The 72,089-nt window shown below is 37.7% G+C and overlaps 4 protein-coding genes and 1 long non-coding RNA gene across 13 annotated transcripts in view; 3 read left to right on the forward strand and 2 right to left on the reverse strand.

Moving 5' to 3' along the window:
* Positions 1 to 4,061: 4,061 nt before the first annotated feature.
* LOC132607981 (heptahelical transmembrane protein 4-like) lies at positions 4,062 to 4,308 on the reverse strand (the record flags this gene model as incomplete). The annotated part of the gene is made up of 1 exon (XM_060322063.1): positions 4,062 to 4,308. A coding segment is annotated over one exon (201 nt), but the record flags the coding sequence as incomplete, so codon positions are not given.
* Positions 4,309 to 5,776: 1,468 nt separating this feature from the next.
* Positions 5,777 to 28,628, forward strand: LOC132606357 (protein transport protein SEC24 A-like). 9 transcript variants are annotated; one of them, XR_009569703.1, is made up of 16 exons: positions 5,777 to 5,923; positions 8,833 to 9,969; positions 10,070 to 10,208; positions 11,025 to 11,209; positions 11,850 to 11,957; positions 12,035 to 12,238; positions 12,405 to 12,636; positions 13,336 to 13,485; positions 13,568 to 13,724; positions 13,939 to 14,066; positions 14,171 to 14,493; positions 14,576 to 14,770; positions 18,585 to 18,824; positions 18,961 to 19,087; positions 19,173 to 19,207; positions 28,431 to 28,628. XR_009569703.1 is itself a non-coding variant. In XM_060319812.1 (14 exons), exons 2-13 carry the CDS (start codon positions 8,851 to 8,853, stop codon positions 18,816 to 18,818), a joined length of 3,174 nt encoding a protein of 1,057 aa, XP_060175795.1. In that variant the 5' UTR covers positions 5,777 to 5,923; positions 8,833 to 8,850; the 3' UTR covers positions 18,819 to 18,824; positions 28,431 to 28,627. The 9 variants fall into 9 exon arrangements, 4 of the variants coding, with proteins under 4 accessions (XP_060175795.1, XP_060175791.1, XP_060175794.1 ...); XR_009569702.1 differs by lacking the exon at positions 28,431 to 28,628 and adding an exon at positions 19,972 to 21,010; XR_009569705.1 differs by lacking the exon at positions 19,173 to 19,207.
* On the reverse strand, positions 27,453 to 29,274 carry LOC132606358 (acyl carrier protein 1, chloroplastic-like). Its single transcript, XM_060319813.1, has 4 exons — positions 29,074 to 29,274; positions 28,656 to 28,769; positions 28,438 to 28,557; positions 27,453 to 28,194 (listed from the first exon to the last, which is right to left on the reverse strand). The coding sequence occupies exons 1-4, from the start codon at positions 29,164 to 29,166 to the stop codon at positions 28,069 to 28,071; spliced, it is 453 nt and encodes a 150-aa protein (XP_060175796.1). The 5' UTR covers positions 29,167 to 29,274; the 3' UTR covers positions 27,453 to 28,068.
* A 1,103-nt stretch (positions 29,275 to 30,377) lies between these two features.
* LOC132606359 (uncharacterized) lies at positions 30,378 to 52,439 on the forward strand. Its single transcript, XR_009569706.1, has 2 exons — positions 30,378 to 30,835; positions 41,154 to 52,439. It is a non-coding gene; the product is annotated as an uncharacterized LOC132606359 (long non-coding RNA).
* Positions 52,440 to 61,444: 9,005 nt separating this feature from the next.
* LOC132607982 (uncharacterized) overlaps positions 61,445 to 72,089 on the forward strand; it is a 17,816-nt gene continuing 7,171 nt past the window's right edge. Inside the window, exons 1-3 of the mRNA XM_060322064.1 lie at positions 61,445 to 61,649; positions 66,416 to 66,672; positions 67,125 to 67,173. Coding sequence (XP_060178047.1) covers positions 61,445 to 61,649; positions 66,416 to 66,672; positions 67,125 to 67,173 — 511 coding nt within the window. The remainder of the gene's footprint in view (positions 61,650 to 66,415; positions 66,673 to 67,124; positions 67,174 to 72,089) is intronic.

Here is a 72,089-nt window from a genome sequence, read left to right on the forward strand (position 1 = left end):
TGGGACCTTGGGGTACTGATTTGCTGAGAGAGTCTTTGGAGAAAGTGAAGTTGATTCAAGAGAAGCTCATTGCGGCTCACAGTAGACAAAAAGAGTATGCGGACCGGAAGGTTCGTAACTTGGAGTTCATGGTTGGTGACCAAGTTCTATTGAAAGTTTCTCCCATGAAGGGTGTGATGAGATTTAAACAAAAGGACAAGCTGAGCCTGAGGTTCATTGGCCCTTTTGAGATTCTTCGGCGTGTTGATGAGGTACCCTACAAGTTGACATTGCCACTAGGTTTAGCGGGTGTTCACCCGGTGTTTCATGTTTCCATGTTCAAGAAGTACCATTCAGACGAGTCTTATATCATCCATTAGGACTCGGTACTATTTGATCACAATCTATCCTTTGGAGAAGGGCCGGTAGCAATCTTGGATAGGCAAGTTAGGAAGTTGAGGTCAAAAGAGATAGCTTCAGTAAAGGTGTAGTAGAAGCACTGTCCAGTTGAGGAGGCTACTGGGAGACTGAGCTGATATGCGTAGTAGATATCACCAGCTCTTTACCGATTCAAGTACCTTTCCTTCGTTTCTTTTCCATTTGAGGATGAACGTTTGTTTAATTGGTATCTGATGTAACGACCCATTTGATCGTTTAGAGCATTTCACTATTTCCCCCCAAAATACCCTTCCCGTAGTCTCTTTTATGTGCTTATGACCTACGGGGATGGGTGACACGGTTCCCAAGGCTATCAGACGAGTCTTGGCTGATTTTGAGGATGCTAGAGTTTTCTAAGTTGAATAAGCGAAAAAGAGTTGACTAATAGTTGACTTTTGGGTTATTGTCCGGAATCAAATTTTGATAGTTTTATTAGGTCTTGAACGTGATTTTTGACTTGGTTGGGTCCTAGGTTTGGGTTTCGAGGCGTCCGGTGCGTTTTGGGTCATTTGGTTGGAAGTTGGTTTTGGCTGGAGTTGACTTGGGTCAACACCGGGTCAAGGAGACCTCTTTTGAGAAATCTGAGTGTGTGAGCGAATTAGTAGCGTGTTTTACGATAGATATGCATGTTTGTTTTGTGTCCGGAAGGTTTAAGATGAGTTTCGAGTGTTGGGTTGAATTTGGTGAAAACTAGATTTTTCTGGTTTCTAGTGTAACCGCACCTGCGGACCTTCCCTCCCCCCCCCCCCCCCATTTGTGCATCCTAGCCTTCAAGCGTAGACCGTATTTGCGGCCTTCTCTCCGCAAGTGCGAGTCCGCACCTGCGAAGAAAGGGTCCGCAGAAACAGAAAACGCTGTTAGTGGTATTTATTCTCCAATTCGTGTTTAATTCATTTCATTCACAAATTTAGACCTAGAAAGTTCGGGTAAGGGCGATTTTGTGATGTTTTTCAAGATTCTTCGAGCGGGCAAGCTTCTTATCATCCTTTTATGATTATATCTCTTATTTATTCGAGAATCCATGACTAGAATTCATGTTTTAGGATGAGGGTTTGATGGGTATGGACCCTAAGTGGAATTGTGGGTTTTCTCTACTCATTCATGGTTTTTTTTAGTAATCTTCCAGATTTTTGACTACTTATCATCGGGTAACTAATCCTAAGCTTGAATTTCCTATTTAAACTCAAGAATCTTGGTATGAAATTAAGGGGTTTTCCATAATTGGAGATTTTTATAATATGGAATTGGAGGCTCATTTGGGGTTAAGTTTTCATGAAACTTAGGATTTTGACTATTTAAATTATGGGCAATATGTTTCTACCTTAAAATTCCAGTTTTGCCCTTGTGGGCCCGGGGTCACTTCCTAAGGTCGTTTTTGGAGTTCAAATTAGAAGTATAGCATTACGGGTATCCTTAGATTCGTGATCTAACGTAAAATACTTATTTAATAGACTTTGATCGTTCAGAGGCTCTTCGCAACGGGAAGACTTTGACTTGATTGCTCGTGGCTTCCGCTCGGCCTTCGAGGTAGGTTATGGCTTACCTTTGTTAGACTCCGATTAGAGAATTGTATGTAATGGTAGATATTGATGGGGAAATCATGATTAGGCCTTCGGGCATGGTTTTGGTGATAAATCCACTAGTTTGGTATGGATGTTGTTATGTGGGCCTGTCGCTATGTTTGCTAATAAGTTGTGATTATCGATTTATCTAGTCATGTCACTTGATATCTCACTTATGGCATGAGAAAGGGAAGGATAATATTATCAAACTGAGTCGTGACTTGCATTCGTGACATGCCTTTATTTACTTTATGATTTGCGTAGTTGTTGCAATTGATTCCATGCATGTCATGCATTCCTTTTCCATATATGACTGATGTGATGGTAAGGAAAATGATTGATAGCCTCCGAGGTCTTGGTTAGAGAAAGAGTTTATTGATAGCCTCTAAGATCTTTGCCGGAAAGCGAGTTTATTGATAGCCTCCGAGGTCTTTGCCGGAGAGCGAGATATATTGATAGCTTCCGAGGTCTTTGCCAGAGAGCGATGTGGTACATGGACTTCGTGGGTCCCCATGGGTCATGACTTTGAGGCATAGCCCTTAGCATGTGTGTACAGATTGGAGAGGTGGCCTGGGGGGCATTCTATTACATTGCATAGCATTTACATTCATACATTTACTCATTGACTCTCTTACTTGGCATTTTATACACTGTTTGATCTTGTACCTGAACATGTTTTGTGACTGTGCTTGATTGCTTATCTGCTCTACTTGTTGAGTTCTGCCTATTATTATGCGTTATTTAATCGTTGTCGGCCTATGATGCCTACGCGTACTAGTGTTGTGCTCATATTACTCTTGCTGCACTTTTTGTTGAGTGTAGAGTTTGAGCCAGGATCCTATTCGCGACCTCGAGAGTGACTCGAGGCCTTTCCTCCAGAGATTTCAGGGTGAGCCACTTGTCGGTTTCCATCTGTCCTTTAGATTCACAGACAGACTTTATTATACATTTTTAGACTTGTATTCAATTTTTGGATGTTGTACTATATTAGTACTCTTTTACGAGTCCAGAGCAAGTTTTGGGATGATAGTCGATGTTACTTCCGCACTTATTCTATTTATATAGCTATTGACTTGGTATAATTTTCTCTTTTCGTTCCGCAAGTATTTCTTAAATAATGTGATTAAGGGAAGGGTATGCCCACCAGGGGATAGTGTAGGTGCCCTCATGATTCGTGATTTGGGTCTTGACAAGTTGGTATCAGAGACTAGCGAATAGAGACACTTTAGCCCATAAATTTTTATTAAATGAGAAACAAGAGAAAAAATTAAAGACCAATCCTTATGAAGCTCAATCCGCACAAAAAAAATAATCTGATTCCCGTGCAGCCCATCTCCATTCCAAATTGACAGCTAATTGGGTCCACATTTTCCTTCTCATCTCTATGGTAGTCATTTAACAATGCGGGCAGCTTGTTCCCATTTAGACATTTGCTTCTTTCTTATTTATTCAAATTTAATATTGGAAAATTTACCTGTCATAGCTACCTTTAAGACTTATTTATGAATAATAACTATCTTATTTTTTATTTAATTTTCGTAGCTTTATTTTTTTAAAATTACATTTCATAACTGGTCCAGTAACTTTTGAAATACATGTACTTCTCTATTCTCCCTCACTACACATTTAAGATTTATCATCTTCTTCAAACCCTAAAAAAATTCTCTCGCCTCTCTCCCCTTCCCCTCACTGCCGCCTCTCTCCCTCCCTTTCTCTATCTCCAGCCTCTCTTCTCCTTCCCCTCACGTACCCCTCCCTCATTTCTCTATCTACACCACCCACACCGCTGTCAACACCACCACCACGATTACTACCGTCTCCGTCTCCATCAGATAGTATATCAGATTTATACAACAAAATTGGTGAATCTTAGTGTTTTAATTGTGGAAAAAGAGGAAGCAGTAGGTTTCGCCGGAGCCGCCACCACCACCATCACTATTACTACCATCTCCATCTCCAAACTCGAAAAAAACCTTAAGGTTCTAGCTCTTCAGATCTGAACTCCATATGCTTCATGTATTAATGATTTTTGGTGGTGGTTCGGTATTGTTTTTGGAGTGGAGGAGGACAGTGGTGGACCTAATGCATTACTAAGGATTCTCACTGATTTTTCAGTTCTTGAATTGTTCTAGCACCCTTGCTGGTCCCGCCACCGGAGACAAACCAACCCAGCACGGTAATGAGTAAAAGCCCCTGCCACCACAAGTACATGAAATAGTTGGTGGCTGTGGCCAGCAATGTCAAACTTCCCGGGCATCCATCTTTCTGGAACTCTCATGGCATATACCAGTGCTCCAATGCCATAAAATATGCCTATCAAAAGTTCATATCAGTATCAATTCCTGAAATCCAACTAATTCATCAAGTATATTTCAGTGTACTGTTTCAGTATATTTCGCTATATTTCAATGTATTTCTAATTTACGACACAATTTCTGATACATTTTATTGTATTCCATTGTATATACGCATACTATAATTTTATATTTCTTAAACAATCAACCATATTTCATTGTATTCGAGTGTATATTTTTTATGTATTTGGAAGTATTTCTAAAAGTTTGGAATCGAGTAATTTGGAGAGAGAAACGTGGGTTGTTATGGAACTTCAGCCGTTGCGTGATACATGGTTGATTTAATTTGACTTACCATTTAAAATGAAAGAAGAGAATATGTTCCATAAATACAGCCTGTTTTTACTCTGCCAAATTTTGTATTTTCGTGTATTTTAAAAACACGAAATACAACCGAATACAACAAAAACCGGCAAAAAACTTTTGAATGGAGTGATTTTAATAGAGAAACGTTAGCTGTAATGGAACCTCATGAGGTTTGCATGAATCATGGAACCATTAATACAAATTACCATATAATTTGAAAAAGATTTTTATTGCCATAAATATAGCCTTTTTTTATTCAACAGCCACACTGTATTTCACTGTATTTCGCTATATTTCACTGTATTTCAAAAACGCGAGATACAACTGACATACAGCCAAAAGCAGCTACGAATTGTAAATCTTCAACTTATAGCTATAGCTTGTTAGAAGCTGTTAAAAAGTAGTTATTTGTGTAAGTTTTACTTTAATATTTCCTTCCATCCACATTGCACACGAAATTAACAGTTTAAATCAAGGTTTTTTCCTTCTCATTTTTGTTATATACATGACGATATCTAATCAATACTAAATAGTAGGATAAAATAGTAAAACAATAATTAAAAAGTTAGTTGGATAATTAGTAGGTTAGTTTATCTTTATTTTTTTTGTCCTGCTCTAGTATCATGATAAAGAAATGGACCTTATATCTAATTCAATCTCAAAAGCTATCTCAAAAGGTGATGATTGCTCAAGATCATATAAAGAGACAAAATCCTAAAATGCCTACCGATATAGCTTAGGCACCAAAATGCAATCGAGAAAGTTGAGAACTTACAACTAATAGTGTAATATTGATTCTTCGAGTCTAATTAACTAACTCCTGAAAATAAATTAAATTTAATTCCAGGTTAAGTTTACTACCTCATAAAAGTCATAATTTTCAATTCTTTGTTGCTATTATTATTATTATTATTATTATTATTATTATTATTACTAAATAATAAAATATTGATTTCTTATAGGAAAGTTAAACATTTGACCTAGCTATAAAAAATAATTATATTTACTAGCCGAATATATATAAAAATATACAATATTTTATATAAAATATGTATATTTTTTTATATTAATTTTATTTTTAAAATATATACATTTATGGGCTATTATTTTGATGGGCGGATATTTATGTTAATTTCTCTTCATTTTTTTTTTCTTCAAGTTAATTCTCTTACTACGTAAAGAATCATGAAATTTTAAGTGTTCACTCTTGGAGGACTTGACCGCTATTTCGATCTCTCTCAACTCCGATTCCACATTTTCCCGGCGACATCTTTAATCAACGAGGTATGCCACGTGTCATCTTCAATTATGCACTCTTGTTTTGTTATCAATATCAGTTAAGTCTTTTTGTTGATTTTGTCAACGAGACCTTTAGTCAAACATGCTGATATTAGTTGTTAGGCCAATTGTGATTTTCTTTAATCAGATTGCTCAATGTTTGTGTTTGGGAGTCGTTTGGTAGCTGGTTAGAGTTATGCAGGTATTAGTAATACAAAAATTATTTATGCGGAAAGCTATGTATTATTTTATGCAAAGTTAGTTATGCAGGTTTAGTAATTCATGTATTAGTTATTTCACCTTCTGTCTTGCATAAATTAATACATAGATTCCCTTATAACTTATACAAGTATTAGTTATGCGGGTTTCTAAATTTCAAACCAAACACTGTATTAATTTTATACATGAATAACTTACCTCCTAAAGCTACCATACCTCCTAAAGCTACCAAATATAGTACTATTACTTATGAAAGATTTAATACATACATAACTCACTTCAAAACCAGCTACCAAGCGACCCCTTAGTGATTCACTTGATTACAGTGTTTAGTAAATTTACATATTTTGACAATTTATTTAGGTGGTGTTGCTAATACTGGTTTACTTTCTGTTAATTGGAATGAATAGCTTTGTGAAACAAAAAAATGACTCCTTTTCTTTGTAATATTGTTTGTTGAAAGCTTTAAATTTGTATATTAGTAGAAAATGTAGGAAACCTATGATAGGTCAGAAGGAGAAGTCATTAGTTATTAGAATATTGGGTGTTTTAATTGAGTGGAATGGATATTGAGGATTCATATAACCAGCCCCAACTAGTTCAAGATTGAGACATAGTAGTAGTAGTCGTAGTAGAAGTTACAATAGTTATTGTTGTATAATGGTTCACCGTCTATTCTTGGATATTGATCAGTGGGAGACTATGACTGCTTTGATTAGAGGAAGACATCAAATAGAGGCAAACCTAGAAAGACATGCGAGTGTTTCCCTTCAAGATTTAGCTACTACAGGCAACTTGTGAATTTTCTTCTTTGCACAGAAAAAACTAAATGAAATGAAATCGATCTTTTAGCATCACCTTCACATGGAAGAATCTGCTTTTCTTAAAAAAATTCCTTATTTGCTGTGCAAACTCACCGGAATGGAAAAAAACAGTATTAGAAGTGATCGCTCTGGTTAAAGTGAAAAAGCGATGCCAAGCCGCTTATCATAAGTGAAATGCATTTCGGGTTGGGATCACTAGTAATCGTGAATTAGCTTGTTGCGGTAAATATTTACTCATGAGTGAAAAAATACAAACCAAGCTTTGTCAATGAGAATAATTAGGCGCAAGATGATATTCTTGAGAAGAGAAGTGAGTTCTTCTTTGGATGATTTTAAAAGATGAAAAATAAAAGAGAATGAATTGTAGAAAAATTAAAGCTCTTTGATATCTGAGATACTAGGAGTCTTCTCCAGTTACACTTAACTATTCTTGTCCCCTACTTCTATTCTTCTTTTTCCATATTTTTGAGACAGCTCTTTTTCTACCTCTTTAATTTCTATGTTTCTCTTGGTTTAATCTTAGAAGAAGACAATGTAGAACTTGGAATGTAGCCTCAGTAGCACTTATGTGGGTGCTTTGGATTGGAAGGTGTTATGGATCTTGGGCCTAACTCAACCCCTAAAACTAGCTCAAGGGGTGAGGATTGCCCAAGCCATATTAAAGAGACCACCCATCACAAAAGGAACAAAGAACATTCGAAAGGGGTGGAATATGATCTTGCACAGATTAGGACGTCTCTTTTGTTTTTGATAATTTTTGGTGCACCCACGAGATCCCGATTTGTATAGACGATTGGGTTTCTTTAGTAAAAACTCATATTTTGGTGTTGATTCTCCACTGTTTGATATACTTGTTTATGGGTTTCATTTCCCCAAAACCAATAGAATATTACCTTATCTTTTTCGTTTTTTCCTTTGTTTTGATGTTTTGTTTGTTTATGATGGTTCTTTCTTTTTTCTTCTGGTGTCCAAGTCGTCGTCTTCTTCTTCTTATGGGTTTCTCTTCTCTATCTCTCTTTTACTCTCTCTTGCTACATTTCTTTTTCTCCTTTTCTTGTATGTTCTCTGCTTTCTTTTGTAGTCCCCAGTTCTTGAGGTATAACTGGATTGCTCGGAAAATAAAAGATGACTCTTGCCAAATCTAGATATTTGTATAGTTACTAAAGTAATGAAATTGTGAAACTGAAGATGATTTGTTTTTTTTTTTTTTTTGTGGCTGATTGATTGAAAATTGAAAATAAACTTTGCAGTAAAAGTTTCTTTTTGTGGGTTTGTTGAAAGCACATTTCAGCGATGTTAAATTTTAGTTGATGGAGTTAATATTGTCATTACTCAATGTTGATGCTGAGATAAGTAGTGATTTTTTTTTATTTTTTTTTAATTTTTGAAAAAGGTAACAGTAGATAAGTAGTGATAATAGCAATTTTAATGCTAAAGTACAAAATCCATATATGCTAGATGTTTCTTATGTATTTTCTTTAAAATTTAATGCTTCACTCCGAAGAAGCTTGCACTTAACTTCTCGCTTAAAGTTTAAGGAGTCTCTCGCTTATGTGCTTTTCACTTTTAAGAACACGGGGAAATCTAGCTTTGATTTGCCTGTGTTCATGCAGATTGATTATATGGACGTTATTGTTTAAACAATTGCTTCTTGTTTTTTCCTTCTCAAAAAAATAGCTTCTTGTTTTCCTCCCCCTTCTCTTTTTATATTCTTTTGTTTCCTCTCCATTCTTGAGATCTCAGAATGATTTTGCAAAATATTAAGCTTCATTATACTTCTATTTATATTTGGATCGCCTGGTCTTTAGCTAAGGTACATGTCTACTTTTAATTTTCTGTGATGTGTGTTTGTTGCCGCTGTTATTTTTACAGGAACGGTTCTTTGAAAACATGGGCACTGAATATCCCAATAGTCCTGCCATTCCCTCGAGGCCTGCTTCTCCCTTTAGTGTTCCACAGAGTTCAACACCCTTTAAATCATCTGGCCCCGTGGTTGGACCCGAAGCTTCTGCATTTCGGCATGCCCCACCTAGTTCTTCTCAGATTACTCCTCCTTCCTCTTCATATGGTTCCATGGTTGGAACTGAGGCCTCTGCTTTTAGAACAATTCCGTCAGGTATGCCTAATGGTGCAGCCAGGCCACCTCCAACATCTGGATTCCCAAATATGCCACCAGCTGCTGGCCCTTACCAACATTTTCCAGCACCACAGTTTTCTTCTATAGCTCAGGTACCTCCACCACGCACTTCACTTGCAGGACAACCTGTTTTATGGCCACCAGTTAGACCCGTTTCAGGTTCTTTCTCTACATCTCCTGTTTCCCTTAATCCAACCCAACCTCCTCCTGTCCAAATGGGATCTCCCCCTCAAAGTGGGAGCATGGTGCAACCTGATCCAGTTGCTCCTCGGTCACCCATAGATTCCCAGTTTTCTGCTGCTAGGGCGACCATGCAGCTATCTTCACCAACAGCAGGTTCAGTTTATCCTGTTGCCAGACCCAGCTTTCAATCTTCTTTTCCAGGGTATATAAGTCAGCAAACTACAGCAGGTGCACAGGCTCAACCGAGACAATCATTAGCCTTTCATCCTAAGCCAGGTGGTTATGTTCCGCCAATGCCAGCAGCATCTAGCCCCTATTTTGCCCAACAAGGAGGCTATGCAGCCCCACCGTCAGTAGCATCTCAACTGGGTCATCCAAGGGAACAAATACGCCATCCAGGGTCTACACATCCTATGGCGGTTATGCAGGGTTTAGTGGAGGATTTTAGTTCCTTTTCTATCGGGTCTGTTCCTGGATCATTTGATTCTGGGCTTGATTCTAAAGTTTTACCAAGGCCACTGGAAGGTGACCTGGAGCGGAACACTTTGTCCGAGATGTTTCCGCTGAACTGTAGTTCAAGATACTTGAGGCTGACAACTAGTGGCATACCAAATTCTCAGTCATTGGCTTCAAGGTGGCACTTACCTCTTGGAGCAGTTGTTTGTCCTCTTGCTGAAGCTCCTAATGGGGTTCGTATCCATGAAATATAACAGTTACATTTAGATATTCAAAGCTTTAGTTTCTCTGTGCAAATCTCTTATGATCTTTCCGCAAAATGTTTTCATCCAGGAAGAAGTTCCAGTAGTTAATTTTGCCCAAACTGGCATCATACGGTGTAAGAGGTGCCGCACTTATGTAAATCCCTATGTGACATTTACAGACGGTGGAAGAAAGTGGCGATGTAACTCATGTGCATTGCTTAATGATGGTAAGTATTTCAACTCCTCAGTGTTGATTCCGCTGTTGATTCTTTTGGATATTACATTGAAGCTGTATCTTCTGATTTTGGTGTGCTTAAAAGTGCTACTAATTTCAAAAAAAAAAAAAAAAAAAGTGCTACTACTGTGTAGAAAATAGTTCAAGTCCACTAATATTTTATAACATTTCTAAGTGAACTTCTGTTTGGGGAGTGAAAGAGAGTGAGAAAGAAGTGGGGTGAATGGGCATGAAACGTCACAGACTTCTACACTTTGACTTTGTGTACACGGGATTATGGGAATTCAAGGGCTGCAACTCACAAGATGACCTTGGCCTTGACTATTATCAATTAAAAACAGAAGAAGATAACTTCACCTTGATTTTGTAACTGGTAGATACTAACAGATCTATGGAGCGAATACATAGATAACTTAACTAGTTAAACTAAGAGGCTTCTATTCATGAATTGTCTTACATATTCTAAGTAGACCGTTTCCGCTTATTGCATCTTTTCTTAGTCTATCTTCAACTTTTCACTCAACTTTGATTCAAAATGCTGCTAATAACATGTTGAAACTTGAAACTCGACCAATGCCCTCTCTCTGATTCTGATGGCCTGATATGGGTAATTTGTTGGGTTAACAGCTCAGTGTTGTTCAAATTGTGTTTAGTGTCAAGTCTTCCAGCTGGATTCTAGTTGTGTTCTTTTTTTTCCTTTCCAATTTTTAGACTTGCAGATTTCTCCTCGCCACTGTAACATATCTAGGATGTAGATTCACTTGTCCTATTTTGAAGTGCATTGGCTCATCATTCTCTTTATGTCCAGTTCCTGGTGAATATTTTGCCCATTTGGATGCCAGCGGCAGAAGAATCGATTTGGATCAAAGGCCTGAACTTACCAAGGGGAGCGTGGAGTTCATTGCTCCCACTGATTACATGGTCCGGCCTCCAATGCCTCCACTTTATTTTTTTCTCATCGATGTATCTGCTGTGAGAAGTGGGATGCTTGAGGTAAGCATTTGTGTTGTAGTAATCAAGTTTTGCAATTCAAATCTAACTGGAAAAAATGCCAATCCGGAAGTTAATTCACTTATGATCACTTATCCTCCTTACATACCTGTTGTGCTGACTGACTGATGCTCTTCTACTTTGCCCATGCTTTTGATAAGTACCTCTACTTTGTCCACTATAATAAGGGGTTCTTGATTGAACTCTTGCATTTACCCACTAAATATTGGAATGCTTTTCAGGAAACAGTGGAATATATGAACCTGAAACCATCTGATTTTAGTCATAGGGATTTCTCTGTTCTTTTCTTGGTTAATTAATTTTTGGCTTAATATTCAAGCACCTGCTGCTTAGTTATTCTTGAGGTCAGCTAAATCTTTACAGTTCTTTTCCAAATTTTTTTGAGGTAGGGTTGAACCTGTGAATCATTGGGGAGGGAAGGTAGACAAGGAAAGTGCCCTTGGTGGGATTAGAACCCAATTCCTAAGTCCTTATCCAAAACAAAATTGGGAATCCCATACATGGTTAATGCAAATTTCTATTGTAATGTCTATTGGATGCAATTTCTCCATATTAAACCGTTAAAGCTTCAGATACATCTACTTTATTCTCTTTCTTTACCAGTTTACAAATCTTTTTTCAGGTTGTAGCACAAACGATAAAGAGTTGTTTAGACAATTTGCTTGGATTTTCCAGAACACAAATCGGGTTTATAACTTATGACAGTACATTACACTTTTATAATATGAAGGCAAGTGATTTGATGTGGACATATTTTTAATATCCTTCTAGTGTATAAGTACTTAGCTTCTTTTGCTCTTCTGCCAGTCATCCTTGAATCAGCCACAAATGATGGTCATGTCAGATCTGGATGATGTATTTATTCCATTGCCAGATGATCTCGTTGTTAACTTGTCGGAATCAAGAACTGTTGTAGATGCATTTCTAGATAGCTTCCCTTCAATGTTCCAGGAGAATACAAATGTGGAATCAGCTTTTGGTCCTGCTCTTAGAGCAGCTTTCATGGTTATGGTGCGTGAACTTCTTTCTAGTTTCTACCATCTCTGTACATGATTTGTTGATCGAGTCATGTCCTTGGTATCAAAGAAGTCTGCTGTCCAAATTTACTAAATTGTAAAATCACCATTTTTGCCTTATGTTGACTGCACTCTGACTAATATTGCTTCTCTGCTTCCAGAGTCAACTTGGTGGTAAATTACTGATCTTTCAGCATAGTCTTCCATCATTAGGTGTTGGCCGCTTAAGATTGCGAGGAGATGATATTCGTGTTTATGGAACTGACAAAGAGCATATATTGAGAATACCAGAAGATCCTTTTTATAAACAGATGGCTGCTGATTTCACCAAGAATCAAGTAGCAGTTAATGTATACGGTTTCAGCGACAAATATACTGATCTAGCTACTTTAGGTATTGATCCTTCACTGTAACAAACATATTGATATATCTGTATTAGGTAATTGAACTTCAACTATAACAGTATTAAAAAAAAAAAAAAAAAAAAAAAAAAAAAAACAGAGCTAGTTGCCGTCTGTCTTCTATGATGTGGTCCACTAGCTTTCTTTCTCCGCCTTGTCTCTACTTTTGTTATCGGTTTTTTGTGTCGCTGCTAAGACCCAGATACCATCTATTCCAGACACAAAGAGTCTATAATTTTAAGACGTGAATCATTAGCTTTTATGCCAACTTATGATTTTCTAAATGTTTAAGATTCACTTGCTGAATTATGCAAGTCCTTTAACTAGTCAAACTAAACTGGTCTATACAAAGAGGCCTCAAAGAGAAGTCCGGCGCAGAAGGCAAATTTGGCAACTGCCTTGATAATGTCATGAACTGTGCTTTTACTATTACGTTCTATAGAAGTGTATGTAGCAAGACAGTTTGTGGATACAAAGAAATTGTAATAAAGCTATGTTGTCTAAATTTCATCTCTTACTTTTTAGTTTACTGAATCCTCTCCTGTTTTCTGTGATTGTTGTAGCTTCATCAACTTCTTAAACCATAACTTACATGTCTGTAGTTTTAGTGTTTGATACTCTTGTCCTTGATGTCTTGTTTGTATTCTTGATGAGATATTGGTATGTACTCATTTTCAATTATGCTGTCTAGGGACACTTGCGAAGTATACGGGTGGTCAGGTATATTACTATCCAAGTTTCCAAGCTGCTGTTCACAAAGATAAATTGTGTCATGAGTTAGCCAGAGATATTACAAGAGAGACTGCTTGGGAGTCTGTCATGCGTATAAGATGTGGAAAAGGTCATGTTGCTATAGTACTCCACCTACTAAACACACAAGTCCTGTTGTTGGATGCTAAAGATGTTCTTTCCTTGTGTTTCAGGTGTTCGTTTCACTACGTATCATGGGAACTTCATGCTGAGATCTACCGATCTAATAGCACTTCCAGCTGTTGACTGCGATAAAGCATATGCAATGCAGTTATCGCTTGAAGAAACACTGCTTACATCCCAGACGGTCTATTTTCAAGTTGCCCTATTGTATCCTTTAGGATAATAACAGCTCGTGCATCATTCTTCAGAACGGTTGGACCCTATTCTAAATTCGCTGTTAGATCTCTTTTTAAAATATAAAATAATGAAAGCATTCTTTTCCTACATCTCATATATGTATGTTTTAGGTAACAAAGTAATTTACCTTAAGGGAATTTATCTCTCTTGGTTCCTTGAAACAATTCTTAACAAATAAAAAAAGATACACTTCATCTTCTGGAGAAAGACGCATTAGGGTACACACAGCAGCAGCACCTGTGGTCGCAGATTTAGGAGAAATGTATCGCATGGCTGATACGGGTGCTATTATTTCTCTTTTTACGAGGCTGGGTACAACTAAAGCTAATATTTTCCTGCATTTGGTTCTTTCACTTTGAGATCTGTGTTTTTAGTGGTTTCAAAGTGTCTAAAGAATGAGGTTATCTTATCTGCAGCTATAGAGAAAACTCTGACCTCTAAGTTGGAAGAGGCTAGAAAATCTGTTCAACTCAGGATTGTGAAAGCTCTTAGAGAATATCGAAATCTCCATGCTGTTCAGCACCGCCTAGGAGGAAGGATGATATATCCAGAATCTTTAAAGTGTTTGCCCTTGTATGGATTAGCTATATGTAAATCAATAGCCCTCCGTGGTGGATATGCTAATGCTCAGCCTGATGAACGCTGCGCTGCTGGATATACCATGATGGCTTTGCCTGTTAAAAAAATGTTGAAACTTCTTTATCCTCAGTTGATTCGTATAGATGAATATCTTCTAAAAGTATGCGTCTGTATACCCTTTTGCATCATCTCTAGCCATATTGAAGAATTTCTAAAACCTAATCTGCATCACCTTTTTTCAGAAAACATCTCTGGCCGAGGATTCTAAAGATAAAGGCATCTGGAAAGGGCTTCCGCTTGCTGCAGGGAGTTTAGATCCTCAAGGTCTCTATCTCTATGATGATGGCTTTCGTTTTGTCCTGTGGTTCGGTAGTATGCTTTCACCTGATAGAGTTAAGAATTTGCTTGGGGAAAACTTTGCTGCTGACTACTCTAAGGTTAGTGTATTGACCACCATAGCTGTTGAAAATGTTGAAGTTATTCTGTCTAATTTAGGGATGGCAAACGGTGCGGTTGCGGGGAAAACCCGCGTAAACCCGCATAGCATAATTTGCTGTTTTCAACTCACCCCACATAAACCCTCCCATAAATCCACCCCGCATAATTTGCTATTGATCTTTTTAAAAATACTTTTTTGAATGAATTTGATAGTTTGTAATATCAAAAGAAAAGTATCACTGATGCATAATAAATTACTACTACTAACATGACGTTTTCACCACTAATACAATGTTTTAATAATGCTTGATAGCCAACTTAATCATCACCAACTTAATTTCATGCTTTTCATTCTCTCCCATCGCATGTTGAGTTTGACTCTTGAAGACTAGAGCCACATCCACTATGGTTTTGACATATCAAATCATTATAATTTTCAAATTGTGAGCATATCTGAAAGTGGATGCAGATACAAATATTAAGCATCACTTTTAGGCATCTTATCCTTTTACTTTTGGAAAGAAATGCCTTATATCAGTTTCTTTGTTTTCATGTCTTAATATATTTGGAAAGTGGGAGATGAACAATCTGTCTAATCTTTTAAAGCTAATTCTATTGGTTTGAAGCTGTTATAGATTTGTAATGGAATTTATGTAGTAACCTCTGATATTTTGGGTTAATAATCAACAGCACACACTTGCTTTTTCCTTCTTTAAAGGCCACAGTTAACTACCAACATAAAGCTTTGCAAGATCAATGAAATTGCTCCCCTATTAGCCAAAATGGGCACTCATATGACTAATGGGTGCAAAAACTGATATAGAACTGGTGCCACAAATTGGTATAGCTGGTGACACAACTGGGACCAAAAACTGGTGCAAAAGATGGTGCAAAGGCTGGTGTGAATCTGGTAAAGCTTAGTAATCTAATTCACCAATGGTTCACATTTCAACTCAATTTGCAGTTAGTAATTCCCAACCTCTTGCCAAACAGTGGTTGGCAATGAACTTTGAGCACCGTTTAACAATTTGCAATCAATTTTAACAATAACTCTTCAATTACTGCAGCTAATAACAAGGCTCACAGCATAACTATCTGTCTCCACACCCAAAAATTCACCTCAAATGAAACTTCAATCTGAAAAAATCTGATTCAATACTCAGTTATAGCAGCAAGATTGAATAGAGCAAACAGGAACCCCGAGTTCTTACTCAAATTCTTAGCTCAACTTGTATCCTTCGCAGCAGCTAATGACACTTCCAACAGGTTTATCAATCAATCATTAGTTAAACCTCAGAAAAGAAACCAAATTCTAGTTTCCCAAAGAGTAGCTAAATTTGGATCATCCCAACTGCAACAACAAAACTTTCGACAGAGATGGATTTTCCAATATTGCAGTAGCCATGAACATAGATTCAGCAACCAATAGTTTCAAAACTCAGAGGAAAGCTATCTTAAAATTTTGTATCCCAAATGAACTGCCATCCCTACTTTTTACATCTTCCAACATACCAGCTGAGTTTTCCAAAAGACCAACTTGCAATGTTGTTTTCCCAAAAATTCAAACAGAACATTAAAAACAGCAGCCTCTCCATCATTGTGTGTTCCATCTTCTTGGTGATGCCTCTGCCTCTTCAACCCAATACAGTAGATCCTCATGGACACCCCTTCTATCATTGCAATTCAAATGGTCTACAACTCGAATCTGGGTCTTCTTCTTCATCAAGCAATGCCGGATATGAAACTCTATCAATGCTTGAAGTCAAAACCTAAAAAGAAAAGTATGTGGTTGAATGTATTAATATAGTATTAAAAGCTGAAAATTATTAAGACAACAAGTCATTGAAAAAATTACTTACCATTTATTTCATTCCATGACCAAGCGCGAGCACACATCAAAGCTTCCAGAGTAGTAGGATGAAGTCTACTGCAATGGGACTAATCAAGCTCCCACTAGTGCTAAAAGAAGGTGACCTCATCTGAAGGATATATGCTTAGGACATTCAGCAGTCTTAAATGTAAAACAATGCATCAGTGCTCATTTAGAATCAACAGTGTGTTCTTATTAGAAACAAGAACAACAGAAAGCAAAAGTATTGCAAATTGAGGTACATTTTCTTGACCTGCTTACATATGGGAAAAAAAAAAACAGAATGCAACTGGTCCAAAAAATAGATACCGAATTGCAACTAAAAGACTAGAACTTTTCAGCAGTTTTCACTATAACAAAGAGAAGGGTCGAACCAGTTACGAGTGAACGGTCGAAAGCTATTGATATGCAACTAAAGGACAATAATTTAGCAACAGTTTCAACAACATCAAGAAAAGAGTCGAGCCATATATCAATGAGTGGTCGGAAAAAAATACTGAATAGAACTCTGCAGTAGTTTTCACTATAACAAGAAAAGGGTCAAGCCAGTTACTAGTGAATGATCGAGAGCTACTGATATGCACCTAAAGGACATAAAGTGGCAACAATTTCAATATCAAGAAAAGGGTCAAGCTATATATCAATGATTGGGTCAAAAAAGATACAGAAGTGCAAAAACCCATCCATTGTTAAACTTAACTTGATTTGTAGAAGAAGAAGAGACCCAAATAATTAAAAAAAAATCTGCTGTTAAGAGTATTACTAGATATGGAGAGAATGAGACTGTGAGAGAGTGGAGGCAGAAAGCTTCTGCTGTTCTGCTGCGGTGCTGCGTAGCGTGAGTAGTCGTCGGTGCCGTCGAGAGAAGAAGTGATTCACTTCAAGTGAAGTATGCTGATAACAGATTTGAGCGATTTTAGCGTTTTAGATTTTGTTTAAAAGAATTAAATCCCCAACCTTTGATCCAATCCGCATGATTTTTCTTTTTTAAATATTTAGACCTGCCCTGCCCCCGCAAAATTTCAAACCCACACTGGCCAACAAACGCTGTAACCCATCCCGCCCCGCATCCTCACCGCCCATTGCTATTCCTACCTTTGAGCAACTTTATCCTGAAGCCTTTGAAGGTTTAAAAACTTCCTATGTCATTTCCTTTTCTCCCATGGTTTAGAAACTTCCTATATTATTTCCTTTTTAATTATAATGTGTGAGCTGTGTAAGTTAACCAATGAGCACCATCTTAATCGTAGAGTATGTTGTGTTTTGAAAGCACATGCTTTCTTAGCGTCCTCAGGGTTGATATCTGCTGCTTTCTCAAAGTGGCATTTCAGAAATTTGCTATGGAGTTCTAAACTCAATGCCAATATATGTACAAAAAGTAGCAGGCCAATTTAAGCTCTCTATATACTAAACACTGCTTATCTGAGGCTTAGTCTGTTACTCTTGAAAGAATTCTTAGGTTCGGAGTCATTGGAAATTTCACTGGATATCTCTTGAAATGTGAAGAATTACTTTTGAGGATACATCTAGGGATTGACAATGGCAATCTAGCTACCTTATTTGGCATATGCTAGCAATTAACTTTTCTCTTGCTTGATAAATATCTTCCACAAATGAAATAAAGAACCAAATGACAAGCTTTATGTATCTGTTTGGGGAGTTTGATTTTGTTTTAACTGATGTCGGTTTACAGATAACATGTTTGCTAACTTAGAGTTTGCGAAGAATTTGTTTACTGTTTGTTGCTTACAAAACGTTTTGACTTGGGTTTCTTTATAGTTTTAACATAGCTTGACAACCTGGGTTATCTGAACCATGTGGCCTCTGCTTGTGTCTTTTTTCTTAATGGCCTTCATTTTGATGATAATATGAGATAAATCTTGTGATTTCTGCTTGTCTAGTATTCTCTGATGTGCTTATTCTTCTTTGTCATTGAGAACCAGGTTTCTCTTCGAGAACTAGATAATGAAATCTCAAGAAATTTGATGGGCTTGCTTAACAAGTATAGGGAAAGTGACAGCTCATATTATCAATTAAGCTATCTTGTGAGGCAAGGTGAAAAGCCTAGAGAAGGATACTTCCTGCTTACAAATCTAATTGAGGATCCAGTTGGTGGTGCAAATGGTTATCTGGATTGGATCATGCAACTGCACCGGCAAGTCCAGCAAAATGCATAATTTAAGGTAATAACGGGTCCATTTGCTAGTATTTTGTGTGTTCTTGGAAATGACATTTGAACAGATTGCATACTTTGTTAATTAAAATGAACCAACACTTGAATGTTGCATCTTCAGTATCTTTCACCTCTGTGTTGCTTAGGTTCTACCAGAAATTTGATAAGAGTTTGGTAGTTCCATATTATGATTCAACAACACTTGAAGGCTATCAACAACATTCTAGTAAGCCTGCTCCATCGCATCTAACTAGGATCATTACATACAATGAGGTATGTTGTCGTAGACTGGACAGTTTTGAAAAGAAAGTGCTCTTTGGTTTATTTATTTGTTTTCATATTTGTGTTTGGATGCTAGGCCAAGATATATGAGAGGCACACCACTGACTGAAGGTAATCTTTATAAAAAAGTGAAATCAATGTTTGCCTATGCACATAGAAACATCGTATGTTCTGGCTAACTACAAGGGAGTATCCTTTTGTGTGTGTTGTGTGAGGCTAGTGCTATTTTGTTGATTTCTTTTGCATCAGAAAGCACAACTCGACATTTTACGGTTTTTTGTCTCCTATCCCTTTCCCCTTATTATGTTTCAGTTTTAGTTGGCATTACATTCAATGTCATGTTTATCCTTTAGCCTTTAGGGTGGTTTGAGCTCTTTCTTTTGTGGCCCTTTTGGTGCTTATTGCACAAGTATAATGTGGGAGACCCAGAACAAAGTTTAGATAAAATACTTATCGGAGAACAGAATTGATAAAATACTTTTAACTGCATATTTAAATTGATGTAGTTTACTTCCCTATGATTTGGATTTAAGGGAATTAACAAAAAAATTCGCCTTCGTCACATCTAACAAAATAACTTAAGGTGGTAACATATGGAGACATGGTCTGATACCCTATTTATAGGTCCACTGTGAACCTTATGATGAGTTTTACTTGGTTTTTTCATTAACTGATGAGGTGTTTAGACCTTTTTCACATGTCGCCATCTAAACATTTTATCTTGATTCAGAGAATACAAGTTACTAAAGGAAAAGTGAACAAGGTTGGATAGACATTTACTGCTTTCAGTCTGACATGACTGAGAAATAAACTCTCAGGACACATCTTTTTCTATATTCTTGGAAATTTAATCCTGGTTATCTTGCTGGTCGCAGACCGTCCATATTAGCGGATTCTATGATTCCAGTTTTCTTAGAAAGCTGAGTGGCGATTCTCTGACGAGTTGGAAGTGATGTTGTGCTCCATTATAGATGGTTTCCCAAATGAGCTAAAGCTTCCTGGAAGAAAATCTTCTATTAGTTTTAATTGACACAGTTGATTGCTTCGTTTACCTGATTTATGGTGTAACATCAATTGAAGAACGGAAGTCTGGAACTGTGGGACTCGTGATGGAGCATTTTTGTAATATGGGAAGAAGGACACTATTGCATAGACCCCATTTGCTAGCTCTGCTAAAGGTAAGCGCAAGCAAAAAGGAGTCTTTAGAAAATCGACTAGTATTTTTGTTTAATCTATTGGTTTCGTGGTCCAGAACATTATTAAATTGAACATTCGTGCTGTTGATTGTCTTTTCTCCTTTTCAAGTGGGATAGTACATGAGTCTTGTCATGGGCGGCTTTCTAGCCATGCCTCATGACCCCTTGGGCGCGCCCCATGGCGCCATGGCAAGCCTCTCAGCGCCTAGCGCCATGGACGACCCCGTGGTCTCGGACGCCCCAAGTGACAAGGTTACTTCTGCCTATGTCACCCCATCTATGCCCCTCGCGCGCGCTCCTGAGCTGGCCGCGCCCCAACGCGTGCCCAGCGCCCAGTGTCAATGCAACCCTGCTACAGTGCCAGCGCTCAGCGCTCAGCGCCCAGTGCCCGCGCCCCATCTATGCCCCTCGCGCGCGCTCCTGAGCATGGCAGTGCCCCGACCGAGGGTGCACATGGACCTGCTCTAGTTAGGTCTCCTTTTTGTTGTAATTATAGAGTAGTTTACTTTATGTATTTTGATTGTGTTTCTCTAGCAAGTTTATGTCTAGTTCTATGACTTGGGTTTTTATTTTTAAAGCATTATTAGGGGGGATCAAGCAATCAAAACTTTCAAGCAAGCAATCAATTCTCTGTACTGGTGTCTCTCCCCCTCGACACCGCTTGCTTTCTTTGTAATAGCTTTCATTAATGCAAACAAGCTTTCTTTCTAAATCTCAATTCACTTTTCTGTTCCCGCAATTGTTCTTGACATTGGTTTTCCCGCACGGCACTGACAGTCTCGTCTAGCGTGCGGAGGGAACCCCGGTTGGCGGACAGTAACCTTGGAATCATCGGTTGCTTAGCCTTACGTCGCCCTTCCAAGAAGTCTCAGGAAGGCGCCGCGTAACAGTTGGTATCAGAGCCTAGGCTCGACATCGGACGAGGGAACACGTTGCTATTGTCATCATTTTCTGACCATGGTGAACCATGGAGACCGCCTATTGGTTTTGGAAACTGCGGTCAATAGATTTCGACCCGTGACCGAAAGGGTGGAGGACCTGGACGGCAGGATGCGGCAGGCCGAACAAGACATTGTGAATATAGCTACTGACACGGATGCAGCCGCGCGGACGGCTGCCATCCATAGAGATGAGGACCTCGCCCAGAGGACTCAGGAGGCAGACAGACTGACTGCCATGCAAGGAGCCATCGACAACTTGACCAATCAGCTCAATGTTGTCAACGCTGCCTTACAAGGCCTACTCCGAGGAGGAGGCAATCCTATTGGGGGCGCGGCACACGCTGTCGCAACAACCCCGAAACTCAAGATTCCTGAACCAAAACCCTATCAGGGCGCTCGAAATGCCAAAGAGGTGGAAAACTTCATCTTTGACATTGAGCAATACTTCGACGCTGTGGGAGAATTGGAGGAGTCCAGGAAGGTAGCAACTGCTGCCATGTATTTACAGGGCGATGCCAAACTCTGGTGGCGGGTGAAATACGAAGCCATTAAGACGGGTGAGGACGCTCTTGAGACATGGGAAGAACTAAAAGCAGCCATTCGCTTACAGTTCTTCCCCGAGAACGTCGAGTATAATGCACGAAGGAAACTTCGCGAACTCAGGCAAACGAAGTCAGTTCGAGAGTATGTTCGCGAGTTCTCTGCCCTCATGCTGAACATAAGGGACATGGGTGACAAGGACAAGCTCTTTACGTTCATGGAAGGCTTGAAACCCTATGCCCGCATGGAAATACAAAGACAAAGGGTTGACTCTTTGCCCAAAGCTATCCAAGCTGCGGAGTGCCTCAGCGACTACCAAGTGGATACTCGAAAGGATAGACCTCAACCACCAGCCCGTGGGGGATTCAAAGGAGGCCAATCCTACAATACTGGCCCCAGCAAAAGTGGGGGAGATCGGAGTGCAGCCAAATCTAAAGGTTCCTCTTCAGGCAGCAATAGTGCTGCGTCTCACAATAATGATCGGGGGCGGAGGCCTCCACCCCCCACAGGATGTCATACTTGTGGCGGACCACATTGGAACAAGGAGTGCCCGCAGGCACAGATGAACGCCCATCAAATTTTGGATGATGGGACGGACGATGATGAGGATGATGCGGATCAGACAGAACCAATAGGTGCCTTCAATGCACTTGTTTGTTCCATTTCCAATACCGTAGGGGGTACCAGTGCCGGCATATGCAAAAAGAGAGATCCAAGCTCAACTGCCAAGAAGGGAAAGACAAAGGCAGGCAACGGGCCTCCTCCCAAAAGGGAGAAGACCCTGATGTTTGTCGACTTGAGAGTAAATGGCAAGCCTATTAAAGACATGATAGACCCAGGTGCTACGCACAACTATCTGGCCACCACAGAAGTAGAACGCCTTGGCTTTGTTGTTAGAAAAGGTAAGGGTCGTGTCAAAGCTATCAACTCACCGCCCCAATTGGTAGGTGGAATAGCCAAAGGAGTGCCGGTAAAGATGGGCCCTTATGAAGGCAAGTTCGACTTGCGGGTAGTGATCATTGACGACTTCGACTTGATAGTGGGGTTGGAATTCATGAGACAAACTAACATCATTCCTATACCCTACGCGGATGTGCTTCTGATGATGGGAGCAAACGAGGCCAAACCCTGCATTGTCCCCTGCACAACCATAAAGATGGCTTCAGGAAATATCTCTGCATTGCAGCTGAAGAAGGGGGTCCAGCGACAAGAACCCACGTTCCTAGCTACCCTCTACATCGAAGAGATTGAGCGTTCTTCGGGTCCCATTCCAATGCCCGTGAAGGAGCTCATGAAGGAGTTTGAGGATGTCATGCCGCAAGACATGCCGAAGCGACTCCCGCCTAGGCGGACGGTCGATCATGAAATTGAATTGGTGCCGGGTGCGAAGCCACCTGCCCGAGCACCCTACAGAATGTCACAACCTGAACTCACCGAGCTTCGGAGACAGTTGACGGAGATGCTGGACACGGGGATCATTGTGCCCTCCAAATCGCCTTATGGGTCACCTGTGCTATTCCAAAAGAAACAAGACGGTACCCTAAGGCTCTGTGTTGACTATCGGGCCCTCAACAAGATCACCGTGAAGAACAAGTACCCCATACCACTAATGGCGGACTTGTTTGATAGACTGGGCGGCGCCACAGTGTTCACCAAAATAGACCTGAAGACAGGTTATTGGCAAGTCCGCATTGCTGAAGGAGACGAGTCCAAGACGACATGTGTGACAAGATATGGCTCGTTCGACTTCCTGGTCATGCCGTTCGGTTTGACCAATGCTCCGGCCTCGTTTTGCACGCTAATGAACCAGGTCTTCCGAGAATACATTGATGAATTTATGGTGGTATACCTGGACGACATTGTGGTGTACAACAAAACGTTGGACGAACACCGGGAGCACCTGAGGAAAGTCCTAACTCGGTTGCGAGAGCATGAATTGTACGTAAAGCTGTCCAAATGCTCCTTTGCCCAAAAACAGATTGACTTCCTCGGGCATGTTGTTGAAGAAGGTCGCATCAAGATGGACCAACAAAAGATCAAGGTTGTCACAGATTGGCCGCCACCCAAGGATATCCATGCCTTGCGGGCGTTCCTTGGCCTATGCAATTTTTATCGACGGTTCATCAAGAACTACTCCCTCATTGCATTACCACTGACAGAGCTCCTCAAGAAGATCACACCTTGGGACTGGTCGCCAAAGAGAACAGACGCCTTCAACTCACTAAAAGCGGCTATGTCTAGTAGTCCTGTTTTAGCCTTGCCCGACTTGACCAAACCCTTCGAAGTACAGACGGATGCCTCTGATTACGCCTTGGGCGGAGTCTTACTACAAGAGGGGCACCCGGTAGCATATGAGAGTCGAAAGTTGAAGGACGCGGAACGGCGCTATGCGGCCCACGAGAAAGAATTATTGGCTGTCGTCCACTGCTTGCGCCTTTGGAGGCACTATCTTCTCGGGTGTCCGTTCGTGGTGAAGACGGACAACACGGCTGTCAGTCATTTCATGACCCAGCCAAAACTGAATGGCCGCCAGGCCAGATGGCAGAAACTTCTGGCAGAATTTCACTTCAACCTGGAATATTGAAGCGGGAAGACCAACCATGTTGCGGATGCACTAAGTCGAAGGGCTGATCTAGCGTCGGTATGCCTACTCGCCACCCTTAGGGGGAGTGAGGTGGCTACCACCATAAAAGATCAAATCCAGGATCTTCTCACCAAGGACCCTTCTGCACAATACTTGGTCGACTTAGCAGGTCAAGGAAAAACTCGCCAGTTCTATATGGAGGACGGGTTCCTGAAGGCAAAGGGGAACCGCCTTTATGTCCCTAAAGGAGGAGATCTGCGGAGAACTCTCCTGATGGAATGTCACGATACTCTATGGGCGGGCCACCCAGGAGAAGAACGTACCATGGCACTGCTACGCCGTGCATATTATTGGCCCCAGATGGCAGATGATGTCGCTCAGTATGTGAAGACTTGCCTAGTATGCCAGAAAGACAAGTCCGACCGCTTAACACAAGCGGGCCTGTTGGAGCCATTACCTGTCCCAAAGAGGCCTTGGGAAAGTGTCTCATTGGATTTCATCACCGGTTTGCCCAAGGTTGGAGACCACACGACTATCTTGGTCGTGGTTGATCGGTTCTCTAAGTATGCCACTTTTATTGCAGCACCCAAGTATATATCAGCAGAGGAAACAACTCGACTCTTCTTCACCCATGTTGTCAAATATTGGGGTCTGCCCAAGGATATTGTTAGTGATCGCGACTCTCGCTTCACCAGCAACTTTTGGACCCAGCTCTTCAAGTGCTTAGGGTCTAAACTGAGTCACAGCTCGAGTTTTCACCCGCAATCCGATGGTCAGACGGAGCGGTTCAATGGCATGTTGGAGGAATATCTGCGGCACTTTGTTATCGGCTCGCAGAAGAATTGGGTGAAGCTATTGGATGCGGCCCAACTGTGTTTCAATTCACAAAAGAGCTCCAGCACAAACAAGAGTGCTTTCGAAATTGTTACCGGGCAGCAACTGCTACTCCCACACACTGTGAATGCCCCAAATATGGCCAAATCTCCACGAGCAGCTAGCTTCTCAAAAGAATGGAAGCAGAACTTAGAGATAGTGCAGAGCTATCTAGTCAAGGCACAAAAGCGGATGAAGAGACATGCCGATCAGAACCGTCGCTTTGTGGAATATCAGGTTGGAGACAAGGTGATGGTGAAGATCCCAAAGAGATACCTATTTGCAGGGGTCCATGACCCTCGCCTATTACAAAAATACATTGGACCTCTGTCCATTAAGAGGCTCATCGGGAAGGTAGTATACCGGGTGGCTACCCCAGTATGGTGGAAGATTCATCCTGTGTTCCATGTCAGTCTTTTGAAGCCTTTTCGAGAAGACACAGACGATCCCTCACGCAGCCAGCTCACAATACCCAGTATTCGAGGCCCACAAGCAACGGGGAAAAGGGTGGTAGAAGCCATCCTCAACGATCGAGTCATACATGCCTCAAGAAAAGATCACCAGGAGTTCCTGGTGAAATAGCTGGGATGTGATGCAGAAGAAAATACATGGGAGAGGGGCACCAACCTCAAAGCCTACAAGCACCTGATCGATGACTGTCTTGCAAGCAAGGCGCCGGGGACGTTGCCAACTCAGGTGGGGGAGAATGTCATGGGCGGCTTTCCAGCCATGCCCCATGACCCCTTGGGCGCGCCCCATGGCGCCATGGCAAGCCTCTCAGCGCCTAGCGCCATGGACGACCCCGTGGTCTCGGACGCCCCAAGTGACAGGGTTGCTTCTGCCTATGTCACCCCATCTATGCCCCTCGCGCGCGCTCCTGCGCTGGCCGCGCCCCAACGCGTGCCCAGCGCCCAGTGTCAATGCAGCCCTGCTACAGTGCCAGCGCTCAGCGCCCAGTGCCCGCGCGCACAGTGCCCTGCGCGCATGATAGTGCCCCGACTGAGGGTGCACATGGACCTGCTCTAGTTAGGTCTCCTTTTTGTTGTAATTATAGAGTAGTTTACTTTATGTATTTTGATTGTGTTTCTCTAGCAAGTCTATGTCTAATTCTATGACTTGGGTTTTTATTTTTAAAGCATTATTAGGGGGGATCAAGCAATCAAAACTTTCAAGCAAGCAATCAATTCTCTGTACTGGTGTCTCTCCCCCTCGACACCGCTTGCTTTCTTTGTAATAACTTTCATTAATGCAAACAAGCTTTCTTTCTAAATCTCAATTCACTTTTCTGTTCCCGCAATTGTTCTTGACATTGGTTTTCCCGCACGGCACTGACAGTCTCGTCTAGCGTGCGGAGGGAACCCCGGTTGGCGGACAGTAACCTTGGAATCATCGGTTGCTTAGCCTTACGTCGCCCTTCCAAGAAGTCTCAGGAAGGCGCCGCGTAACAGTCTGCATGCATTCCCGGGTTTGTATTTAGATGTTGGTAGGTATGAGGTTTTGTACATTGCATCTTAGTTGGGGTTATAACCCAAATATATTTTGCCCACTTTTGTATTTGCTTAAACAAGTAGCGTAGAGAGACTTCTGTAAGGCGGAGAACTATATAAAAATACCATGAAATTATTATTATTATTATTATTTTGGGTCTTTGGTGATACTGGAGTGAGGATTAAGCCAACCCACCAACAAAAGCGCTGTACAGGGGTAGGTACCATTAAAGGTAGCTTTGGCTTATATGAATTTAAATTTTTATTAAATATGTACATATACATTTCGAACCCAGTAACTGAAAGAATCAGTGAATTAATCCACATATCGAACCATAAAGTTTAAATCCTCAATCCACCTCTGGCGTTATGGCCGCCAAAAACAGTCCTAGTATGTTCATAGCAGAGCCTTTTCCACTACCTCAGAAATTTCCTCCTGCAAGTTTACAAACATTGAAAGAAAAGGGAATCGAGGAACTTATGACTCCTTGCTTGTATTCCAGATTAATGGAAAAGATGATCAAATTGGTGTCATAATTTTAAGACTACCTAAGAGATTTCTATTTTCATGAACAGATATCTAGTAATTTTGAACACCGTTCTGCTGTCTGCTACCAAAGTGAGAGTATGGACTAAAAAAGAAATGACCACGACAAAGCAAGAAAAGAGAAATTTTCTCTAATTTTGTGTTTTTCTCTGTTTATCACATGACATCATCAATAGTCTCCGTTTGTAATCCCCAATTACGCCTCATTGTCAAATAAATTGAGCTTGCTTATATAGTCAGTCTCAAACTCGAATAAAGTATAAGAGTTGCAGTAGGCCACAGCTAGCTTAAAACTTGCTAAGTTATGATGAAATCTGCCCCTGACCCAACCACCACCCTCTCGACAAAAAAAAAAAAAAAAAAAGACAAAAAGACAAAAAAAAACAAAAAAAAAAACAAAAGGAATCCCCTCTCTTACAATTAACATGCTACACCCAACCCATCAAAACGAAAAAAGACACTCAATTAGATCAAGAACTGGTTTCTTCACATATCTATAACTGAAGATATTAGGAAAAGAGTCAAAGGGAACACATTTTGGCGTTTTCATTATGGTCTTACACAACGTCAATTACTTACGTAAGTTCTTATCGCCAGAAAAGTTAAGTGGTCAGCAGGTCAAGTTTTTACAATTACTTATTTGCTTGTTATTGATAAGTGAAGAAGCAAATCTTAAAAAGATGAACAGAATAAACTCCCACTTTAAGGATTGGTCATGGAAGCAACACAAAAAAATTACAACTAGGAAATGACTTTTGGCCAAGTGTGTCTTGTATCAAATTGGACAAATTTCAGACTGACACATCAATTTTCAGCTGTCTTCACTTTCTCGATCATATCAGCAGCATCTTGGACAGTGGCAATGTTCTGAGCTCCCTCTTCTCCAATTGATACTCCAAACTTCTCTTCTAAAGCCATCATTATTTCCACCTATTCAATTGTACAGTAATTTTACAATAAGACATTATAAGTTTTAGTAAAATGATTTAACTAACATACAATTTTAACCTATTATAACACATAACCTGCCTTATTTTTCATGTTATTAATCTCACTTTTGTATGAGCATTACCTCGAATAGTTAACCTCATTTGATGGCGTAAAATTATATTTACACCTATCATAGTATGCAATCTAAGTAAAAACGTATTACTATATACTTGCAGAACATACAGTGTCAAGGGAATCAGCACCCAAATCAGCAAACTTAGTCTGAGGTGTCACTGTGCTCTCATCAATAGATAGCTGCTTGGCAATTGTGCTTTGGACAACTTCCAAAGTTTCAGGTTGAGCCTGCAGAAATGACGCATGCAAAATAACCAAAAAAAAAATAGTGTTAGACAGAAGCGCGAGAAATTAGTTTAGTAGGAAATTAAATTCAAATGTCTTACAATTGAGCATGAGATCTGATTCTTGAAGCCATGGGAAAATTCTGGTGTTTTTGTTGTTCCTCTGGAAATTTGAATGCTTGGCACAAGTCTAAGCCCACTTACCTTTGAACCAAACTGCAAGGTAAAAAAGAAATAATAAAAGAACTGGCAACTCTTGGGATAAAGTAAAACTATAAAACCAATACTCTCTCCGTTTCAAATTATGTGCCTCACTTTCTTTATTTACAAAAAAAGTGTTACAGTTCTATGTTTAGTATTCCCTCTTAGTATGTTTAATTCCAACAGTCATATATATATATATATATATGACATCTTATTTAAAGCCACAAGATTCAAAAAGTATTTCTGATATATTATGGCACACCTCGTTTAAAACTGGATGAAAAATAAACAAAGAAAACAAATTAGGTGAACTTACATTTTTGATTTGCCTAATGTGGCAGTGGGTTTTAGTAGAACTGCACATAAGTGTGGCTGAAGGAGGTACTGATGTCGAAACAAAGGAAGCCATGTGAAAGATATTGTGTTAAAGGAAAAATACTAAACAAGAAATTGCTCTGATATATAGATACTGAAGGTGCCTGTAAATTTGCCTACATATATATATATTGCATATATACCTGTTTGTTGGTGGCATTGGCACTACTTCAAATGAATGGCGATCTTCACTAAGCCTTTCGAATGTTGGCCAATTAAAGTGGCGGTCCATACTATGCTTCTTGTTTTTGAGTGCTCGTAATCTCAAAAATCCAAAACTAGATTTTCCAACTTATGTGCTTGTAAATTTACAAACGCCAAACTGCTTCTAGCTCTTATGTTGGGGCCTTGGCATGGTAAAATTTTGCACAAGTCGTGTCAATCTATTAAGCAATTATCATCATTTGGCTTCTAAATAGTTTGTGTTTGGTACTTTGGTTTTAAGAAATTTACTTCATGTCCTAATTTAATATATTTATATTTAAGCAGTCGGCAAACGGCTTTTCGTTTGAATTTAATATTTTTGAGAAAAAAAATCATTATATATATTTCTTTTTCTGAAGGTGTTAGTTAACGCACCCCTTTCTTGAAGGATTTATGTCTTCGATCGCCATTGCTTGGCACTGTGCTTCAAATGACTGGTGCTTGCACTACGTGAATACACAAATGAGATCAATTAATACCTAGCTTTATTTGGTAACTTAAAGCTTTTTTCACATCTAAAAGAATTCTAATTTTAGCATGTAGAGAAGTAACCAATCAGGATTAATGGGAGAAGTATCCTTGTTTGTTTTTTGGAGAAAATTCCCTGTTTAGAAAACCGTGTACATGTAACTTTTGATTAAAGTATAGGTTTGTAAGAGACAAGCTACAATATGCTTGATTACATAACACCGAACAAGACATAGTATTGTTGGAAAGCAAAGAATAAAGACACAAGAATGTAAAAATTTTCGGATGATTTCATTCATTCACTGTGCACTTATTTATACAAAACTATGTAAAGAAAAAAATAATAAATATTTACACTTGGTATTTTCCTATTGGTTCTTATTGTAACTAACTATAACAGCTATGGAATATTTTAATTTATCTATGTACAACTGTATGAAAATTTAATCTAAAGGCTGAAAATCATCCAACACATTTTGTGTTAGATGCTTCTTGATTTAGCTTGGACTTTGATGAACATAAGGCATTTTGAGCCCAAAATCTTTGAGTTCGAAATTCTCAGTTGGCCCATTAATATTTTGCTCCACTTCACATGTCTGAGTTGGCCCATTATTCTTTTTCACTTCACACACACTCGAACACTTTCTCAAACTCACAATCTCGTTCAAGCTTAGGGATTTCCCTCTCTTCTTCACATATGTATTCGATTCACCTGAAATGAAAGTAGAAACCTTGCAATTTTCAACACCCCCGTCAAGTTGGAAGGGAGGGAACTGAGACCCAACTTGCCGAGCAAGGTTTGATGAGAAACACTGGAAAGAGGCTTAGTGAAGAGATCGGCGAGTTGAGAGGAAGCTGGTACAAAAGGGAGTGAAATCAAACCGGCAAGCTACTGCTGTCTAACGAAGTGACAATCCAACTCTATGTGTTTGGTTTGTTCGTGGAAAATCGGGTTGCGAGCAATCTGGATTGCTGCTTGGCTGTCGGAGTACCGGAATCGAAATTGTAGGAGGACAACCAAGATAAGCCAGGTAAGTTCTGCTACAGCCCTCCTCATAGACCGATACTCAACTTCTATTGAGGAAAGTGAAATAGAAGCCTGTTTCTTTGATTTCATGAAAGAGGGGAACCCTCAAAAGTGATGTTCAAACCGCTGATAGAACGCCTAGAATCAAGGCAACACCCCAATCAACATCACAAAATGCTGTAATAGTGAAAGTAGGGTTAGCAGATAGAAATAAGCCTTGACCTGGATCATTTCTTAAGTATCGAAGCACCCTCAGAGCAGCAATGAAATGAGGCATGCGAGGGTGTTGCATGTATTGACTTAGGTGTTGTACTACATAAGACAAATCAGGTCAAGTATGAGTGAGATAGTTAAGTTTCCCAATTAATCTTCTGTAAGCAGTAGAATCATTAATTAACTCTCTAGAATCAGCATAATGTCTTTGATTAGGATCTTAGGGAGAAGAACCCAAAGGTAGGTGAGAAACATCAGACTCGGAAAGCAACTCCATGGTAAATTTTCTTTGTGTAAGAATAAGACCATGATCTTCCCTAATCATCTCAATGCCAATAAAGTAGTGCAAATCCCCAAGATCTTTAATTTTGAATTCTGCATCCAGAAACTGTTTCAATTGTTGTATTTCTGATGCATCATTCCCTGTTAGAATAATATCATCCACATAAACTACCACAATGACAATGAGATCACCTAATTTCTTGATAAACAACGAATAATCATTCAAAGATGCAGCAGAACCTTTAAAAACCAAAGTTGTTATAAGCCTGGCATACCATTGCCTTGAGGCTTGCCTCAATCCATACAAAGACTTTATTAACCTGTAAACACGATTACAACTAGGTGCATTCATGCCTGCTGGAAATTTCATATAGACCACTTCATTGAGATCTCCATGTAAAAAAGCATTATTTACATCAAACTGAAAAAATCCCATTTTTTCTTGATTGTAATAGCTCGAATAAACCTGATAGTTGTCATCTTAACCACCGGAGAGAAGATTTCTATGAAATATATCCCTTCTCATTGAATATCACCCCTGATATGCTCAAATTACACTAGTTAATAGCATAAAGCGGACACTGTCAAATATAGTAACCCAACTAGGTTGGGGTGAAAAGTTTACTAAACGAGTATTATACTAATCTTACGGTCCTAGTGTATTCCAGAAAAAGGTTTTTATAAGAGTTTTCATTTGTGGACTAATTTAGAGTGACTAGTAATTGAGTTGTAAAAATATGGGTAAAAAGAACCAAGGTTATGTCCCCGTTAGATAAAGTGTATGATCATGGGTCTTGATCTTGATATACTTCTAATGGATCGTTATATGAATGCACTTAACCTCTATGTGAATCTAGACTATTTCCCAATAAGAAAGATTATTTCTTTCTATGCTTTTCCCAAAGATAAGAAAGTATGTATGAAGAACGGTTAATTATGCCAAGTAAATTCCTCTTATTCCTGAATTTATTAAACAAGGTTTAAAGCCTTGAGTTCTTGTTATTTTCTCTTACCAAACCCTACTTATTTTTTCAAATAAACCAAAGTTTATGGCGTTAGCTAATGTTTGCAACCACTAACTATATGATTTAAACGAAGAACAAATAAACCCTAATAATCCATTATGTATATATCAATTACAATCCCCAATCATAAAACACCCATCCTTGGGTTCACAACCTTAGTAAAGGTGTTTAGCTACTCATGACAACGAAGAAACAATAAAAGATAGAAGATTGCATAATTGAATTTGTTATTGAAACTTACGAATAAAACTGAAAGTTAAACGAATGTGATTGTTTGGAAAACCTTGAAAAATACTAAGAACAATATTGTCCCAACACAAGTCTCAAGAATAATAACTTCTCTGAAAAATAAAATCCTATCAGGTATTTATACAAGTCAAACTCAAAATAATTAATCCCAATCCAGTTACAGGTCGCCCTGCAAGTTGACGGACCGCCTTTGCACTTTGATGGTACCGTCGACATGTTGACGGTGCTCTTCGACGATCTGATGACAAATTTCAAGCTGCAGAATTTCAACAGTAAATGTACATCGACGACCGTTGATCATGTTGACGGTGCATATTGACGGTCTGACACTTTTTTTTTTTGCAGAATGTATATCGACGGACCGTCAAACATGTTGATGGTCTGTCAATCTGCAATCTCTGCATATCGTCAACCTTTCTTAGCTGCAAGACTTCTCCTTGCATATCAACGACCAAGAAGACGGACCGTCGACATGAAGACGGTCTGTACTTTGTGCAAAACCAGTACTGAACATCAAAAATCCCTCGTTTTCACTTGCCTTGCATTCTAACTTAGAAATACCTGCACAATACACAAAACACATCAAACTAACACAAAATTACTCGAAAACAAGTAAAACTTAGAGTTAAAAAGTATTAGATGTGCCATTTCACGGCACATCAACCCCTTACAACTAGTCTAGCTTTCAATCTTTCAATGCTTCAATCTGATTTGTGTTTTACGTTGTACACCCACTTACAAGGTATAGCCTTTTATCCCTTAGATAATTCCACAACCTCCCAGGTTTGGTTAAGATCAAGTGCTTCAATCTCTTTTGCCATAGCTTGTTGCCAATCTGGGAGTGATGAAGCTTGGGAAAAACTAGTAGGCTCTCCAATGTTAGAAATAGAATTGAAAACTAGTTGATTGTCAAAAGATAGGGATACAAAGGGATAGACAAGGAGTGACAGGAGCAATAAAACAAGAAGAAGTAAGATTAGTGAGATAGACATTGTTGCAAATATAATCAAACACGTAGGAAGGCTCTTTGTGTTCTCTATTGCTTCTTCTAGGAGGAGTAGCAGGTGAGGGTTGATGAGGTATTGATATTTCCTCATTCATTATAGGTGAGGCAGGTGGAGTGATATCAAATGCAATTGGAGAATCAGGAGTTTGAGGTGTAATAATAGGAGGACTGTTGTCTTTCAATTACAACATCAGAAATAGGGTCATTATAGGAAAAACGACTAGGTGAAGAAAACATAGGCACAAAACTAGAAACAGACTTAGATTTGAAAGGATAAGTATCTGTATGAAAAATTACATCCCTTGAAACAAAAATTCTCTTAGTCTTGACATCCAGAAGTTTTTATCCTTTTTGACCATATGGGTAACCTATAAAGACACAAGGAATTGCTTTAGGTGCAAATTTTGATCTGTTTTGAGCTAGAGTGGAAGCAAAGCAAAGACAACCAAAGCATCTTAGGTATTGATAATCAGGAGGTTGTTGAAAAATAATCTCATAAGTGTTTTTCCATTTAAAACTCTAAAGGAATAACTGTTGATTAAGAAAGTGGCAGTCAAAAGACACTCACCCCAATACATGGTAGGTAAATTTGACTGAAATAGCAAGGCCCTTGATGTTTCTAGTAGGTGTCTGTGCTTTCTTTCTACAACCCCATTTTGTTGTGGGGTTGCTACACAAGAAGTTTGGTGTTAAATACCTTGGTTAGCAAGAAATTCATAGGCAATGGTTCCCTTTCCCAACTCTAAGGCATTATCTGATCTTATTTGTTTTACTTTTCTGTTGAATTGCCTCTCTACATGCTAAAAAACTATTTAACATAGTGAAAGCATTTCCTTTAGAACTTAGAAGATAGGTCCAAGTAGCTCTACTAAAATCATCCACAATGGTTAAAAAGTATTTGTACCCATTATAAGTTGCCTAGTTATAGGGACCCCAAGTGTCAATGTGAATTAGTTCAAATATTGCTTTGGTTTTTACAGTGCTTAAAGGAAAAGGTAATCTGGGTTGTCTTGCTAGAGGGCAAACATCACATTTACAATCAGAAACAGACTTAAATGGAAAAGAACTGAGATTTTTCGTTGATAAGAAAGGCATAGACCCAAACCTTACATGCCACAATCTTTCATTAGAGTTCTATTTAATTGAAACTGAAACTGGTGCAGAAGTACAACTAGGACAACTAGAAACTGAATAAAACTTCATTTGTCTTGAAACAAACTCTTAGGCTTGGAACTGAAAGGGAACAAGTGATAAATACCATGGCTAGCCTAACCAAGTACCAGAGGCCTCTTCACTGAAGGGTCCTGCAAAACACATTGAGTGGAAGAAAAAGTGATTAGACATTGCAACAAAGTGCACATTTTATGAATAGATAACAAATTAAGTTTGAAAAAAGGCACTTAGAGTACATTGTGAATGATAATTTCAGGAAATAAACTAACACTTCCTGCATGAGCCTTGACTTTGAAACCATTAGGAAGATTGACATTGACAGGAAAAGGTAAAGCTCTAAGATTAGTAAGAATTCTAGAGTCAAAACACATATGTTAAGTTGCCCCTGAATCTAAAATTCAAGGGTTAGAATTGATGGAAATCAAACAAAAAATGGATTTGTTCACTACATTATCAGTAAGTGCAGCATTGGCATTAGCATCTGAGTTTGAAGATCCTGGTTGGTTCACCTTATCCTGATTCAGCAATTGAACCAGTTGAGTAAACTACTCTGGACTCAGACAGTTCAAATTCTCACTAGTAATTTAGTGTAACCACTCTTTGCAGTAAGCTGAGCAAAATTTCTCTTAACATTCCTATGTTAACCTCTGATCTTTGTGAACTTGAAATCATTTGGAAAATCAATCACTCTATAGCACCTATCAACAGTGTGTCCCACTTTCTTACAAAAGGAACAAATCACATAGTTCTTTTTTACTTAAAATTAGAGTTCTAATGCTTAGGACCTGAGTACTGTCCACCTGGATTATTTCCAAAGTAGCCAAGAAAGATGAGGACTCATTAGAGAAATTAGAATTAATTGATACTTACCTTTGTTTTTCATCTTGTATCAGAAGTGCCTATGCTTGACTAAAAGAAGGGAAAGGACTCTGATGATGTTGCTCTTTACAGCTGCATAGGTGTCATTCAGTCCCATAAGGAACTGAATCAACCTTTAATCTTGCACAGATTTGACAATCTTGTCCTTTCCTCCACATTCACAAGCACATGAGCATAGTCTTAGAGCCCGTTTGGATTGGCTTACAGCTTAAAGCTGTTTGCAGCTTATAAGCTGAAAAAAATAAGTTGGGGTAGTCCAACTTATTTTTTTTGGCTTATAAGCTGTTTTCTGCTTTAGATAAACTAAGTCAAATGGGTCCAATTATTTTTTTGAGCTTATTTTAAGCATAAAATGACTTTAAGCTGACCAGCCAAACACTCAAAAAAGCTGAAAACAGCTTATAAGTCAACTTATAAGCCAATCCAAACGGGCTCTTAGCACACAAAGTGTCCAATTCATCCCATAGAGCTTTTATTTTAGTGTAATAATGTCACGACCCAACCCGCCGTGACTGGCACCCAACTAAATCCTAATGGGCGAACCAACACACAAGACATCTATCCATTCAAATCCGATTTTATATTAACCAAGCTAATTAGTTATTACTCATTCAAACATCAAATGAACAAATAAGTCATGCCATAAATACTGAAATAAGTCCGGAAGTTCTAACTATTACAAAAATCCCCAAAATTCGAAAGTCATCGTATAGGACTCTAATCTAAACTTGTCTAAGGAATGAAATCTGACTAATAAATATCCATAATGTCCAGAGTAAGAGAAGACATCATAAGAAAAAGATCTTTGGGCGGCCTGACATGGGAAGAAGCTCACCCTAAATCTATCAGCAAACGTCCTCCAGGCTAGATGTGAGGGTGAGTAGCAGTTTCCGTATCATAATCTGCACTCAAAAGAATGCAGCAAGGTAGTGTCAGTACAAACACTATGTACCGGTAGATATCATAGGCCGACTAAGATTAGTATCATGCATAATTCATAAATCAATAGAATAAACAAGCCAGTCAACAGACATGAATATCAATAAAACACCGCAAGTCAACCAAGGATAATCACAATCAATCACCAAGATGTCAAGAATCACAATAACGTAAACCACAGCGGAAATAAGTTTACCACAATAACCACACTCATTGTACATACATGCTAACCCATGTCATTTCTCAGTAGTCATGACCTGCAGGAGACCCATGGTGTCCATGTACCACTTGTTCCGGAATACTCCTCGGACCTGAGCACAAACCTCCGCTCCGGAACGAACCTCGGATGCGGGACATATCAACGTACCTCTCATTTTCGGAACTAACCTCGGACCACGAGCCCAAAATCTAGGTCGCATATGTGCCTTTCCATAGCTCTTTACAAAACAGTATTTCTTACCTTCTCAATATCAATGCTCAAATCATCATCCCATGTCACAATACCGTCGAGAAGATCATATTAGCTTCTCATAACAATACAACCACTGCAGAATCAACGCACAGGAATAGTGGCACGAAGCCTACACAATCACTCAATCATAATCACACAATCTCATGCATGAAAACTAGACATGCTTTCTCCTAGAGAATTTACAAACATACAATCAACTAGCCAAAGTCTAACTCAAGTAGACCGTAACCTACCTCAATGTAGAGCTGGAACAACGCAAGTCACTCTGCTACAGCCTTTCCTTTCCTTAATGTCTCAGAACGCTCAAAGTCTAGAAATAGAAGGCTCAATGAGTCACAATTACTCCAATCACAAATACCAATACAAGAATACCCTTCCTTTTACCCCATTCCAAGGGGTGGATGACTTTCTAGGTGATAAACAACCTATCAAGGCCCTTAGTAATCATTAATCATCAATTTATAACAACATTCTATCAATATTCCCACTACAAGCAGTTTTTATGGTCAAGACGCCTTTTTTATAGAACCCTAGGTCTCCAATCATTTAGTTTATGACTCTAAATGTTCAATTCATGATTAAGAGAGATTAACCAAAGCATTTAGATGATAACTAAGTGATAATAACCATAACCATCTGGTTTAGAAGTTTTATTAACATTCTAGGGTTTCTATTTCAATTTCACCATTAAAGCCCCACGAATGGGATAACAATCATGAAGGAGAATGGAATGATAGAATGGAGTCAATGGAACTTACCTCTTAAGAGTTTCTTGCCCTAGCTTGGAAATTCTCCCTAGGTGCTTGTTGGGAAGTGTGTTGGTGTTTTGTGAATAAAGAATATGAGACTAAGTATAAAAATCTAGGGCTACTGTTTTTCGTCGACCGCTATAGTGGTCATCACGCCGCTGCAGCGGTCCCGCTATAGCAGCCAAGTGACCGCTATAGCGGACCCAAAGGAAATCCGCTCACCGCTATGGCGGTTGAATCACCGCCATAGCGGTCAATCGACCGCCACAGCGGCCACCGGACAAATGGCAGGCCGCTGGAAGCGGTCCACCTACCGCTACAGCGGTACTCCCACCTCCACAGCGATCTATTTTGGGCAGTGAGCTTGACTTTTTGTCCAGTTTTTCCCCCTATCACTCAACATTTCATCTGAGGCCTCAAAAGCACAAAACAAACATGTAAATATACATAAAGACGCCCTACGAATCCACCCGTGGCCTCAAAATGTCCAACGGAGTTCTAATTTTATACGTCATCCCCCGACGGACTCAATACAATCAAGCAACAATCACAAACAACTCATTTTCTGCCTATCAGGACTACTTACTCAGCCGAGGATTATGTGAAGCTTTATATTAAGAAAATATTACAACTTCATGGTGTTCCGGTATCCATTATTTTCGACAGGGGTGCGCAGTTTACAACTAACTTCTAGAGGTCCTTTCAGAAAGGATTGGGGACTCAAGTGAGTCTTAGTACCGCATTTCACTCTTAGACAGATGGGCAGGCCGAGCGTACCATTCAGACCCTCAAAGATATGCTACGAGTATGTGTGACAGACTTTAGAGGTAGCTGGGATGATCATTTACCGCTGATTGAGTTCGCATATAATAATAGTTATCGTTCCAGTATCCAGATAGCTCTGTATGAGGCTTTATATGAGCGGAAGTGTAGGTCACCTATCAGATGGTTTGAAGTAGGGGAAATTAAGTTAGTAGGGCCAGATTTGATTCAACAAGTAGTGTACAAGGTCAAGCTTATTCAGGATAGATTATTGGCAGCTTAGAGTTGTCAGAAGTCTTATGCAGACAATCGCCGACGAGACTTAGAATTCCAGGTTGATGACTGGGTATTCTGAAAGGTATCCCCTATGAAAGGCGTTATGAGATTTGGTAAGAAGGGTAACCTTAGCCCTCGGTACATTGGGCCTTACAGGATTGTATGTAAAGTGGACCAGGTGGCCTATGAGTTAGATCTACCTTCAGACTTAGAATCACTCCATCTGGTTTTCCATGTGTCAATGCTTCGTAAGTGTATCAAAGATCCCTTCAGAGTCATAACCATTGATGATGTTCAGGTTGAAAAATTATCGTATGAAGAGGTTCCCATTGCTATACTAGATCGACAGGTTCAGAGATTGAGGACCAATGATGTATCTTCAGTTAAAGTTCTTTGGAGAAACAAGAATATCGAGAAAATGACTTGGGAATCTGAGGAAGGTAGGAAGTACGGGTATCCGCACTTATTTTCACTCCCAGAGAAGGTACAGTTAGAGACACCATTCCCTTCAGGTGCGGAATGTATCATTTCTTATAATTACTGGTCGTGTGAGGTCATTGTTGTTATTGCTTGTTGTAGCCCTGTGTGGTGTTGTATGTTTTGGGCTACTATGTCAGGCTGGTAGTGGCACAGTTGCAGGAGACACTCTGTCGAATTTCTATAGGACCCTTGAGAGTTTAACATTTAAGGACGAATGTTCTTAAGGGGGGAAGAATGTTACACCTCGTTTTCGCGTACGCTAAAGTTTTGTTTTAAGTTGGTTGTCGTAGGTTCGTACTAAAAATCATTTGGGAAGTTTTGTATGAGGACTACGGGTGCATCTCGGAGTTATATGAGCCCTTGAACAAGTTGGGACAAGAGTACAAAGATTAGACGTCAAACGAATCGGAAAGAATACGTTTCGTCGTAAAATTGGACTGAGACCATTTCACGACCACTTCTATGGACTGTGAATAATTTCACGAATTGTGAAAGTGGTGTTGGGACACTGTGGAATGTTGGAAGTAGGTGGAAGTCACTCGGAGTGGTTTCACGGCCAATGAAATAATTCACGGTCCGTGAAAGTGGACTGTGGAATTGAGGCGGTGGAAATTTTCCCTTTTGTTATAAATTAAGACCCATGACTTGGGGCTTATTTATTCACCAAAAATAGATCCCTAGTGCCTCTCCAAGCTCTCTCAACCACCCCTAATCATCCATAATCATCCTAAACTATTTCAAGAGAAGATCAAGCCCTAAAATCCTTAACTAGTTCATGGAAGGTGATTGTTCTTGCTTCTAGTTGAAGTTGTGGTGAATTGGTCTTAAAGAAAATTGTGTAAGTTGAAGATCTTCAATCTATAAGTTATGTTTTTACTCTATTTCTTATGTTGAGTTGATTTGAAGTTTTAGCAAGCTTTAAAAGAAGAAAATGGTTATGGAAGAAAGGTCATAAGGTGGGTGTTGAAGTATTGGTTATGGATTGAGTATGAAAGGAAGTTTTAGGACTAATTTGAGTCTAGTTTGAATATAATCTCTTGGTTATGGTATTGTTGATGTTTTTATTAATGTTTTGACAGTTGTGTTGGAATTTGATGGAAGTAGATGATATAGGAGAAATGCTGCTCAAATTTCGTTAACTCGCCTATTAGTTTAGCTTGACCTTTTGAGTGTTTCAACGACTTAAACTTAGTGTGAATCATCTTGAATGTAGATTTTCTAGCTTGGGAGGATAAACGTAGAGTGATTAAGTGGACGACGAGGTATGTTAAGGTTCTTTTTTGAATGATCCTTATGAACAAGACGTACACATAACGTTAATCCATACTGATTCTATTCTTAGAGTTAGGGATGATTCATTTGATTCATGGTACGTAATGTAAAGTCTTCCTTCAAATTCAATATGGTCTTTAGAGTTACTTGTACTTTTATCATGTTTGTGCATCGCATTGCATTTATATACATACATATATATATATATATATATATATATAGGGTATGGGGAAGGTGACGGCGTTATATACGCAGCTGGTCATATGATGATGACGATGATAATGACGCCCACAGAGACCGATACGATACAGTGGTTTGCCCACAGAGGCTTGACAGGTGTTATATATATATATATATGACCTCATGCATTCATGCACAGTAGTTATGCACATCATTGACTCTCATAAGCAGTTCAGACGTACAGGTTGCACTCATTTACCCTATGTTTCTTACGTCTCTCTTATGTTACTCTCATGCCTTATATACTCAGTACTTTATCCGTACTGACATCATTTTGTTTGTGGACGCTGCGTTCATGCCCGCAGGTAGACAGGGAGATGGTTCCGACCCTTAGGCTGTTTTTTCAGCGCTTGTACATGAGCACTTCACCTATTCCGGAGTTGCAATTTAGCTTGGTATAATCCTTTGGTGTACATTTGGGCAAAGCGGGGTCCTGTCCCGTTCTCATTATATTATGCACTCCAATAGAGGCTCATAGACAAATATGCACAGTTAGATGTTCTATGACCTTCTTAGTCCATACTTGTGATATCATTATTTTGGATAACCTTGTCGGCTTGTCTATTGTGATTCAGTACGGTTGCGCATGTATACATCCTTTGGGCTTGTGTCCCTTACAGCTTATGATATCTATCAGTTAGTGCCGTTGCCCACATTTTGATTTGACTATAAGATACATGTATGTTCTGTGGTGCTCGGTAGGTTAGTTCTGGGTGCCCATCATGGCCCTCCGGGATAGTTTTTCCCTATTAGGCTGACTAAACTAGCCTCAAGGTCATTCCGGAGTTCTTTAGCAGATTTTGAATAAATGACACTATCTGAAATATCTCTGGACTGGGAATTGAGTAACCAAGAGGTCACCATGTCATTGCACTTGTTCCAGAATTTGAACTCAGTGCTGGTGATAGCAAGAGATTTGTTGCTACCATCAATGAAGCTAAGCTTATTCTTAGAGCAATGAGAACAATCCTTTTCCACCCACCATATCATTTCCCTTCAAACATATAATTCACCAAGGACATGCCTGGTGAGTCTGAAAGGTGAAGAAAATAGGGACCGCTGCTATCTATAGGAGAAAATATAATAGCAGTAGCAGTAGCAGAAACTGTTTCAAATGATTCAACTATTTTGAGATGACAAGATCAAGAAAATTTCAAAAAAAAAAAAAAGTTGAAAAAGAAAGACAGATCTGGAAAAATCAATTCTGCTCTGATAATACCATGTTGGAAAGCAAAGAATAAAGACACAAGAATGTAAAATTCCGAATGATTTCATTCATTCACTGTGTACCTATTTATACAAAACTATGTAAAGGAAAGAACAATGTACACTTGCTATTTTCCTATTAGTTCCTATTGTAACTAACTATAACAACTATGGAATCTTTTTTTTTTTTCCATTTTTGAAAGAGAAATAACAACAAGAAACTGGCTCGAAACTAGGCGAGGGAATGAGACCCCAACTACATCTCCTGCAGCATGCGAAGAAATTCTAGAAGACACGTATGAACGTCATTTAAAGCGAGACTCTTGACTAAATGCCAAATTGGCTAACCCATCAGCAACCGAATTAGCCTCCTTGTAAATATGAGCAATAGAGACAACCCAGTTCCTATCCAAGGCTTCCTGAAGGTCAGTGAGGACTCCCCATAGCTCTGCTCTAAATGATGTACAAACTCCAATTTTAACAGAAAATCCTCCGAGCCACCTGCTATCAGAATCACGAAATACACCGCCTGCAGTTCCCATCAAAATACTCCTTTGAAGAGCCCCATCTATGTTGAAAGCTACCCACTGTTGACACCTAATTTTTGACCTCCGATAATTTTACTCAATTACTTGGACTCCCTAGATTACAAATGGAGTAGAATATGTATTTTTACGAGTCAAATCAATTTTACAAAATCATCTCGGTGTCATTTTGTCATTATATTTGGCAAAACACCGGCAAAAGAACAACCGCATGTCATTTTTACGTTTTTAGCATATTTTCAAGAAAATACAAGAGTATTTATTTATTTTTTCTCAAAAAATAGTTAATTACGAGTTATTAGTTTTAAGCATTTACAATTAGTCATCATTTAGTGTTCTACTCCGTCAAAATCGAGGGATTTGAATTAATCAAGTAATAAGCAGTTTATTTTGGGTAAATTAAGTGTCAAAATAGAGTTTAATTATGTTTTGGGGAATTTAACTTAGTTTTAATTAAAGTAACTTGAGACAAATGAAAATACTTTTATTTCACACTTGTGGTATTCAAAAGTTTTTGAAAATATCGTATATATATACCACATATACGCGTGTATACACTGATCATATGCGAAAAGTTGGGCCGCCGGGTCCATTCCAAAAGGGCAGAACCCTAACTCTGTAAAACGTACACCTCCAGCTCATTTTTTCACGGTAACATGTACTTTGTCTCTTCAATTGGCAACGGATTTTGCTTATCTTCTCTTGTAAGTTTGGGATTTGAATGTTCAATTGGTGAACGGTCATATTTCATTTGGGTTCTATATAGAAACCCGCCGCAATGGGGTTTTTGATAACCCTCAAGAGTTCGAACACTTAGAAGCTCGGCAAAAGCCTTGAGTTTCGAGCTCATACTTTAATTTTTGGAATCGTTTCCGTTCGTCGAAAATCGATTCGGGTGGAAAGGTTGTTCGTAGACTCTCATCGCCCCGTCGCTGCCCGTCTTGGCATTTTCTTTATATTTCTTTAGTTCTGTCACTTCTGAATTTATTTGGTGTGTTTAGTTGTAATCTTGTTAGAGTCAAGTAAATAATTTACTTTCTCTCGTAGAGTCCGGAACCAAAATAACCCCCCAAAAAAGGGTATGAACCAAAATACCTCAGGAAAAAAAACGGGTACAAAAGTACCTTTAACACATGAAAATCATGCGTTAAAGGACTTAACGCGGACGGAGCCGTTAAGTCCTTTAACGCATGATTTTCATGCGTTAAAGGTGTCCCTTTTTTGGTCAAATTGTGTGATAAGCTTTAACGCATGATTTTCATGCGTTAAAGCTTTATCCCTTTTTTTTTTTTAATTTCTTTCTTTCTTTCCTTCTTTTTTCCTTCCTTTCACACTTTTTTTACATACTTTAGACATAGATTAATCATGCTTCGAGACTCCAAAACTTGAATATTTTATATAGAATCCTATTTATTTTTGTGCGATTAATAAGGTAGGCTCAACACATCAAGGATACACAAAACTTCAGATTGTCGTTTCAGTGGTTGAAAAGTGCTCGAAGTCCATTTTTGTTTGAAGACTTGTTGACATTAGCTTTAAGTTATTTATGTTTTAGGGTTACACATTATTTTTATATTAATGCGTAACTTTATTTTTAGTGATTATAACTTTATTTTTATAATCAATTAACAAAATATCAATTCATGATCAATTATTTATGTGTAATTTTTTTTTTTTTTTTTTTTTTGCGTTATACCCTTCAACCCCCAACTAATTAGAGTCTGCAATTTAAATAACCCAAAAAGTGGATTTGGGTACCAAAATAACCCATTAAAAAACTTTTGCGCACTAATTTATTTGTAAGTTGGTGAAATTTTAAATGGTCATAAATTTGTGCTCGGATGTCCATTTGATGCGATTTTTTTTTATTTTGGGTATTTTTTCCAGATCTATGCGTCTGAACTGCCGCAAGGCTGTTCGGCCGCCCCGAATTTTCGAAAAACGTCAGTTATCCTATTCAATTTCAATTTTTCCCCAAATTAGTGTGCAATTTTCATTTATTTCTTTTTTAAATCTAATGGCGAAAAATATATTTCAATTTCATAATCCCGTGATAATGATGTTTTCAATGTCAATTTCAAGGTTCCAAATTCAATTTAAGAAAACAAGTTAGATAGCATTAGTGAACATACAAAATAATAAAAAGTGTCTACACTGTTACTTTAACCAACTTGGCATGGTGGTAAAGCCTTTGGCTTTTGACTTTTTTTTAATCTCATCCACCAGGGATCAAACCTCAGCAGGAGCGTTGAGAAGATATTATTAGTAAAAAAATGAACTAATTTATCTAACGATTGACATGGGATAAACAAGTAAATAACATGGGAAAAACAATTTCAGAAATAAATATATTAACAATGCCATAATTAACAATAATTAACGGAGATCCATGGAGGTGTCGTATTTGTAAATACTAAATTATTCATTATTCTTGAAATTAACTAAAAAAAATCTCTAATTAGAACTTACTTAACTAGGATAAGTTATGGAGGATTTAAGTAGTTATTTTGAATAATCCATGATATTGTATTGTCAATTATAATTTACTTAACTCATCTAGTTAAAGTAATAACGAACAAAATTTTATATTAACTAACTAATCCTTCATCAAAAAATTATGTTAACTAACTAATCCTTTTCGAAAATTCTGTTAATGATGTTCAATCCAAAACTAAGGATTTAGCTTATCGTTTGTTATTCAGGATTTAGTTTATCGTTCGTTATTCGGGATTTAGTTTATTATTCGTTATTCAGGATTTAACTTATTGTTCGTTATTCGTTAATGGATTATTTTGGTACCCAAACCCACTTTTGAAGTTATTTAAGTTGCGGACTCCAATTAGTTGGGTGTTGAAGTGGATAACGCAAAAAAAAAAAAAATACACAGAAATAATTGATTGTGAATTAATATTTGTTAATTGATTATGGATTATTAATTTGTTAATTTTTTATTTATTGTTAATTTATTTATTTGTGAAATTGTCAAAATAAAGTTACGCATTAATATAAAAATAATGTGTAACCCTAAAACATAAATAACTTAAAGCTAATGACAACAAGTCTTCAAACAAAAATGGACTTCGAGCACTTTTCAACCACTAAAACGACAATCCGAAGTTTTGTGTATCCTTGATGTGTTGAGCCTACCTTATTAGTCGCACAAAAATAAATAGGGTTCTATATAAAATATTCAAGTTTTGGAGTCTCGAAGCATGATTAATCTATGTCTAAAGTATGTAAAAAAAGTGTGAAAGAAAGGAAAAAGAAGGAAAGAAAGAAATTAAAAAAAAAAAAAAGGGATAAACCTTTAACGCATGAAAATCATGCGTTAAAGCTTATCACACAATTTGACCAAAAAAGGGACACACGCATGAAAATCATGCGTTAAAGGACTTAACGGCTCCATCCGCGTTAAGTCCTTTAACGCATTATTTTCATGCGTTAAAGGTACTTTTGTACCCGTTTTTTTTCCTGGGGTATTTTGGTTCATACCCTTTTTTTGGGGTTATTTTGGTTCCGGACTCTTCTCTCGTATGCTAAGTATATTCGCTGTTTCTTTTAGTTTCGAACTAGATCAGTTTAAGGTCGGGTAAAACTGATGACGAGGATTAAAGTGTGTACTAGATCAGTATGGTTGATACTATGCTTTAGCTATATACATTTTTTCTATGCGTTGGCTAGTGTCAAATATAAAACATTACCGGAGCTTTAAGGCTGTTTTTAGTTCAAGATGCTTTCTTTGGGAATAGTTAATATAGGTTGAGACCTTGACATTTTCTGCTAGTGGAGATTTTCATGTCCTAGCATTGAAACTATTCTAAAATTCTACTGGAAGATGATTGTCCCAAACTCATTAACATGGACTATATGAGTACAAGTCTTTAAGATCCTCATTTTTTGTTTCTGGATTGTTGTGCATGTAGTCATACTGTTTGTAACTCTCCATTGCATTTTTGTTTGAAACTAATTGAGTTAAAATGGTTGAAGACCAGGAAATATGCTCATTATGAGTATACTGGGCAGAGGTGAATACCCCCTTCCCTGCCTTATTTTTTGGTCTATGAGCCTAGTTCAATACCCTTCCTTCCATCCCCTAACAACTGTTAATCTAGTATGATACTTATTGAGACTGTTTGAAAGTTGGTATGAGTTGAGGAAGTTGAGTTTTAACCCAACATCATCTCAGGACACTCCTAACCAGGCTGGCAATCCAGTTTATATATAAACAAAAGGCTCTTCCTCGTAGCCTGTTATGTTTGTCTACTTAAATACATGCTATGTGTCATTGTTATGAGTGGTTAAACGGTTGTATATCAATTATAAAATTATAGAAGTTAAACTGGGGATTGAAAAAAGAATTACCAAATTCTTTCTTGTTTGAGCTTCTGATTAATGAGTCTGAAATCATCATGTATTTTCCTTGCTTGTTTGAAAGAACCCTTTAGAGTCATTAAGTTGTACACTAAAAGATGATCACATTTTTGGTGAAGTTGGAAAGGGACAAAGTTCAACAGTCTTAGTTTAAAGTTTCTCTCTATTTTGGTTTTGAACATTTCCATAACTTTAGTTGCTTTCTTCTAAATGTCACCTTTAGGCACATAATATATTTCTCCTAGTGGTTGGTGGTCTAGTAGTTAACATATTTTTATTTATGGCAAACTGTACTCAATTCAAGGATTCAAAATGATTATTTTAGCTTAGCTAAGATATCTTTTCTGGTTAAATACCTCCCAAAAGAGGGGTTTGAGTTATAGGTCAATGGTTTGTAAGTATGAACTTGGTTCTGATTTGATATAGTTGTCGTAAGTGTTCATTAGATTTAGTTTCCTTCCATTGTGGACAGCTTGAGTTATCCTAATGGGGAATTGACAGTGGCGGACCCAGGATTTTGAGTTCGGGGGTGCTGGACCCAAGAATTTTGAGTTCGGGGGTGCTCTATTAACTATTTATATCTGTTTCCTTTATATTTTCTATACAGCTATACACTCCGTGACTGAGTTTAATGGGTGCTGGAGCACCCAAAAGTTATACATGGGTCCGCCACTGGGAATTGAAACAAAACTGCAGACCCGACCTTGTTTGAGCCTAGGGGATAACTGCTTAAAAACATGATATTTTAAGCTGGGGCTTTGGGGAATCTATTGACATTTTGCTGGTTCCTCTTTATGTTGTCTGTATGCATACCATTCTTTGAAAACATAACCAGCTTATCAAGGCTATCCAAGTTCCCTCTACAAGTCATGAATTTGCTTCCTTCTCTTGTGACTGTTTTGAGATATGGTTTTATAATGGATGAAAAAAAAAAGGACAGTTACGTTTAGATATAAATATCCTTCATGTTAAATCATGTAAAGAGTGAAAACTATTTACCTATTAGCATGAAAAAATAGTTTCCCGTAACAAAGTATTCCAATGTCCCTCTCTGTTTTGCACCATGTCACAAATTGTGTGTTAAACTCCTTTGTATTCTGGTTGAAAATTTAGACCATTAAATATCTTTGCTCAAATAAGTTTTGAATGTTTTTGCAAGCATATGTGTGTTAAGAATTCCCAAACTACTTAAGATACTGAACCTTTGAAAAGCACTATTTTAAAAAATAAATCTTGCCTTCTGTTTAAAAATTTTAATGTCTAGATAACTTGAATGCTGCAAGTTTTGAAATCTTTAAGGGCTATTGTGTTGCTTTCTGTTTTGAAGTATGAATTCTCTTTGAACCTTCTAGATTAATTCAGTCTCCTTGGACCATAGTAGTGAGTGTAGCTTGTTGTGTATTTGCTTTAAGTTTCAACTCAGTTAAGTTTTCCCAGATTCTTAACCTTCAGAGTTAATACTTATATTCTCCAAAACTGTTCTTGAACATTTTCTTGGATGTTCTCATTAGTTCCTTAAAACTTTGAGACTTTGGGCTCTGTCATCTTAATTTGTTTTTTCTTTCTTTAGAATTTAAACCAAGATGTGATAGGTTATCTTATAGTATCTTGTTACAACTTTTCTATGCACACATACTCATCCTTCACTCTTCTCTTCTTTGCATGACCTGGGGAGTCTACAAACCTCCTGGAGTTATTACTTTGCTGCTACTTGACGAGTTTGCTGCCATGACCTGTTATGTACTGCTGAATTTAAAAAGGACAGATCCTGCACTTGACAAAAAGTGGTTGTAGTTTGCCATATGCTGCTGTGTAATTGCTGCATTATTGGGGCTGAAAGATGCCATCTTTTCATGCCATTTTGCTGTTGCCATTTGGTTTGCAATGATGACACCATGGCCAAGAATCTGCATGATCCTTCTTTCTCTTTCCTTTTTTTTGCTTCATGTTTATGGAAATTATTATGTGATAACTGATGCAACTCCATGTAACTGATCACCATGCTATCATTTGTTAGTGCATGAACCCTTAGGACCTGCATTTTGTTTCTCTTTAGTTTTCTTTAAAATGCCCCTACTTCTTGTAACTGCTTCTGGTCTAAACCGCTTCAAATTGAGTTTGCAAAGCCCCTTCAAGATTTCCCTATTACAATTAAGTTTCTTGTATGTTAGGTAGTAAATGTAACATTGACCTGAATCTTCAATATTAAGGTATTTAAAGCATTGGTTTTGAACTGTTTCCAGGAATGCTGATCAAGTTTTGATCCATCCTCTGTTAAAGAACTGATAAACCTACTTTTGTGCTAAGATTAATGCATTTCAAGTCATGTAGTTCTCTCTGTTTGACTAAGTGTTATTTCCAAATTGCCTCATAAGAATGTGACCATGTTAAATTCTCTGTGATGCTTCTTTTGACAGGAAACTGCTTTAGTTAGCCAGAGGATATTTCACATGCATGTTGGTCTGTCTTAAAAAAGGGGAAAACGGGGAAAGGGTTTGGCTCAAACCTCTTTTAACTGCATTTTTTTAGCTTAGGCCCATATGAACAAATTCTTTACTTATAAATAAATCTTGTCCCTCCACTGTTTCTTCGTTTGAGATGAATAGAAGTATGACTTATGAGAGTGGAAACTAATTCTGTATGTTTAAAAGGAATCAGGTTTTCAGAAGTTGTTCTGTGCTATCTCTTAATGTCTTGTTTGTCCATTACTTGGCTTATATCTCTGGTTTACTAGCTATGTGTTTGAGAAAGAGGATTGCTGGACTTTCCTGATTGCTAGCTTCTGCTTTGTTATGCCTTTTGTATGGCTCTTAGCATGATCAAAGTATGAGCATATATTTCGTTTGTCAAAATTCTTCTGATTGTCTGTTGTGATGGCTGAAAGCCAAGGCAAGCTTTAGGATTCAGTTCAGCCTCCTCCAATAGCCTACCATCCCAAGGTTCTAGAAACCTTTGTATCTTGTGTGGCATTGGAAATACGGATGGTGGTAACCCCCTTAGCTGTCTATCTTCCTGGCTTAATGCTTAGTCTGGATCTTTAGGATCAGTCTCCTTTTTAGTTGGTAGTTGTGTGTTTCTGACCTGTTTACTTAGTGTTAGTTTAACTGAAGAGTATGCTAAGAAGATCAAAAAAGTGTCTTTTCAAGTTCATAAATTCAGAACATGTATCTATTTGAATCTCATTTGGCAGATAAGTTTAAAACTAAGAATGTAACCTGTTTTGTTGTTTGTAATTGAGTCCTGATCCTCTTGTCCTGAGACATGAACATGTTGGTTGATATTCTCATTTTTTATATCAAAGGGATTATCCAACTGGTTTGTTGTTAAAAGAAGCCAAAGACATTCTTTATGATATAAATATATCAGGTTTCTTTAAAATCGGTATTAAGTTATATGTGGTCTTTGAGTCATGAGCTAGGTGATGGTCTGTAGAAAGTACCAGATTTCTTTGATCATTAGTGTCCAAAACTGATATATTTGTGCTTGCTGCTTATGTTATCTTTGAAACAATGTGACTCGACAAGTTTTCTTTGAGCAAGAAATAAATTCCCAGATTTCAAATTAAAAGAGTTAGGGACTGTTTTGAAGCTTGGCTTTACTTGTCATTTTAAACTGTTTGTGAAACATAAACCAAAGTACGATACTTTAAGCAAGCAAGCATCTTGTTAGAACTCTTGTATTTTTTATACTCATTCTTCACCCCTCTTTCTTTTGCATGACATGGGGAATTCTTAAATCCCCAAACTTCCCTGAGCTGCTACTGGTTTGGCATTTGCTGTTGCTGCTGTGTTGGTTAACTGCCTATTGTAGCTAGCTGTTACTATCATCTTGTGATGCTCAGTTTTAAAGAGGATGCTGGTCAAGAGCAGACATTACACTTGAGTTTGTCACTTCCTTTAGGCATAATCATTGTTGTATTTGGAGCCAAACTGCTGCATTTTGCAACAAATCATGGATACTCATGTGCCGAACTTTGAAACACAATTTGAGACTACTGCTGCACATCTGTTTAACACTCTGCCTTTTGGGTTTGAAAGATACCACATTTGGCATATATTGCTGCTACACTTGGTGAGAGCAACTGCCTATATTTAAGCTGAAATGATGATATGCTCTTGGTGAAATGTTGCTATGTTGCTACATCTTGGTGCAAACAACTATTGTGCTTTAAGGTATATTGTTTTGCTGAATTTTGAGCCAAGTAGTGGCTGAATTCTGAGGGAAACACATATACTACACTTGAGTTGTTTTCTCAAGAGTAGTTGCTACTCCTAAAGCTAATTTATTAGCATATTTTGGTGAATCGATGTTGTGCATGGCTATTCTCTTGCTGATGTTTTAGGCTGACCATCAACTGCAGCTTTAGTTTTAAAAGAAATGTACAAATACTACACTTGTTGCTGCCATGCTTTGGCAGTTGCATTTGTGAAGTTGCTTGACAGAACTGCAGTTCTTTGATTTAGAAAGTGACCAGATGTGGCATTTGAAGTGTTCCTTTGATACTACCTGATTGTTGCTGCACTTTGGGGTATCCAGTTGAGACACTCTGATGAGAAGTAAATATTACACTAAAGCTACCATTTTCAGAGGCAGTTTTTGCTGCCACATGTTTGTTATGCTCGTTGTATCTTGGGCTGAGTTGCTGCGTCCTAAATCTGAATTGCTGTTGGTGTTTTTGGTAAAAAATTGCTGCTTCAAAGCTGTTCTGAAACAACTGCTTCAGCTTAATATTTTCAGATTGCTACACTTGAAAAACCCACTGGTTTGAACACGATACTATACTTGGGCCAATGGAAAAATGATTTTTGAGGCCATGCCCAGTTCGGAAAGATTATCCCTCGGTTTAGGCAAGGATGATCTCACATTGATATCACGAGGTAGGAACCAACATGCGCTTGGCAAGGCAACTAGAATGACCCTTAGTTTGTAGCCGCGACATGATTGAGGTTCCTTTGCCATATTCAGAACCGTGAGTCTGAGCCTCCATAATCAAAGCTCTCAAAGTTTGATGCGAGTCCAAGGAATATTATTCTTTATGTTCCTAAAAGTCACCCTATGAGGTGGCGTATCATTTTGACTAGTATCATTTGACTAACTATTTTCCTTTTTATTGTGCGAGGAACCAATATAACGAGCATGGAAAGCAAAAGCTCGAGGACAAAGTAAAAAGATCTGATGCTTGGAGCTTCGGATGAAGAATTAGAAGAATATAGAAAAAAGAGAACAAGACCGCTGAATGATTTGGGCCCAAGGCCGTAAAAGCTAAACTTTCTTCCCTTCTTTTAGTATAAGTTTTCATTACTTTCTATATGATATGCAAATACATTTGTATAGATATTGAAACCCCTATAGGTTAGAACCTAGGATTTGGGTAGGCGATGTTTCAAAACTGTATCTAAACGATAAAAGAGTTGTATCCCACTTGAAATAAATAAATAAAAGTGAAAGTATATTTTTCTTGCAAAAAAAGTTGATTATTTCTTAGTACCTCTTTAAAAGTGTATTTTTAATTTGAGAAATCTGAGAAAAGAAAGTAAAAGAAACATTTGGGCTAGACCCAACTTAATGAATTCAAATAAGTGAATTTCCTTCAAAATCTGAGTTTGGAAAAATAGTTCTGAGGATATGGTTGACTGAAGAGATAAAATGTGGATAATGTATGAATTAAATAAAGGGTGTACATATACATATACATATACATATACATATATATTTTTCTTACATACAAACACATGGGCATTAGTTTTAGATGGGATACGCCCAACATACTATCCTTATAAGTAAAAGGACAAACTATTTTGATCCAGATATTTTAAATCCGAACTCGACGTACCCTTACTTAAAGGGAATTTGTTTAACTCTTTTAAAGCCAAAATGATATGCCCTGACAGTATTTTATATGGGAAACTAAACAAAACATAAGCAGTTCATACATAATCACACATTGAAGCTCGAAGGTCAACAATAATCTACGGATCCTTGATACTGGAGTGCCTAACACCTCCCCTAGCGGATCACCAGAACCCTTACCTAGAACTATGGATTACGAAGGATTTTTTACTATATTTGAATAAACCCTTCACCACTGGTTTTCCTAATTTTCTAAAAATTAGGTGGCGACTCTTTTAAAACAAAGTTCGTAAGAGCACCAACAAGTTCGTAGTAGCTTTTATGCACCAGCGTAAATGCGAATCGTTACACCCACCCGACGCTAGAAGGTGACCAGTCGAACGAAACTATGTGCTTGCTGTTAGACACTTCCCCAATATTCTTCAACGAAAGCCAAGAAGTAGAACAAGCTCTAACCATGCTAACAAGGGTTGTTATCTTTTTGTCGACCGAAAGATACTCATTTTGAAAAAAGCATTATTACGCCATATCCAAATTTTCCAACAGGTGTATCCGAAGAAGATTCTCCAAACATTTTCTATAAATCCCTTGAATTTAGACATTAAATTGTCAGTAAGCCAATCATGGATACCAAGAGTAAAGAACCGAGACATGTCATTTAGATCAAGAATGCGAACCTAGATAGCCCGAACATGAATGCAATCCCCCAAAACATACAACACAGACTCCTCCTCTGCTCCACAAGCCGTGCAAGTACCCTCTAAAGTAAGATGTATGTGATATCTCTCCAAATTTGTAAGGATTCTACCTTTTCCACACAACTAAAGGAACACTCAAATTTTTTCAGGCTCGGACCAACCCCAGATTAATTTCTAGATTCTATCAGAAAGAAGATGCTCAGAATTGCTAAGAACCTCATACATCGAGAAAACTGTGAAGGCACCTCTAGTACTATTTCTTCAAAAAAATTCATCTTCCCCCAGTTGTACACTAGGAGGCGAAAAATTTCCATGTAATTCCACTACTTGTTGTGGAACATAGAGAGAAAGGAGCTGCAAATTCCAGACTTCATTATGCCCAACAACATCCACTAACCTCCAATGCAAAATATGATCAGGAATAAAATTATCAACAACCTCAATTAAAGGTTTATCCATCAAACAAATTTCATACCAAAATGAGCAATTCTTACCATGAGTAATTGACAAACAAATATTATAACGGCCAAAGCTTGCACATACGATTCCATAAGGTTGTACCCCGAGAAGAAGGAAAAATCAAAGGCAGAGGCTTTCTTTTGATCCCATATTTTCCTTCTAACACTGAGACCCATAAAGCCTGAGGTACTGTGATAAATCTCCAACACAACTTGGAAATAAAAGCATCATTAAATTTGCTCAGAATTTTGATGTCAAGACCTCCTTTCTCCTTTTACAAGTGAAGTTAGTCCAAGCAGTCCCGCCAAAGAACCCAAATTCCTCCAGAAAATCCATGTGCCTCAACCCGAAAAGAGCGAGGAAAACCAATTCTTTTAATGGCTTTATCCGCTTGAACACCACTGATTCTGGTTTCTAGGAGAACTAAAAAAGATATAGAGTATTGGCTAATCATATCCCGAATATAATTAATCTTGGTGGCTAAGCCCAATCTTTGACAATTCCAAATAAATGACTTAAAATCCATGAACAAAATATAGAAAAGAAAGAACTAGCACATATGTGCATCAACAAGTCAAGTAGAAACTATGATTCCAAAGGATGAACCTCCAAGAGCAGAAATATCAAATGACCATATCAATATGAGACTGCAAAACATCTGTTATCGAGACATTCTCTACATCAGCAGAGTTAAGAGACCGAATTTGGTGGGAGTGACCAACCTTTTTAGACTGTAGATTAGGAGGTTTGCTACCACTAAATTTGGAGGTGGCCAATTTAGTGGATTTATTAATACCTTTGTCACAAATAGCAATCGAGTTATTCTTTGACTGAGGTAATGGCAGGCGTGGAGTTGTCACCGCTGTCTAGGACTGAAGAAACTAAATTTGGCACTGTGGAAAACCTAGGCAGAGCACTGGTGTTGTCCTGAAAAGACTAATTATGGTCCATCATATTGTCCATAGAAATCGAATCTGTGTCAACAATTGTCTCATTCACTTCAACATCAATCGCGCTATTTTCGTTTAGATGCTCAACCACCCTAGGAGAACACTTAGAGGGACCCTTTTTGTTTCCTTTTGGTGACTTTTGCGCAAATTGAAATGACTGAGATTGCAAATCAGAATTATTTGTATCACTGGAAAACACTTCATTTTCATACAACGGATTCTTAACAGTTTGATCTTCTACCTCCAAACCATCTAAGGCTACAAATCGAGAGGTGTTAGAATCATATTTAGCTCTTTTGTTACTTGTTGCTTGCTTTTCACTATTTCTGCCACTAGATTCCATGGACGACGTTGCACTATCATCCGGGGACCATAAATACTATCCTCTGTAGGGCCAATTTCTCCACCACCTCCACCAGAATTAGCGGCTTTGTCTTATTCGTTTGGAGGTTTATTCACATTAGCAGATAACCCCACAAAGATTAATGGTGTGCCCAAATTTTACCACAATGAAAATAAATATTTGGTATCCTCGTATGCAACTTTTTGAATTTTTCCTTTAAACTAAAAATAAGAGATTAAGGTTTAGTCAGATTCACCTCCACCGCAATCTTAGCAAAACATTCCCTATCACACTGAGCAGTATTGTAATCGATTTTAACAAGACGACCAATTTTATTTCCAAGCACTCTCAAAATCTTCTTGTGGTATAAGTGGATGGGAAGCCCTGGAAAGGGAACCAAAGCAACAATAGAATTAATTAGATCATCTGTCACAGAAAAATCTGGTTTCCATGGTTTAACGACCAAATAATGACCTAGAACAGTCCACGGTCCATCCAACAAAACATGCATGTAGTTATCTTTGGAATCAAACTGTACTAGGTAATAATTCCGTTCAAGATCAATCACTTTCCATCCTTTTTTAGGCTTTCATAATTTTTCAGCCTTTTCACGAAAATTCAGAAAGCCAATTTCCTTGCCCAGCATTTTCACCACTACAGATTGTTGCCAAGATTTTAGAATTTTCTTTTCGAAATCCTCATCCACTTTCATGGTGAAAGAGTGTTTCTTATCGTGGAAAACTACTTTTGGATTCCCTTCGTCACCATCCGTGGAGTCGGAAAAATCTGCCTCATCATCGGAGTCTACCTCAGTCATAGCATAATCTGAAGCTTAAGGATAATTCCCATCCTCAAGAGTAGTGTTAACATCATTAGGTTTTGAGAATGAAGAGCATCCCTGTATGAAGGACCCTCTGATTTCAAGGGAATAGTAATCGTGGAAGGAGATTGTTCTATAGGGTTCAGAGAGTGACATTGCTTTTTGCATGAACGGTCATTGGGCGGAGACAGAGGAGGAAGCTTGTTCAAGCCATGTTCGTCGATCGCTAGGGTTCAGTGGAAAGAGAAGTGTGAGAAATTATTGGAGGGAGTAGATTTTAACACAGTCGTGTATACAACCAGCTACAGAATCTTTTAATTTATTTATGTACAACTATATGGAAATTGTGAATGAATGAAATCATCCAGAATTTTTTACATTCTTGTTTCTTTATTCTTTGCTTTCCAAGAAGTATTGCAAAGCACACTATGTAAGTAACTAACCAAGATTAATAAGCATTTTTTTAAGGGAAAGACAGATAACATATTTGCCTTGCAGTATATGTTTGTACATTACATACTATAGTTGTAAAAATTCGGTTTGATTTGTGAGTGACCAACAACACAACTAGATTGCATATGGTTAACACCAACAACAATAACATACCTAGTGTAATCTTACTAGTGGAGTCTTGGGAGGGTAAAATGTACGCAAACTTTACCCTACCTTTGTGGGGTAGAGGATAGGTTACATGTGGTTGATTTACAAAAACTGCCTTGGAAGTAGTGATCTTTAAATTTTAAATTTACTTTTCTTCGACTTTATGATTTAATTAGTGGTAGAAATATTTACTTCCTTTTTAGTAGGGGTGGGCATTCGGATTATCGGATTGGATATGAAAATTTCTATTTGGATTTTCGATTTTCGAATTGAAGAAATTACAATTCAAATCCAATCCAAATAAACTCGTATTGGAATGGATTTTTAAAGTTCGGTTTCGGATTAATCGATTTGGATATTTTGGATTTTCGGTTTTGACTTTTGAGTATTTAAAGTAGGCTTATTAGAAGCAAAACTCATGTGCCCCAGTTGCCAAGTTACAGGTCTTAGCATAATGTGAAACTAAATATGTGGATTCAACAAAGCGTTGTTACCACTAAACCAAAAGGTATAAAGTCACATAGTCCAATTATACATTATTTCCTCTATTACATTGGAAGTTGCTTATTCTAAGAGTAGCGAAGTTAACTCCAACTTTGCAAGCTATATCAGATTAATTTAGTAGAAAATTGCATATTGGACATAAATTATAATGGATAGAGTCGCAGGGTAAATCCATTGGACCTTACGACTAATTAATATTGAGCACATTAAATCCATTGGACCTTACGACTAATTAATATTGAGCACATATAATATGGGTAAGGCTAAATAGAAGGTATAAAAAATTTGGATTTTCAGTAGTACTAAATCCGATATCCAAAAAAATTTAAAATAAAAATTGAAGTCCAATCTATAATCCAAATATTCAATGGTAGAAATATTTACTTCCTTTTTAGTCTAGGGATATTATAGAACATTTAGTTTCCTTCCAAGTTTAGTTACTACATTAATTATAGAATATTTAGTTACTACATTAATTATAGAATATTTAGTTTTCTTTTAGTTTAGTATCTATAAGGAAAATAATATACTTTTTTTTTATTCTCTTTATTTCTCTATAAATAGCGATCTAGTCTTTTATTTTTCAATACAAGAAACAATTCAAGAATCAAATACAAAGAGTTATAATTTATTTTCTCTTTAGTTTCTTCTATTCCATAACAGTAGTATCAACGCCAGGTTCATTCATCTCAATGGATTTGTGATTTCATTAAAGTTCAACCACTTTTAACCCATACCTATTTTCAACCCAATTTTAACCCTTGCTTTTATTTTTAATGCAGGGCTACTTTAAACCAATTTTAACGCAGGGCTAATTTAAACTAGTTTTAATAAATTTTTAACCCATACTATTTTTAACCGTATTCCAAATGATGTCAAATAATAATCTCTCTTTCAATGCCCCACAAACCTTCACCGGTAAAAGCTATCAAATTTGGGCAGTTAAGATGAAGTCTTATCTTGAAGCTTATGATTTGTGGGAAGTTGTAAAGGAAGATAAATGTCAAGACCTATTTTTCTTAGGCCATGCGGACACTTACCATCCCACCTCGGTAAGCGAACCCTCAACCCAACAATGAATAAATACACGAAAGAATGAATTTAAAATAGCGGAATAGAACAACTACGTAAGTCTCACGGTATATCTATATATAAGTAGTAGAAAGTGCGGAAGACAATAAACAACCCCAGGGTCTAGTCTGAATAATACAAGAGCATCTAAGGAGAATAGTACAATCTGGAATACTAATACATAAATGTCTATGTCTCTGAAATAAAAGTAAGACATATGATAGGAAAGTCTTCAGGATCAGCGGACGCCATGCTCACCTTGGAAACTCGAGAGAAAGCCGAAATGTCGATCAACCATGGGTTACAGAAGTTGATCCAAGCTGGTACTCTGCATTCATAAAAGAATACAACAAGTGCAGGTCAGTACAAACAACAGTATTGGTAGGCATCATCGGCCGACTAAGCATAGTTAACACAATTCTGAAGATAAAGCAGATAAGCAAGGAAACTAGCAAGTATAAGACAATATAATCACAACTGAGTATCTGTCATCGCCTATGTAAAGCATTTAAACCGAAATATGTCAAGTCTGAATATATCCGAACCAATCCAATCATCACAATCCAATCACCAAGCATCTCAATGTAGTCATAATGCAATGCAGTGCAATAATGGCATGAATATGATGTAATGTCATGCAAATGAGGTGTACACAAGTAATCCGGACAGAAATATTGACATCTCGGTAGCACAACCCAACGTGACTCGCGAAGTCTATGTGCCACCCGTCCCGGATCTTTGCACAACAGACAGATGGGACCCTAGCTAATTGCTCACAAGGGGAGTCTCACCGGCACCACCGTAGGGGACCCGCGGAGTCCATGCACTAACAACGATTTCGGGATATCATCGGAATCGACCATGCAACAACGATGCCGGAATATATCATCGGCCATCTCACAATCACTCAAGTAAAAGAGTTTGTCAAATATCAGTCTCACACAATCAACGATTCTGGAATTGAACCTCGGACATCGGCCTTCTCACAATCACTCAAGTAAAATATCAAATATCGATTTCATACAATCAACGATTTCGGAATTGATCTTCGGACATTGGCCTTTTCACAATCACTCAAATAAAAGATTTTATCAAATATCGATTTCATACAATCAACGATTTCGGAATTGATCTTCGGACATCGGCCTTTTCAGTTTACTCAATCAACGATACCGGATCATCACCGGGTATCAGCCATGCATCATGAATGTGTAAGAATGCGTGCAATGCGTATATCAATCATCAACAATCAAGTTCAATATCACAAGTACCAACAATGCGATACGCCAACAATGTATCATATCACAATACCAACAGTGGTATGCCAACAATATATTAATATCACAAGTATCAACAGTGGGTACGCCAACAACATATCCAAGTACAAATACTAACAACGGGTAAGGCAATTCTATCTCAATCAAGACGATAACACAGATTCCAATAGCTACCAACTACTCATGGCATCAAACTATCACAATGGAACAATCAAGCACACATAACGGGGTGGCTAGTCCCAACACACAACAGAGTCCAACCTAAGGCAATATCTAACCCGACTTCATACCCGAAGGTTCACATGATATCTCCGACAGTATAATCTAAATATGTGCTTCGCTGTACGAAGTCTCACCAAAGGCAAGCCATAACCTACCTAGATTACCGAACCGACCAACAACTCACTCATTTGTCTTGCCCTTCCGTTGAACCTCAGAACCAAAGTAGTCTAAGCATAATTGAATTCTATAATAGAAATCATGAAGAATGATTCCATATTGCTACTATTTCAATTCGATCAATTCTAACCCTAGAAATTGGGAAACATGCCCACAAGGGCAAAACAGGAAATTCGCAGGCAGAATACCAAATTAAGTAGTAGGCAATCATAATACAACCATTAATTGCTGATTTAGCCCAAAGATTAGCCTAATTTCTTATTTCAAGCAAAACCCCTAATTTGGGTATAAACCCTAAGTGTTCAATTCCAAAATTCAATGTTAAAAGTGGAAGATATATGATTAATAATCTTAGATTAGTCAATATCTAGCATAAATATCACCAATTTATCATTAATAATCCTAGGAACAATGTTCTTCCAAACCCTCTTCCAACTCTTTTCACCATGGGTTTATTAAGGGAAAAAGGGAATCTAACATGATAATGGGTTAAAGGAAGAATGAAGAAATGAGCAAGATTTACCTCCAAGATTCTTCGACAAATATCCTTAAGAGCAGTTTCTTCAAGCTCAACTATCGAAGTGGGAAATCATGAGGGTCTAAGGTTTATTTAAGACAGACTTAAATGAAAATACTAGCCCATCACCGCAGCATCGGTAGTGTGGCCTCTATAGCGGTCCCGCTACCGTATGCCCAATAATACCCATGGCCGCCCCAGCGGCCAACACACCTCAACAGCGGTGTCACTGTTGCGGGCATCAGATACCAACATCCCCCGAATTTTCTAAGTCTTCAATCGAAATCCCGAGTTACTCCTGAGGCCATCTGCTCACAAACTAAACACATAGACCCACACAAAAATATGTTGTGAATGCACTCATGGTCTCAAAATTTCCAACGGGGGCCTCGTTGACTGAGTCAACCCCCGATGCCTTAACTCCAATTTCACATCCCAAGTCCCAAAATGCATCCGAGTGTATTGGGAACCGAACTAAATACACATACAAGTTCTAAACGACCACCCGGACCTCTCGGAATCGACGGAAATTCGAAAAAGGTTCGTTTGCCCAAAAGTCAACTTTGGGTCAACCATTTTTCACTTTAAGCTTATATTTTCACAAAAGTTGCCCGAATTCGGTCTAGAGACCTCAGGAAGCGTGTCAACGGTCCTCTCTGGTCAAAAGTGAGCTAATTAATGCTCGGAAACGGGCGAAAGCGCCGAAGAGACTATAACGACCAAACGGGTCGTTACAATAAACCCATACAACCACTTCCTGAAATTTCTACTCCTGCCCAAATCAAAGCCCACTCAGAAGAGAAAACCAAAAAGTACAAAGCCAAAATTGTGATTTAAAATTCTGCTGTTGATTCAATTTTTTCTAAAATTATTGCATGTGAAACAACAAAACAAACTTGGGAAAAACTTGAAAAGGAATATCAAGGAAGTGACGAGGCTGACGAAATCAGATTTTGAACTTGAAAAGAGATTTTGAATCTCTTAAAATGCAAGAGGGTGAGACGATCACTCAGTATTCTGATAGAATTTCCTTGATTGTCAATAGAATCATGTTGCTTGGCGAGAATTTCAAAGATAACAGAATAGTTGAAAAAGTCCTTGTAACTATTCCTGAGAGATCTGAGTCTAAAATCTCCGCTCTAGAAGAGTCTAAAGATCTCTCTGATATCTCTCTTGCAGAATTAATAAGTGGTCTTCAAGCACAAGAGTAAAGAAGAGCTTTCAGACAAGATAAAGTTGTTGAAGGTATTTTCTATGCAAAACACCAAAAAGGAAAAGTTGACTATCCACCTTGCAAATATTGCAAAAAGAAAAACACTTAGAAAAGTTTTGTTGTTAGAGAACAGCTACAATATGTGGAAATTGCAAACAAGCAGGCCATGTTACAAAAGTGTGATGATGAGGATCAACTCTTTTAGATTGCCGCAACAGAAGCAAGGAAGAGTGCGTTTTTCAAGAACAATCAAGTCTTCAAACTCAAATTGGATACACAACTTGAGTTTGAGGGGGAATGTTAAAATTTACTTTCCTTCCACTTTATGATTTAATTAGTGGAAGTAATATTCACTTCCTTTTTATTCCAGGAATATTCTAGAATATTTATAGCCTGTTTGATCAAGCTTCTAAAATCAGCTTATTTTGAAAAATATTTTTTTTTAAAAGTGGTTTTTAAAAAAAATACTTTGTGTGAGAAGCAGTTTGTGTTTGGTCAATTAATTTAAAAAGCACTTTTGAGAAGCAATTAGCATTTGACCAAGCTTTTAGAAAGTGTTTTTAAGTGTATTTTTCTCAAAAGTGCTTTGGGGTTGCTGACACCTAATTTTTGACTTCCCATAATTTACTTTAATTACTCAGAGTCCTTGGATGATAAATAAAGTGAATCATGCATTTCAAAGGGGTCAAAGTAATTTTCATAAAATTGTTTGGATCAGCATTTCTCTCTTCTAGATTGATAAAATAATTTCCATAATATTGTGAATCATCTAGGAATTAATCGGTACATTTTATGACATTTATGAAATGTTTGTGAGATTTAATCAAAAGCAAAAAAAAAAAAAAGAATTGTTTACTTAATTGATAAATTTTCAAAAGGTCAAATTAACAAATGATTTATTCTCTTTAAATCCAAGGAGCTTGAGTAATTAAGAGAATTGACCATTTTTCCCCTCAATCTTTAATTCTGTGGGTTTGCATATGTTATATCCCGCATTTTTGTACAATTGGATAATTCAAGACAATCGCGGGAAGACTACAAGCAAGGCCCTATTTTTGTTTTGCTTGGCATATGAGTTGCTTATGAAGAATTTAGAAGCAGGAATATTAAGAAAGGTCAAGGGCATAAAGGGAAATTCGCAATATGATTCGTGGAATTATGGAGGAAGACGAAGGGCAAATTTGAAATTTGGAGAAAAACAATTTTTCATTAGTTGTAAGATCAAAATAATATATGGGCTTGGAAATTAAATGGACCACCTAGTCATCCATATGGTTGGGCTTAGGCCCATAAAGAATTAATGAATGGTATTAAAAGATGAATTAGTCATCTTAATTCCATAACTTTCTAGAGAATTCAAGAGCCAAAAAAAAAAAAAAAAGGAGCAAAACTCCATAGGCATTTCGGCCAAGGGCAAAAATTTCCAAGGAAATTGACAAAAATTTCTTCAAAAATCATTTCCTACCAATTGAAGGGCCCCTAGTAAGGTGGAGTGGTCTTTGGAGCAAGAAAAGTCCATATTCATAAGTTGGAAATTCAAGCAAGTTGGAGAATCAAAGAAGGAGGTAAGAATTTATACTCTTTTATATGTTATGGATGTATATGTATGTTGTAGTGTACAAAAATGGATGAAATTCATAAGGAATGTGAACATGGGAGTGGTGGCCGTGTGATATATGTGTGTGTGTGGAAATTATGTGCCAAGTATTTTGTTTAGTGTTTGGTTGTTATTGTTGTGAGTGTTATGTTGATAATGGAAGTTGAATGATTTTGGAAAGGTTGTAGTTCTGTATGCATAATGGTGGCCGTGTGGTGTATATTGTATGTATAGCCGTGTATATGTGTTGAATTATGAAGGAATGGTGAGCAAGTTTTATTTAGTATGTTGGTTGTTGTGTTGTGAACTTTATGTTGCAAATAAAAGCCTAATGAGCTTAGTGAAGTATTAGTAGTTGGAGGCTTGTCTTGGAAGATTATGTAAATTGAAATTATGTCCTTACATGTATGGAAGATAATGATATTAGTATGGTGTTGTTGGAATATATATTATAAGGTCGTTATCGTTTTTATTGGAGTTGGAAGGTTTTGAAGGAAGTGATAAATTGATTAAGTTGTTATAATATATCTTGGATTGAGTATGGAAATTGTTAGTATGGTTGTTGATATTATGATTGATAGTTTGGCCGGGTTGAATTCCCGGATTGTTGTTGATGAGAATTGGCTAAGTTGATCTTTGGGAATCATGTATTTACAGGGGAAGTGCTGCCGAAATTTCGGTAGCCAAGTATTATCTTAAGATTCCAATTCCAAATGTTCTAACCAAAGTTGGTAAATGTGACCAATTTGTAGATTTTGGCGGATTTGCAACTTGAATTTGGAACAGCATAAGGAGCGGAAAGAGGTATGTAAGGCTTCACCCTTCTTTCTACGGCATGTTTTAGACGTAATATGTTGGATATGAGCCTCGGAGACAACCCTATTCTCCGGAATTCGTACCTAAAGTTTCCCCTTTTTCATTCAGTAGAATTGAATTAAAATTGTGTAAAATGTTGGAAGAACTTCCTAAACCTCTAGAACTCGCATAAATAGGACCCGACCACCTTGAAACCCTCACAAGTAACGCCATGACATGTAACATATGTAAATTTGGTACACCGCCTCATTTGACCCGAGGTGGGCCCATTGTTCCCGGATTTTCCTTATTGTTACGCTTGACTTACTTTGAAGTTGAATCCGAAAGAAACCTTTGATCCTTATTCCGTTATCAAATGACAAGTACTATACCTATTCCAACGAGAATACTTCTATGATGATAATGATAACGATGATGTTAGAAAAGAGAATATGCCTATGATAAGTATGACCAGAATGATTCCACGACCAAGATTTCTAAGCAAAGGATTCAATGTGAATACGAAGGTGACAAACTAGTTCTTGATTCTTATCTCTATTTCTTAGCTATGACACTATGTTCTAAGGATTTCAAAGCCTATGAATTGACGTCTATGATGCCTATGATTTCATACTACGTTTTTCTTCTAGTACTATTCTTCGTTGGTAGTCTCGCCTTAAAATACTCGTTCCTTCAAGGTGAGACAAAGCGGTCACGGTTATTCCATAATGCAATCGGAGGTCACCGACCTTACGTCACTCCTATGGATATATGATTTTCTTTGGGCTCTCTTGCATGCTTATATGATATATATATATATATCTATGAAATATGTATATAAACATGGGGTGGGGCGAAGGGATACATGGGGATGGGAAGGGAAACATGTTTCACTGCCACCTGGTCAGCTGGCTTATCATCCCGGACGCGGGATGCCCGGACGCGGGATATAGATATATATATGGGCGAGCCGATGTATTTCGGTGCAATGTGGGCGAGCCGACATTGTTCGGTGCTATGATATTACATAATATACTATGATATGCTATGACATGTTACATTGTGAAATAAGCTCTATTTTCTATGAACATGAAAAAGAAATGTTTTCAAAGACAGCCAAGCATGCATGGTATCCGGCCTGAAAAGGCAGTCCTATGTACAGGTTACTTTCTTGTCTCATTATATGTCTATGACTCCATGATATTGGTAATCATAATCTATGTTCCTGTTTTTATTAATTTCCATGCCTTACATACTCGGTACACTATTCGTACTGACGTCCCTTCTTGTGGACGCTGCGTTTCATGCCGCGCAGGTCAGCAGGTAGACGGACCTGATTCCTAGGAGTTCTATCAGCAGTAGTGACAGCGCTCCAGTTGTCCCGGAGCCTCAGTCCCTTGGTACTATTTTGTGTATATATTCGGGCACAGCAGTATTCGGCCCTTCCTATGTATATGTGTACTATGTTTAGAGGCTCGTAGACAGATATGTACAGTTAGATGTTTTGTACTTTTGATGGTCCTCGTCGTTGTATAAGGTGCTAGTAAAATTTGTTAGCCTATGTTTATAAGTATGCTACTAATGTTAATGTTTAGTAACAAAAAAATATGTGGTATAGTTCATGCGGCCCGCTCAGTAATAGAGGTAAGATGATAGATAAGGGGTGCTCGGTACAAGTATCGGGTACCCGTCGCGGCCCTAGTTGGGTCGTGACAGCATAATTGGTTGAAATTAATAAATTATTTTTAGTATCTAATTAGGTTATTTAATCAATTAGAGGGTCATCATTGCAAATTGGTTTTAATTACTAATTGTTTACATGATGGCCACAATTGAATTAATCAATTCATTGTTTAAGACAATTGGGGTCATAATTATAATTTAACCTTTGAGTGACTTTAATTGAAATGATCAAATCCATTGGCAAATCAATTGAGGTCATTAGTGCAAATTTAGTTTTAACTAGTTAATTAGGATAAATACGACCATAAGTGAAATAATTAATTAGATTAAGATTAATTAGGGATATTATTGCAATTGGCTAATAACGGGGTTAAAAGCGCAACAATCATTTAGTTTTAAAACCAATTGAGGCCATGTTTGCAAAAATGAACTTACTAATCGTATCCTAAATTAATTACGTCTTAATTTGATTATAACCACATGCTACGGTTAATAATTGGTTGTTTTAAATGTTTACCTATTTTATTTAATTACCCCTCCTACCCCTATATGCATATATGCATCAAATATGCATAGATATATTTACGTAGTATACATTTAGGAGACCCCCCCTCCTCTTTCTTTAAAACTGGACCAAGGCCCAGTCCAAGTCGGACTGACCCGGCGCAGTGCAACAACAAAAGGGGGCAAACCCCATATGCCCCTTCATTTTCACAAAACACACGCCAAACACACCATTTCCTTTATCCCCTTCTCTCCCTTTCCTCTTCGATGAAACACTAGGGAGCGTCGCCTCACTTTCTTCTCTCTTCTCGCCTAAAAATGGTAAAAACACAGAGGAGTTCAGACGTTGTGCAGTTGTGTGTGTTCGTTTGTGGAAAAAATTTAATGTTCCCACTCGTTTTTATCCAAACAACGCCTACAAGGTAAATTACACTCTTATTTTTCACTTTTCTCAGTCAAAATGTACAGATTATGACGTTGTTGTTGTTGTTTTCGAATTTTCAAAGCTTAATTCAGATTGGTTCTTGAAGTAGTGTCAAGGATCGATCTAGAACTAGATTAATCTGACCGTATATATTTGTTTTCTTCAATCCAAATCGTTGAATCTATAGATAAACGTTTTTACACCTAGAAATCAGGTTGTCCCACATCGATGCCTCAATGGTTTGGGATAACCTGGGGTTCTATAAAATAGAACCCCAACCCTTGCTATTTCACAAGTTTTCAGAATCCTAAAAGCTTGAGATTTGAATTTAAAAATTCGAAACTTGAGCTTACCAGTATAATGTTAGGCTTTAACTTTAAGGTTGAAGTCTTTCTAGTTCTAAAATTTATTTTCTTTGTGTTTTGTGTGGCTGAATGTGGGATTTGGAAGCATAAAGGGTCTTCAAATCCATTTTTGTACACGGCTGCGCATAAAAAAGGTAACCCTTTAATCTTGTTATTTATTTTGTTATTTTTAGTAGTTCTGTTATGTGATAATACCTTGTTTTTGCTATTAGTTTATTTTGGTTTGATTAGTGGTAATTTGCTGCCTTAGTAGTGCTTAAAGTTCATCAGGAATTTGAGATAGATGTTATACTCTTGTCCTCGCTAATTATGTGGTTTAGCCTGAATAGTTGTTGTTTGTATGAACTAAGTGTGTGTGCGCCTGGATAATGTTCCTAATGTTGCTCCATCTGTGAAAAGGTATAAACTGATGTGTGCTTTATTAGATGCTAAGGCTCTGTTTGGTTGTCCTTCCTTTAAACATAATGAAGTATAGTTAAGCATAGTTATATGATTGACATTAGTGACTTTAGTAACTTTCTAGGTTAATGCTAATCCTGTTAACGAGTATGAGATTACTAGAAAACTGTAATGATCCAAGTTGAATAGTTTAAGGTATTAATGAGGATTGAATAAGTTCACTTTGGCAGTATATTTGAATACAGAGATTTAGTTCTAGTTATTTAGATGACACAGAGGTCATTACATGACTGTTTGAGCATTAACTTGCATTGTAGGAGTTGTTAATGAGACTGATTAGCTTTAGGTGCCTATATGACATGTTTATAAGATCACTACTTGACTATTTGTCCTCTTAATGTAGTGATACTTGTTTGTAAAGTCCAATGGCTTAAGCAAAACTTTTAAAGGTTGTTGTATGACCCCTGTCTTGGACTTTGAGTGTGTTTGTAGCTCTTACCTGTCTAGCTTGTGCTACTTCTCTTCTTAAGCTGTGATACTGTGATACTTTAAACCTGTATCCCTAAATTGGAAGCATCTTAACTCTGCATATGATAATCTATGTATGAAATGCTCTTTCTATTCTTGATATCTGTTGATACTGAGTTGTTGTATAATGTGAAGTCCTGGCACTTTCTGTAATTTGCTTCTGTACTTACTAATTTGGTGGGATTATGATATGTAATAGCTCATTGTTTTGATGACAAGAATGATTAAGGGTGGGGTTAATAAGTGAGAATTGATTAAGCTAAGAAAAGCATGCTATATTTAGTGTATGTGGGAATTCCATGTCCAATTCAGATATTTGTCTAACTTTATTTAAAAACTGAAGAAAAACCAATCTGAAAATGGAATATTAAGATTACTGATGTCTTGCTAGGAGGCTATAAAAGCTTAAGACCTCAATTTGACCATGACTTTTAGGCTGAACTTGACTAGAGAAGTTAGTTGGCCTTATTATTGATTCTTAGGTTGGTTGATTGATAGGAAAATGGAACGAGAGAGTCTGTATGAATGAGTTTTAAGTCACGTAACCTTGAGAAAGTCTTTTAAAGGAACCTTGGAGTAGGGATTGGGAAGAACCAAGATCAAACATGGTTCATAGTACCTTTCCCTCAAATAAAGGGTGCCATGGCATGCCTCAAAGGACTGTGGGGCATATGTGCACTATGCATGCCTTCCTGATTCCTATTGTTATCAATAAACCAAGGAAAAAGAGGGGTAAGTTTGAAACTGTTTTGTATAGGCTGTGTTTGATAAAGCTTAATAGATGAATTGTGTGTAAAGGGATTGATTTTGGACTAGAAGAAAGGGATTTAATCAAGAAGGGAGTTTGGATGCTAGATTGATTCAGGGAGAGAATAAAAGACCAAGAGATCATGGAGACTCCTTAAAATCCCTCATGCTAGTTGTCTTCCCTTTTTGAGATACTGATAGTACTTAAGTACATAACTGTTTTGCTTATTTCGTTCATATTTCATTGCAATCACAGCATGCTTGAAGTTCTGAATCATCATCTGTGCATCTTTTCCATCCATTTAATCTTGATTGAGACCTCAAAGGTCATCTCTGTGACATTCCTCAAAAACTGAAGTCTGATTGCATTTTATTACTATCAAACTGCCTCTGTCTATTCATGTTACAAGCCCCCATGATCTTGAGTATTATTGCTAAATGCCTGCTTTGGTTCAAATATGACATTGTTTCTGTGTTAAGTCCATTAGAAAGTTCCTAAGGTTGACAAGTAGGAATTTTTGTGATTAATCAATATGTGAAAGCCCTCCCCATGGTCTGCCCTGTTTTTCCCTGCCATGAAGTTTGTTTCCTTTATATATATGTGCCTCCCCTCTTTTTCTCTGCCATGAAATTTGTTTCCCTTGTATATATGTGCCAATTTCCACTTCTGCTAGGAGGGAGTAATTTGTCAAGTCTGAAGGTCTGCGTGAACCCCTACATTGTCTGAATATGCTTAAAAAATCGACACCTGATCCTATAAAATTAGTTAGCATTGCATGAAAAGGGGATAAAGATTAAGTAAAGAGTAGATCTTAACCTCGAAGCCATAGGAACTGAATTATCTGGACCATAAGAATCATTCAGGATCTTTGCATTCATGGTATAACTGATCACTTACCCTATGCCATATCATTCAATTGAATCATAATCAAATTTGTGTATGCATTGTGTGTTTCTACCAAATTTGGCTAAGGCATGATGATTGTTGTCATGATTCTGATTATTTGAACCTGCTTATGTCTTGTCCAGTCTGTGATGCTTGTTTGAACTAAAGATCCTACATTTGGTATTAGAATAAACTTAAATTTCAAGACCAACTTTCATGGCTGTGCCTTTTGGTTGCAAGCATGTTGGCCTACTGGTTAACAGAATTACATTAAGTATTAGTATATCCCTATACTTGTCATAATAAGTTGCTAAAACCTGAACCTAGGGACTGAACTTGTGCGTTAGGAATGACTTTAACTTGGTTTTGGGAATAACTCATTTGATCTACTAATGGTAAGTATGGGATTAGAACTTGCTTAAGAGTTAGACATACATAGGATATACATTAAGTTACCAAGAAAAAGGGAGGGTATATATTAGATATACATTAGATATACACTGAATATATACTTGGATTGGGTTTTGTTTGGAAAGAGGACGGGACTAGCCCAATAAGGATAGTGTGCCTTCTTTGTTAGAGCCCAGAAATAAAGAAGGCTTGAATATAGTTTGCTTTTGTTATTAGGGCCCAATATTGTATATTTGTATGTATACTGTTTCTGTCTGTAACCTGTGCATGTGTGTGTGTGTGTGTGTGTATCTATATAACCGCGTCCCTCTTTTTCTCCTCCTCACTTCACGTCTATATGGGCCAAAACTAGCCTACCTTTTGGTCTAAAATCTGAACCTAGGGACTGAACTTGTGCGTTAGGAATGACTTTAACTTGGTTTTGGGAATAACTCATTTGATCTACTAATGGTAAGTATGGGATTAGAACTTGCTTAAGAGTTAGACATACATAGGATATACATTAAGTTTCCAAGAAAAAGGGAGGGTATATATTAGATATACACTGAATATATACTTGGATTGGGTTTTGTTTGGAAAGAGGACGGGCCTAGCCCAATAAGGATAGTGTGCCTTCTTTGTTAGAGCCCAGAAATAAAGAAGGCTTGAATATAGTTTGCTTTTGTTATTAGGCCCAATATTGTATATTTGTATGTATACTGTTTCTGTTTGTAACCTGTGCATATATATATATATATATATATATATATATATATATATATATATATATATATATATATATATCATGTAGAAGTATAATTAATTATGTGATAAGTTCAGTAACTATAAACTAACCGCGTCCCTCTTTTTCTCCTCCTCACTTCACGTCCATTTAGGCCAAAACCAGCCTACAAAGGCCTAACAGGCGAATTCTTTCAATATCAATCGAGTCCGAAAAAGAATAAGAAAGGGAAGCAAATATTGTACGCATAGAAGGCCCAGCCACGGGTGAAAATGGCCAACCCCTAGTGTTATATCCTATTTTAACCGGAGTCAAAATAGTTTACAACATCCCGGTAATTTTGGAATTAATTAAAGTTAAGAGTCGCCACCTAATTATTTACGGTGAATTAGGACACCTAAAGTTCATTAAAGTTATTTTTAAAGTTAATTCCGTTTAAGGTCTACAAAACTTAAGGTAGAGATAAGGGTTCAACTAATCTAGAGGGAAGGTATTAGGCATCCTCTAAGATTCATTAATAATGGTTAACCGATCGGACTTAAAGTTAATTAATTAAGGCTAAAAATGTAAATGTAACATTTTATAACATTTAAGAAATATTTTTTTATAAGTATTGCTAAAGTTATGGATAGATATAGAAGAATGTTATTTAAATTAGAATAAAGTAGTAGTTTACAGAAGAAGGACTTTAATCATATAAAAAAAATAGACTGGATTAGTCAATACGTTAATAGGAACTCAATGATCTATTACTAATTCATTTTTAACTGTTTAGCTTATTAAGTAACAAATAAAATCGAAAAGGCAATGAACAAATTAATTTCTTACTATTATGTGAAAAGTTTTCTGAAAAATATAACTACCTCTTTATGAAAGTTGGGGCCTTGTTTGGGAACATAAAGATATAACTAAAGTTTGGAAAAGATTCATCACTTATTAGAAATGGTCATTTATAGCCAATAAAAGAAATACCCAGACAACTAAAAAAGGGATTTATAAAATAATGCTAGGACTCTAACTTGAGGTATGTGAATGGTTTTGAAATCGGACTCAATTCCTTAGCAAATATCGATTGGTTTAATTATACATTTAAAGTTAATCGCATGCTAATCTTAAACCATTATATCATGTATTAAGAGCAGCAAACACACACCCAAAGAAATCATTCAAAACACCCATTCAAACAAAACAATAAGCAGAGTAAAGAGTTGAGAGTTAAAAAAAGAAAAAGGGAATCGCCATGGGCGAGCCTCAACCGAATTTCATTGTTTTCTTGCTGTGGGATGAAATTAAGGAATAAGGAACGGTCGACTCCATGCACGGGCGATGTATTAATGCCGAGTCTCAATTTGGAGACT

This window comes from Lycium barbarum, chromosome 8 (genome assembly GCF_019175385.1).
Source record: "Lycium barbarum isolate Lr01 chromosome 8, ASM1917538v2, whole genome shotgun sequence".
Lineage (NCBI taxonomy): Eukaryota > Viridiplantae > Streptophyta > Magnoliopsida > Solanales > Solanaceae > Lycium > Lycium barbarum.

What these genes read in the sequence shown, in the direction of transcription:
- LOC132606358 (XM_060319813.1), bottom strand. Translation starts at nt 29,166, where the DNA reads ATGGCTTCCTTTGTTTCGACATCAGTACCTCCTTCAGCCACACTTATG. An exon ending in ACATTAGGCAAATCAAAAAT is followed by an intron (nt 28,770 to 29,073) that starts GTAAGTTCACCT and finishes TTTACCTTGCAG; the next exon opens with TTTGGTTCAAAGGTAAGTGG. An exon ending in GTGCTGATTCCCTTGACACT is followed by an intron (nt 28,195 to 28,437) that starts GTATGTTCTGCA and finishes ACAATTGAATAG; the next exon opens with GTGGAAATAATGATGGCTTT.
- LOC132606357 (XM_060319812.1), top strand. Translation starts at nt 8,851, where the DNA reads ATGGGCACTGAATATCCCAATAGTCCTGCCATTCCCTCGAGGCCTGCT. An exon ending in GAGCAGCTTTCATGGTTATG is followed by an intron (nt 12,239 to 12,404) that starts GTGCGTGAACTT and finishes CTCTGCTTCCAG; the next exon opens with AGTCAACTTGGTGGTAAATT. An exon ending in GCGTATAAGATGTGGAAAAG is followed by an intron (nt 13,486 to 13,567) that starts GTCATGTTGCTA and finishes CTTGTGTTTCAG; the next exon opens with GTGTTCGTTTCACTACGTAT.